The sequence below is a fragment of the Panicum virgatum genome, chromosome 2N, assembly GCF_016808335.1.
Source record: "Panicum virgatum strain AP13 chromosome 2N, P.virgatum_v5, whole genome shotgun sequence".
NCBI classification, from domain to species: Eukaryota; Viridiplantae; Streptophyta; class Magnoliopsida; order Poales; family Poaceae; genus Panicum; species Panicum virgatum.
In genome coordinates, this window is record NC_053146.1 from 15,604,950 (window position 1) to 15,675,698 (window position 70,749).

The 70,749-nt window shown below is 44.6% G+C and overlaps 5 protein-coding genes across 10 annotated transcripts; 3 read left to right on the forward strand and 2 right to left on the reverse strand.

The window, feature by feature from the left end:
* Nucleotides 1-23,241: 23,241 nt before the first annotated feature.
* Nucleotides 23,242-25,067, reverse strand: LOC120658139 (probable inorganic phosphate transporter 1-12). 2 transcript variants are annotated; one of them, XM_039936379.1, is made up of 2 exons: nt 23,465-25,067; nt 23,242-23,428 (listed from the first exon to the last, which is right to left on the reverse strand). In XM_039936379.1, exons 1-2 carry the CDS (start codon nt 24,839-24,841, stop codon nt 23,249-23,251), a joined length of 1,557 nt encoding a protein of 518 aa, XP_039792313.1. In that variant the 5' UTR covers nt 24,842-25,067; the 3' UTR covers nt 23,242-23,248. The 2 variants fall into 2 exon arrangements, with proteins under 2 accessions (XP_039792313.1, XP_039792312.1); XM_039936378.1 differs by having other exon boundaries at nt 23,242-25,067.
* Nucleotides 25,068-28,150: 3,083 nt separating this feature from the next.
* On the forward strand, nt 28,151-31,737 carry LOC120658140 (adenylate kinase isoenzyme 6 homolog). The gene is made up of 3 exons (XM_039936380.1): nt 28,151-28,410; nt 31,169-31,314; nt 31,388-31,737. Exons 1-3 carry the CDS (start codon nt 28,201-28,203, stop codon nt 31,569-31,571), a joined length of 540 nt encoding a protein of 179 aa, XP_039792314.1. The 5' UTR covers nt 28,151-28,200; the 3' UTR covers nt 31,572-31,737.
* A 2,599-nt stretch (nt 31,738-34,336) lies between these two features.
* On the forward strand, nt 34,337-50,660 carry LOC120658141 (poly [ADP-ribose] polymerase 1). Its single transcript, XM_039936381.1, has 20 exons — nt 34,337-34,611; nt 35,305-35,354; nt 35,636-35,822; nt 36,534-36,714; nt 36,803-37,100; nt 44,351-44,543; nt 44,612-44,770; nt 45,147-45,207; nt 45,814-45,877; nt 46,041-46,298; nt 47,328-47,565; nt 47,641-47,753; nt 47,838-47,914; nt 48,004-48,167; nt 48,745-48,936; nt 49,052-49,160; nt 49,335-49,417; nt 49,516-49,653; nt 50,079-50,261; nt 50,346-50,660. Exons 1-20 carry the CDS (start codon nt 34,468-34,470, stop codon nt 50,391-50,393), a joined length of 2,940 nt encoding a protein of 979 aa, XP_039792315.1. The 5' UTR covers nt 34,337-34,467; the 3' UTR covers nt 50,394-50,660.
* A 416-nt stretch (nt 50,661-51,076) lies between these two features.
* LOC120658143 (methyltransferase-like protein) lies at nt 51,077-54,228 on the reverse strand. Of its 5 annotated transcripts, none has more exons than XM_039936384.1 (7): nt 53,783-54,228; nt 53,422-53,531; nt 52,761-52,945; nt 52,568-52,653; nt 52,255-52,357; nt 52,069-52,178; nt 51,077-51,543 (listed from the first exon to the last, which is right to left on the reverse strand). In XM_039936384.1, the coding sequence occupies exons 1-7, from the start codon at nt 54,023-54,025 to the stop codon at nt 51,442-51,444; spliced, it is 939 nt and encodes a 312-aa protein (XP_039792318.1). In that variant the 5' UTR covers nt 54,026-54,228; the 3' UTR covers nt 51,077-51,441. The 5 variants fall into 5 exon arrangements, with proteins under 5 accessions (XP_039792318.1, XP_039792320.1, XP_039792319.1 ...); XM_039936386.1 differs by having other exon boundaries at nt 52,069-52,175; nt 53,783-54,226; XM_039936385.1 differs by having other exon boundaries at nt 52,033-52,178; nt 52,761-52,906; nt 53,783-54,225.
* An 8,790-nt stretch (nt 54,229-63,018) lies between these two features.
* LOC120658144 (zinc finger protein JAGGED-like) lies at nt 63,019-63,612 on the forward strand. Its single transcript, XM_039936387.1, has one exon. The coding sequence runs from the start codon at nt 63,149-63,151 to the stop codon at nt 63,458-63,460; it is 312 nt and encodes a 103-aa protein (XP_039792321.1). The 5' UTR covers nt 63,019-63,148; the 3' UTR covers nt 63,461-63,612.
* The last annotated feature ends 7,137 nt before the right edge of the window (nt 63,613-70,749 follow it).

Genomic DNA, 70,749 nt, shown 5'->3' on the forward strand with positions numbered 1-70,749 from the left:
TTCCGGGTGAAGTGCTACAACGGTATCTTCTGTGCGCTTGCGGATTATTCTGTGAACGTTAAGAAATACCAACATCTAGTCAGACCTGAACTGCTGAGGACAGCAGTGAACCATGTGCCCCTTTTCCTGCATCCAAAGCACACTCTATTTTCTGGAAGCTTTCTTTGACTCCTTGAAAGTCGCTTTTCCTCATCGGGCTTGATTTGATAATTTCTTGCGTAATGCCCTTTCTCTAGGCATCTATAGCACTTGATGTGTCCTAGAGACTTCTTTCTTGGAATCTTGTGCTTGATGTTCTTTTGATCTTGTTGAGGAGCTGAGCTAATGAAGTTTGAATCCTTTTCGATCTTCTTCACCACAGAGTCGCGGTTATCTTGAGAAGGTCTCACTTGCTCCTTGCCCTTCAACTTGATCACTTCTTCTTTGAGCCTTTTTACTTCATGCATAAGTTCTTCATTTTCTTGTGCTATGAAGTCATCACAAGATTCTACAAACACTTGCTCAATGCTAGATTAGCTTGCTTGAGAACAACACGGTTTAGGGCAAGTCAAATCAATTTGAACTTGTGAGCATGTGCAAGTGTGAGTTAGAGGTTCATAGGATTTTACCGTTGTAATCATAACCTCATGAGCCACTTCAAGCGAGACATGTGAGTCCACAAGCTTCTCATAGGATTTTTCAAGTTTCGTATGAGTTCCTTGCAAAGCCACATGCTCACTAGTGAGCTTCTCCAACTTGGCTTTGAGCACTTGATTCTCCTTCTCTAAAGAGTCAATACGAGATAAGGAGTTAGTAGATAAGTTGTCTGATTTTCTTACCAAGGAGGCATAGATGATCTTGAGCTTATCAAGATCTTCTTTGAATTTCATTGCTTGATTAACTCCTTGGCTATCTTCTTTCTTGATTTCGGCAGTCAAGCACTTGTGATCAACATCACTTGAAGATGTTGACTCATATGAAGCTCGTGCTTGCCTTGATCGCCGTCGGGAACACTTCTTGCTTTCTTTGCGCCTTTCCCTGGTCAGACCGGTCTGACCGGTCACACAGACCGGTCTGACCGGTTCCAACAGGGAACCAGCAGACCTTGTTCCTTTTCTTCCTTGGTCATCGGAAGAAACCACAAGAGCATGAGTATAATTCTCTAAAGTGGTATACTCCTCTAGTGACTCTTCATCAAGTAATCGTCGTCACTATCTTCTTTGCATATTGCCTCAAGGAGTTGCCAAAGGCGATATGCATCAAGACGTATCCTTAAAAATTTCTTCTCCTCTTGTATAGATTCTGCAAAATCTTTGTCCATGCTTTCAAACAAGAGGTCAATAACACGACGATTACACAACAAGCATTCTTTTTCTTTATTTGACAAATTATTGAGATCTCTAGATAGAATGCTAGTTTTAATAGCTTGCTCAAAAGGACCCATGGTCCTTAAGACATTACAAATATGAGCTGACCAAGAAATGTAGTTTGAGCCATTCATACCAAGGGGCTCAAACGGTACCTCGCAAAATGTCGACATTGTGATTCTTCAAGCGGTTAGGCTTCAATCCAGAGACTAAAGCTCTGATACCAATCGAAAAGATCTTGATCACATGATGTCGTAGCCTAGAGGGGGGTGAATATGCATTTCTTCAAATTTCAGCACTTAATCCCTGCTGACACTGCCTGGATCGGTCAGACCGGTCCACCAGACCGGTCTGATCAGGCAGACAGGCCACAGCAGGGAGAATTCCCCATCTCGAGCTTGAACCTATATGAAACTTAGAGTGTAGCTTTTGCAGAGTACATCTATCAATATAATGAGCTGCATACACACAAGTAGAATACACCCAAGCAGATCGAGCGGAAGCACAATTCAAACTCAAGACTATAAATGTAAGGTGAGTAAATCAAAACGAAATGAAGATGATGCAAAGGAGACAGGGCGATTTGTTTTACCGAAGTTCAAATTCACCCCGTGCACCCACGTGTGAATCCTACTCTCCGTTGAGGAAGCTCGTGGTGACTGCAAGGTCAAGCTATCTCCTCTCTCCACTATATGACCATGCGCCCTCTTGGCACACAATCGCTGCTGCAACAAACTTGCCGCTGCTCACCACAATCTTGGGAGCTAGCCGGCAACGCCTAGCCGTCTAGGAGCCAATGCTCCAAGAGTAACAAATGCTTCAATCGAGTTGGCCGACACAACCTCAAGTGCTCAAAAGCTAGGGCTCAATCTCTCTTGCTCAAATGACTCTCGAGGAATGGATTCACTTAACCCAACTCAAGGATTCAACTTGAATCAAGAAACTCTCATAAAGAGATGTTGGGGAGGACTCTCCAAGTGCTCACAAGGCTCTCAAATGTGTTCTGAATGTAATGGCATCAGCACCCACGAATGGGTGAAGTCATGGGGTATAAATACCCCCTCTCACAAAACTAGCCGTTGCCCCTGTCAGTGTAAGACCAGTCAGACCGGTCGGTTTGATTTATAACCGTTGGAGGCTACTCCCTGCCTAGACCGGTCGGACCGGTCCCTCTCTGGCTTTTACAGCTAGCTCTCTTTCTCTTTGGCTAATTTCTCTAGGGACTATTTTGAGCACTTTTGGTGTTGTCTAAACCCACTGATGTTGCATCCCTCTTGATAGTACGACATACCTATACTCAAGTGCATAAATGAAATATACGATTATCACAATTTTCACTTGAGCTTCGCATTATGATCATGCCGACCTTCGTTCGATCAATACCGTGAGGGTATCAACATCTTTATTCTTTGAGCATACCTGCTTTGAGCTAGTGACTTTGAATCTTCGATTTGCATAGGAATGAAATCCATCTTGATTCACAAGTCACCTTCTTCACTTGAATAATGACACTCTTCAACATTCAACATAGAGCTCTCCATGACTCTAGGATCTCTGGCCTTTGACCCGTATCAGTTTCTTTGCTCCCCCCAAGCCGTCGCTTGCGTAGCCTCTTGAAACACGCCTCTCGGTCCTCTACATTTATCCTAGTCGTTCATCTTGAACTCATATTGATTTGTGTCATGCATGAAATCTTCTTTTATCAATTTGAATTCTCATTTCAATCTCATATGCAAGCTTTCCAATTTGAGACATCATATATACATAAACTCATGTCTCATTTACTTTTGCCTTGTTTGCTTCTTTTGTTAATCACAATTTATGACAAGTTCTTCCAAACTTTGAGACTATGCATAAGCACATAACATCTCATTCACAAAACTTTTACTTGTCATTTTGAATCCCATTATAAATCGAACTAGCCTTCGCAAATATTAGAGCCTTTATATCAACCATGAATACATTGCTCTGTTTTTCCTTTTCTTGTTTTGCTTGTCTCATATATACTATGCCAATGGGATAATCACACTTGCTTGCAACACATGAGCCATCTCATTTAGTACCATTTATTCAATCAAATTCCTGCTCATAATCTCATGCAAATAAGTTAGTCCTTTAATCGTGTTATCAATCAATACTCCAAAACCCACTAGGGGCCTAGATGCTTTCAATATGGAACAGTGGTTAACCGGTGGTATTCCAACCTTTAATTTGACTAGTGGATGTGCATGTGCCACAGGCACGTGTTTAAAGAATAATTATATTTAAAAAATTATTATGTAGTAGCTATTATATTATAGAGTACAAAATAAAAAGTAGTAATAACAATACAGAGTAATTGTAAACTGAGGCACAAATATTATTTTAGAATAATGAAAATTAATCACAATATATATAATCTTATTCACACTAAAAAATTCTAACAAGAATATATATAAGAAATAAAAGATTAAGAAATAAACCATATATGTTGTAATATATATATAAACATAAACGTAATATATATAAACATAAATGATTAAGAAATAAACCATATATGTTGTAATAAAAAAATGATGCTTCAAGAAATGTGCAAACTTTTGTTGGCTGCAACACTGGCTATAATATCAGAATAATTGATAGTCCTAGTTGATTGCTTATTGGCATTTTTTCTTAACCTTCTGATCATCTGTCATGTTAAGGTACCTTTTGCTCCACCTTTCTCTGTCTTTCGCCCTCCGCCGCTCGACTAGAGACAATTCAGAAAGAACTATCCATAGTTCAAAAAATGTAAGAACATTAGTGAATTGATACTATGCATATGATCCAGCTATAATACGAATAATTAACAATACCATATGCTCTGTATAGGTTTATGAATTATGTGCAAAACTAAAATGAAATAGTTATAACAAGATCATACAAACATACCATTTTGCACAGCTTGGTTATCATGTTGATCATGTGAATGTCACTTACGACGATGCAAGGTATTTGTGATATCTCCAAATGGTCGACGACCATCCATTTGCTTCAACCCATCAAAATATGTCACAACAAAAAATAAATAACGAGTCATCTCGATGCTGGTTAATCAAATGAAGAATCACCTCTGTGAGCAAACATGCAGGAGGGGGGAGACGTTTAGAGAACAATTATGAATCAAACCTCGAACCTCTATGCTCCCTTCTCGGCAAACAAGGCTGTCGGATGGGGATGACCAGAGCCGCCTATGGCGCCAACCAGTGGAGTCTCACACCTCAATGGAACCCTTCTCGACGGACAGGGGCACCGGTGGCGACGATCAACCAAATGTGCAAGAGGGAGCCAATGCCTGCAGCTTAACCTGAACCCCACGCGCCGGCAAGCAGACGGGCAGTCAGGAACGTGGAAGAGCGTGGAACGTGGAGCGGATGGAGCACTCCGAGCAGGCGAGGCCACGACTGCAACGAAGCAGCTGAACGATCAGGCGTGCAATCAAGAATACGGCAGCGTGCAGCAACGTGGGGGGTGAAGGGAGAGCGCCGAGGAGGTGAGGTCGCGGCCGGGCAGGTAGCACGCGATAACATGTGAGCACACCAAGCAGACGGGCAGGCAGCGCGGTGACGTGTAACAAGAGCGGTGGAGGAACGGGAGGGGACCCAGCACGTGGTACTGTGCGAAGAAAGCGGCGGCCAGAACGAGATGAACGGGACAATCATCAGAGGAACGTGACCATGATCTCCCTTGCTTCCATAAATTCAGTGATCCTCTCTTTTTTACTACCAAAAAATCAGTGATCCTCTCTTTACTTCCAAAATAAAGCATCCCTAAAAATCAACGATCCTCTCTTTTTTACTTCCAAAAAATCAGCGATCCTCTCTCTTTTTACTTCAAAAAAACAGCATCCTCCAAAAATCAGCGATCCTCTCTCTTTTTACTTCTAAAAATACAACATCCTCTCTTTTTACTTCTAAAAAACAGCATCCCCAAAAATCAGCGATCCTCTCTCTTTTTACTTCCAAAAAAACAGCATCCTCCCTGTTTTTACTTCCAAACAAACAGCGTACGGTAATCAACGATCCTCTCTCTTTTACTTCCAAAAAAGCAGCATCCCTCAAAATCAGCGATCCTCTCTCTTTTTACTTCCAAAAGACAGCATCCTCTTTCTTTTTACTTCCAAAAAAACAATGGTGGGTATGGTAAAACTTTTGGTGAAAAAAATAAGACTTTTGTGTGGAAACATTTTCTATCTATCAAAAACTGGGACTCCACCCCCTTTCGTCAAAGATTTTGGCATGACAAGTGGGACCTCCGTGAGGAGTACGGTGGGCCTAACTTTGGTGAGAAAAGATTTCAAATGTTTCAACTTTTATAGTATAGATAGATAGATGGTGAAAACTAATAATTAGCCAACATGTTGAGAAGGTAGTCAGGTGTGCATTTATACAAGGTAGTAACAATGATGTTTTATGACATGTACACTATCATCTACGTATTTAAGCGAGATTGGAAATGGACTTGGTCCTTCTTGACACTTAGGGGGCTCTTCAAGGCATCAACAATCACGACTATTGGGGTGGTATGGAAAAGAAAGCCTCTCGCTTCCGATGCACCATTGTCCAAGGAGTGGCGCTAAATTCTTTAGCACACAACATGTTTCTCCCTAGTAAATAAAAACAAGAAGTCTTTCATGAGCTTGAGAAAACGTAGATGGATCAGGTAGGGAACAAAGATCGGTCACCACCTCATTCTTACAGTCAAATTCGTTGTCACAATACCTCGATTGTAACTTAATAGAGTGATATATCTGCACATATTTTCATGACTTATGAACAATGTTCAAGAAAACGCTAGGCGCTAGGCAAGCATTAGCCTAATGACTACTCCCTCCATCCCAAAATATAAGTCATTCTAGAAATTTTAGGACAGATTAACAAGAAGGTAAAATGACCATGTTTACTCCTATTTGTTACCCATATTTGGTAGTAATTGATTCTTATATGCACATGCATTTTCTAAATATGGTAAAGTGACTTGTTTTTTGGGATAAATTTTGAATCCCAGAATGACTTGTTTTTTGGGACGGAGGGAGTAGCTCTTAGGAAGGTTAAATGTAGGTTAAACATAGATTAAACATACACATTGGACCTCCATTTAGCATTTAATCTCAATTAAACGAAGTTTAATAACATTTTTTGAACCCTGCTTATGAAGATAGGTTTATGTGAAATCCATAGATATGGAATAAAATACCTAACAATCACCCGATTAGTAGTATTTTATTTTTTGTGATATACAATTATATCCAAAAGTAAGTATTTTTAATATGGATCTAATGATAGTAAGTGTGTGTTGCGAAAATATATATATTAATAGATAACTGTTTAATTTGTGGTAGGCTTGTCCTAAGAAAATGAAATATGCCTTTAATTTAAGCGGGGAAAGTAAAAAAAATCAAGAAGAAGACCGTTTAATTGTCAACACTACATGTATCATCTTTTCGAGAATTTGATGCCATCTCAAATTCTTTGAAGATTTCAGTCTGCTTTAAATGTTGAGCTTCGCCACCTTCAGTATTTGGATATTATGTTAGGAGCCACCATAAAAGGATTTTTAATCTTGACAGTACCATCAAGTTGGGGCCATTGAAAACTCTAAAAAAGTTGGGGCCATTCAATATTTCAATTTAAGATTTCATCCCAAACTCCCAACACGTAGACAAAATCCCACTACCCAAGGGCAAAATCCCAAACTCCACTTCCCCTCCGATCCAATATATGAGGACACTCCACTGCCACTATAGCGGTGACAACACTATTGTGGCGTCACTTTTGAGGCTTAGTATGAAATTACGGGGAAATGAAGCACTGGTACCAACTAGGTGAGAAGATCGATTGATCTAGTTGTGGATGGTGTTCCAGCAAAAAATAGAGGGAACAAGACCGACCGGTAAGACCAGTAACCTGCCTTTCTGCTGACTTTTTTTTTCCTTTTTGAACTTGTAGAAATTTTGGCTAAGATTTTGCACACCGTGAGGTTACTAACAGCATGTTCTAAGTAAATTCCAAGCACAGTCGCCCCTCCCGCTCGGGCGACACGGGAGGCAACAAACCCTAGCGCCGCCACCGTCCACATCCCCCCCTCTCCCTCCCTCGTCGTCGCCGGAAGTCCGAGCGGCCTTGAGGATGGCGGTGGCAGGGTCAATCACCGACGAAGCTTCCTCCTCGCGCCGGATCTGGGCGGGACCGGTGCTCGGCCACGACTACATTGGCCTAGCTCCGCGCTTTGCGGGTGCTGGGCGGCCCGACGGTGCTGCCGTTGGGGAGTGGGGCGCCATGGCTACCGTGAGGCATGTAGTCGGCGCGGCTCCCGAGCATCGGGGCGCCGGCTCGATTGGCCCACGAACCGGCGGCTGGCGCGAGGCGAGGCATGGCCATGGGCCATCGGTGTGCTGGACGGAATCGTCCGGTGGCGGCCGGAATCGACTGGTGATGGTGGACTTGCAGCGAAAGCATCGCACCCGGTGTGCGGGAGGTCACTGACTTACGCAAGGTCCACCGCAAAGGCAGCATGTGACTCCTCGGATGCGCTTTCGTCTTTGGTGACGGAAGAGCTAGCTTCGGGTTTCACAACTACTTCTGGTGACGACATTTTCATTTCCGTTTGTGTTCTTCATATATTCTAGAGACTCGAGCCACCTTGGTTTCAATTCGCGGATTCTCTTACTCGAAGACGGATTCTATCTGCATATTGTTCCGGTGGATTATGCATGTGTACCAATTGACTACTCTACGGCATGGTATCGTGAGAGACAAGGCTGTAAGCATCTAGGCCCTCAAGGTATGTTTCGGTGATTAATGACAACCATTATTGTGACTAATGAGTTTGTGCAGCTTAATAAATCATTATCGCTCATTTGGTCATATGTCAAAAGAGGCCCCTCAATTTCATTATTCAAAAAGGCGATCTCGTATTCAACTCAAGATTATAACAAGACTAAGGATCTTTCTAGTACTAAGTGTCACAAGGTTGAGAAGGACACTTAGATTAGTATAGGTTTTATAGTTTTGTAGAGGTCGCACTATTAAGAGGGGTTAAGGCCAAGTAACTTGAGCATGGACATGATCTTTCAAAAATGGATGCACACTATGGTCACTCAGGTTCTTAGAAGTTCAAATAAGTGGTTTTCAACTCATATCTCAAGAATATTTGGTTTTCATTCAAGACTCAAATCAGAAAAGGCAAAAACAGAAAAAGTTCAATACGCCGGTTTAACCGACGCTGACCATTTTCTATACGTCAGTTAAACGTTGTGATCAGTGTCTGGACAGTATTAACACCGGATTAACCGACGATGTTCAAAATTAACGTCGGTGCAGTTGTCCAGAGAGTTGGTTTTTCCAGGGTATTTCAAGATTATACTCACCGGTTAAACCGACGATTTGGTTTGAGTTAACGTCGGTGCAGTTGTCCAGAGACTTGGTTTTTCAGTTGATCAGTGGACAACTACACTCACCGGTTAAACTGATGATACGTCGGTTAATCTGCCCAAGTTGTAACGGCTAGTTTTCAGAAGGGGCAGTTTACATTCATCGATTAAACCGACGCTGGCTATTGGAGGATCGTCGGATTAACCGGCGCTACGCAGTTTTCTGGCAGCTTTTCTCGAACTGCTCTATTCATGTGAGCTGCCTATATATACCCCTCCAATGGGCCATTTTGCCACTCTTGACACCAGGCAACATCCATACACTTATACAATAGTCAAGAGCCACCTTGAGCTTCATCTTCCATCAAATTGATCATTCAATCATTCGAGAAGCAAGGCTAAGGACTTGAGTAGAGAGAAGCTTGTGTGCATCCGTTCTTGGTGATCGGTTCTAGCTCAAGTGAAGGCCCTAGCTTGTTACTCTTGGTGATTGGCATCACCTAGGCGATCTTGGTGATCGAGGTGTTTCTCGCGGAGCTTGCCAAGGATTGTGGGAGCCCGGAGAAAAAGATTGTACGTGGCTTGATCTCCACCACGCCGGGATGGTGAACGGAGACTCTTAGTGAGCGCCCTCGTCTCGGTGACTTGGGAGGTGACAAGACTCTTAGTGAGTGTCACAACGTGGATTAGGGGTGTGTGCCAACACATCGACACCACGGGAAAAAATCCGGTCGTCTCTTGTCCACTCTCTTTATTCAAGCATTTTCTTTCATGCAATTTATTCATGTGCTTGACTTAGAGATCATAACTTAGCTCTACCTTGCTAGGTTTTACTTCTCTTTATATCTCTCTTAGCTTGTGTAGGTAGCTTAGTTATCCAGTTGGTGAATTGGTACCTTACTAGCTTTGCATAGGTTAAGGTTGCTTTATTTTGTTTTAGAAATTGAAAAAGGCCCAATTCACCCCCCCTCTTGGTCCATCGATCCTTTCAATTGGTATCAGAGCCTCGTTGCTCATTTGGATCATTAGGCTTCACCGCCTAGAGCTATGGCCAAGATGGGTGGTTCGTCTCCTCACTTCGAGGGCAAGAACTTTGCATATTGGAAAGTTCGCATGGCCGCATATCTTGATGCGATTGCCCCCGAAGTGTGGTTGTCAACAAAGACCGGGTTCACCGGAACTCCCACCTCGGAACAATTAAAATTGAATGCCAAGGCTAGAAATGCAATTTTTGAAGCCATTAGTGAGGAAGTCTTTGCTAGAGTTAATGGCATGGACTTAGCAAGTGATATTTGGAAGGAGCTCATTGAAATTCATGAAGGCTCCACTAAAGTTCGTGAGCAAAAATATCACTTGTTTAGAGCTAAGTATGATTCCTTTAAAATGCTAGCTCATGAAAATTGCAATGATATGTATTCTCGCTTGATTGTCATTGTCAAGAACATTAATGCACTTGAAATATCCAAAATTGACAGTGGCTCCATCAATCGCAAGATTCTCATGCTCCTCCCGAAGCCCAAGTACAACATCATCAATGCAATGCTTCAAAAGGAGAGTCTTGACACAATGGAAGTGGGATAACTTGTGGGCGAAATTCGTGCTCATGAAATGGGTATCCTTGGTATGTACGAAGAGCCAACTTCAAGCAAATCAATTGCTCTAAAGACCAAGGCAACCAAATCCCACAAGCTCAAGATGATCAAGCAAGAATCAAGCTCAAGCAATAAAGAAGATGATCATCATGAAAGCTCATCCGATGTTTAAGATGATGGAGAACTTGCTCTCATGATGAGAAAGTTCACATGCTTGAATGACAAGATCAATAAGAAGGGTTTCAACTTTGACTCTAAAAGAAGAATGTTACGGCCAATGGATGTCAAGAACAAAATTTGCTACAATTGTGGAGAAAAAGGTCACATCCGTCCAAATTGCCCCAAGCCGGACAAAAGAGACAAGGACAACAAGAGCAAGCATCGCCATGATTCAAGCGATGATGAAGAAGAAGAAAGGAAGAACAAAAACAAGAAACTTGGGAAGAAAAAGAGCCATGACAAGAAGACCAAGCTCTTCCCAAAGAAAAGGGGCAACACAAAGAGAAGCTTCTTGGTAGAAAAACAAGAATGGGTGACCGATGTCTCATCAAGCGAAGAGTCAAGCGATGAGGAAGAAGATATCGTCACCATCGCCCTCACAAATGAAGAACCATCGCTACCTCCACCTCCAATGTGCCTCATGGCCAAAGGTAACTCTAAGGTATGTGAGAGTGAAGATGATAGTGATGATGAGCTTGACCCTAATGAGTTTGCTAACCTCATTAATGAGTATACACCCGTTATCAAGAGGGAAAAGGGCAAAGTCAAGGTTCTTGAGAGCACTCATGCCAAGTTAGAGCTTGCCCACTCCGATTTGCTTGGCAAGTACAATGACTTGCTCAAAAAGCACAATGAGTCACTTGTACTTGCTAAGCAAGTTGAAGAGAGCCACAAAAAGCTTAAACAAGAGTATAGGGAGTTGGCTCACAAATATCAAGAACTTGAATTTGCCTATGAAGCAATTGACACAAGTCTTAAGAACTTTGCTCATGAAACTATTGAAAAAGTCAATGCTTCTACTTCATGTGATGACCTACTCAATAATGCAAATGCCACTAATATTGTGCCCGAGCTTGCTCCTTCTAGGGAAAAGGAATTGATGGATCAAGTAGCAAGCCTCAAGAGTAGTGTGGAGAAGCTCTCAAGAGGAGAATACATCCACAAGGAAATTCTCTTCAACAATGCTCGTGACTATGGCAAGAGAGGTCTTGGTTCATTCCTGGAGCCAAATCAAGGCACTACTCCTTCTCCGGAGATCAAGACTAGCTTCATCAAGGAAGTTGGTTCATATTGCCAGCATTGCCAAGTCACCGGGCACCACACTAGGAAGTGCACTTTACCATCACGTCCTCTTCCTAATTTACCAAAAAAAATACTCATCAATGTTTCAAAATAACCATTTTCTCTTGAGTAAAGTGAAGGGCAAGGTGAAGGCCAAATTCATTGGCAAACTCACTAAGGAGTCAAGGAAGAAGCTCCCCAAGCAACTTTGGGTTCCCAAAAGTCTTGTCACACATGTGCAAGGCCCAAAGCTTGTTTGGGTTCCTAAAACTCAAAAGTGAATTCTCATGTGTGTAGGTGAACTACAAAGCCGGTGGAAAACATTGGGTACTTGATAGCGGTTGTTCTCAACACATGACCGGCAATGATAGCATGTTCACCTCTCTTGAAGACCCCGGCGATCATGAATATGTCACCTATGGTGATAACTCAAGGGGAAAAGTTTTAGGTTTGGGTAGAATAGAAATCTCCAAAGATTTATCTATTTCAAATGTCTTGTTTGTAGAATCCCTTAGTTTTAATCTTATTTCTATTGCTCAATTATGTGATCTTGGACTAACGTGTACCTTTGACAAGAATGGTGTTGTAGTAACTCATGAAGAAGACAAGTCATTGGTATTCACGGGGTTTAGGCATGGCAACATTTATTTGGTGGATTTCTCTTCAAAACAAACAAGATCCATGACATGCCTCTTCACCAAGTCGTCTCTTGGGTGGCTTTGGCATAGAAGAATTGCTCATATCGGCATGAGCAACCTCAAGAAAGCCCACAAGAGAGGGATGATCACCGGCTTGAAGGATGTAACTTTTGACAAGAACAAGTTATGCTAAGCATGCCAAGCCGGGAAGCAAGTTGCAACACATCATCCCATCAAGACGATGTTGTCTACCTCCAAGTCGCTCGAGCTACTACACATGGATCTCTTTGGTCCAACTACATACAAGAGCATTGGTGGTAACCTCTATTGCCTAATAATCATTGATAATTTTTCACATTATACTTGGGTCATGTTTCTAGGCGATAAGGGTGAAACTCCAGAAATATTCAAGACATTTGCAAGAAGAGCTCAAAGGGAGTACAACTCCCCAATAGTGAAGATCCGAAGTGACAACGGCACCGAGTTCAAGAATATGAAGATTGAAGAATGGTGCGATGAAGAGGGCATCAAGCATGAGTTCTCCACCACCTACACGCCTCAACAAAATGGAGTTGTGGAAAGAAAGAACAAGACTCTCATCACCCTAGCAAGAGCAATGTTGGATGATTATGGCACGTCCGAGAAGTTTTGGGCGGAAGCAATCAACACGGCGTGTCATGCATCCAACCGAGTGTATCCTCACCGACTCCTCAAGAAAACTCCATATGAGCTCATCACCGGGAAGAAATCAAATATATCCTACTTTCGAGTCTTTGGTTGCAAATGCTTCATTTATAAGAAGAAAAGGCTCGGTAAGTTTGAGAGTAGATGTGATGAAGGTTTCTTTCTTGGTTATGCATCAAACTCCAAAGCATATAGAGTATTCAATCAAACCTCCGGGTTAGTTGAAGAAACATGTGATGTGGAGTTTGATGAATCTAATGGCTCCCAAGAGGAGGTTGTTGGCTATGACAATGTAGGTGATGAGGAAATTGAAGAAGCTTTGAAGAAGATGTCCATTGGGGATATCAAGCCGGAAGAGGTGCATGAAGGCAATGATCAAGGGGGAGGACCTTCCTCATCTACACCAAGCATCTCTACGGCACCCCAAGTGGATGAAGATCAAGACAAAGATGATCCACAACCTCAAGAAAATGTGCCAATGCCAACACCCCAAGTCCAAGAACAAGAAGAGCAAAGTGTTCCACCATAAGCACAAGTCACCCATGATCCACCCCAACAAGCATCCACGCAAGTACCGCTAGCGAAGCATGGTCGCATCTCCAAGGATCATCCAATTGGCCAAATCATTGGTAGTCCTTCCAAGGGAGTAAGAACTCGCTCTAAGCATGCTTCATTTTGCGAATATTACTCATTTGTCTCTTTTTTGAACCCACTAGCATAGAGGAAGCACTTGAGGACTCGGATTGGGTGATAGCCATGCAAGAAGAATTGAACAACTTCACCCGCAATGAAGTTTGGGTCCTCGAAGCTCCTCCGAAAGACAAGAACATCATCGGCATCAAGTGGGTCTTTCGAAACAAGCAAGATGAACATGGGGTGGTGATACGCAACAAAGCAAGACTTGTGGCAAAAGGGTTTTCTCAAGTTGAAGGTTTGGATTTTGGTGAAACTTTTGCTCCGGTCGCAAGACTTGAAGCTATCCGCATCCTTCTTGCTTACTCTTCACATCATAACATCAAGTTATATCAAATGGATGTGAAAAGTGCTTTCTTAAATGGTGTTATTAACGAACTTGTTTATGTTGAGCAACCTCCCGGGTTTGAAGATCCGAGGAATCCTAACCATGTTTATAGGTTGCACAAGGCACTCTATGGGCTCAAACAAGCTCCAAGGGCTTGGTATGAGAGGCTTCGTGACTTCCTAATCATGCAAGGCTTCAAGATCGGGAGGGTGGACACCACATTGTTCACAAAAGACGTCAACGGGGATCTATTTATTTGTCAAATTTATGTTGACGATATTATCTTTGGCTCAACTAACGATTCACTAAGCCATGAGTTTGCTACCATGATGTCTAGGGAATTCGAGATGTCTATGATTGGCGAATTGACCTTCTTCCTTGGTTTTCAAGTCAAACAATTGAAGGAAGGGACATTCATCCATCAAGAAAAGTATACTAAAGATATCTTGAAGAAGTTCAAGATGGATGAGTGCAAGCCAATCAAGACACCCATGGCAACTAATGGGCATCTCGACTTGGATGTGGACGGTAAACCAGTTGATCAATCCCTCTATCGTTCTATGATAGGGTCTTTGCTTTACCTTACCGCATCTAGGCCCGATATAATATTTAGTGTGTGCTTGTGTGCCCGCTTTCAAGCTAACCCAAAGGAATCACACCTCTCGGCTGTGAATAGGATCCTTCGGTATCTCAAGCACACCCCAAGCATAGGCTTGTGGTACCCCAAAGGCGCCAGCTTAGATCTCTTGGGATACTCGGATTCGGATTTTGCCGGAAGCCGTGTGGATCGCAAGAGTACCTCCGGGTGTTGCCACTTGCTTGGGCGTTCTCTAGTTTTTTGGTCGAGTAAGAAGCAAAATTCCGTGGTTTTGTCCACCGCGGAAGCGGAATATATAGCGGCCGGTGCATGTTGTGCCCAAATCCTATATATGAAGCAAACCCTTTTGTACTTTAGTGTGAAACTAGATAGGATCCCACTCCTTTGTGACAATGAAAGTGCCGTAAAAATTGCCAAAAATCCGGTTCAACACTCTCGCACAAAGCACATTGATATTCGCCATCACTTCTTGCGTGATCACGAAGCCAAAGGAGACATATCTCTTCAAGGTGTGAGATCCGAGGAGCAATTGGCGGATATTTTCACAAAACCATTAGGCGAGAGTACTTTTGTTAGGCTAAGGAATGAACTTAATGTGTTAGATGCGGCAAACGTCATATAAGTTGCCATATCATATAATTGCATACATATAGGACACTTGTCTAACCATGGTAAGATAGTGATGAGCATGGGTTTAGCTAGAGGTGGTGGTTCACTTGTTTTCCTCTAGGCTTGTAGAAAGGCTCATCATGAAAAAGCTTCCCATGGGTTCAAACTTGACAAGTAGATCTTAAACTCTTGTTATGCATTCCTTGTCATATAGATGTGCACTTCATGTTTATTCTTTCTTTCGCATGTGGTTGTAGCTTGCACCATCATTGCATGCGTATGGATCACAAAGGAGATCACTTGATGAAAATGAGACTTGCTTCATATACAAGATCTTAATTCATGAAAAGTGAAAAGAGCAAAGTGTTAGGTGCGTTATTGCCTAGTGAGTCATGTCATAATGAATTTGAAGCTCTCTATCTTCAATATTCCTACGACTTGGCTCATACATTTTATTTGGCGCTTTGTCTCGCTTTGCGGCTTTTCCTTGTGTTCAAAAAGAAAAATATTTAAGCTAGTATGCTATCCTAAGTATTTTGAGGGGTAAAGTCGCCTATGCAAGTCCATTAACTTGAGTTTAGTTGAATCTTATAAGTGTATTGGACTTAGCATAGAAGTGTGAGCTGAGTAAGGGTTTTTGGGTTCACCGGTTAAACCGATGCTTAAAAGGTTTCAACTCATCGGTTTAACCGGCGTTAGTAAGTTTCTGGCTCAGCTCAGCAAAACCAGGCGTTCAACCGGCGTATACAAAAATGACAGCATCAGATCAACCGGTGAACGTAACACAGAACTGACCTAACAATCAACCGGTGTTAGCTGCGTTCAACCGGCGAGTTAATTTTGCATATCATCGGATCAACCGGTGTTCAGATGGATTTTGTGCTGAGTCTCGGGTGAACTGCACCGATGCAATCGACCGGCGTTCTAAACCTAGTCATCGGTTTAACCAGCGTTAAGGAAAATCGCAGTCCCACATGTCATATATGTGTCTTGCCCGTGCCGCAGTTCCGCCTTTCCTCTCTGTTTCGCCCGACTCCAGCCGCCCCCGCTCGATTCGTCACGCCGCCGCGCCTCCACTCACCTACGCTCACGCCGCCGCATGCCATACTCGCCGCCGCGCATCCACTGCAGCGCCACCTGCGCCGCCCGCTAAGCGCCGCCCACCTGTGCCGCCCAGAGCCGCCCGCACGCGCCTCCGCCGCCAAGCGCCGCCGTGCTACTCCTCGCGCGCATCACTGCCACGTGCTCCGCGCCATCCACGCAGTAGCACCCCCACACCGCAGCCGCAGCCACAGCACCTTCTCGCCAAGCGCTCGCTAAGTGTTCGACAAATTGCCTAATCGAGATGGGTCGCGAGAAGAGGAAGGGAAAGGAGGTGGTTGTTGAGAAGCCCGTCCGCAAGCGGACTCGTGTAGAGAGAGAGGACGAGAGGGCCAAGATGGTGGCCAAGGCTGCCGAGGAGCAGGCGTCAGGACGTGCTCGCCCGTTCGCGATCAGAGATCCGCCAGCCAGGGGCAGGGGCTGAGGCTGAGGTATGGGCCGTGTCAGAGGTGCTAGGGCCACCAGAGCCACGACCGAGGCAGCAGCAGACACAGATCACTCAGATTCAGCTGCAGAGACAGATGCAGATTCAGAGGCAGAGCAGTCTGAGCAGTCTCAGGGGCAGGGCACACAGGAGTCACCGACTCTACGACGTTCTGGTCGCACTCGGCAGACGTCCCCAGCAGGAGAGTCTTCTCCGGCGACCGAGCGTCGCACTGGACCGAGGACGCGAGGAGGTCACCAGCCACAGGAGCCTCGCAGGTCCGCAGCAGCAGCAGCAGCTCGTAGAGCCGAGGCCCTAGAGGCCGAGCGCGCAGTGTTCCGTATGGACACTGTTGTGCGTCTGGAGCCAGGTGTGCTGCTCCAGAACTTGACCAAGGCCAATGCGGCGAAGGTCAAGAGGCTCAAGTGGAGTGTTGGGGAGGAGGACTGGTTCCCCGTGACCCGTGATAGCAGGGTCGACCGTAGGTTCTGGACGCTTCTTCAGGCCAGTTTCTACGAGACCTACCAGAGGCGGGGCCACAGGATCTTCCCGCACAGAGTGCTTGACTGGGTGTCACTGAGGACAGCCGCAGGGGGAGCAGACGTCAGAGAGCACTTCGCTCACTTCAGGGGCCTGCCCAGGTTACTCCAGATAGAGCAGAGCAGATATATCGAGGACTGGGTCAGAGTTTTCTATGCCACGGCCTGGATAACTCACGAACGTAAAGCCGTACACTTTGTCTTTGGAGGCCAAGTCTTTGGGCTGTCGAGAGCGACGATAGCAGGGATACTTGGAGTTGACTTGGTTGACGTCTCCCTGCACGAGATGGTATACGGGGACTCAGATCCACCCCGCAGGGCGATGATTGACGGGATTGCACCTTCTCACGAGGCGATCTCTCAGTGCTTCCGCCAGCCGTTCCCTGCTTCCTACGCCAGAGTTCCCAGCATGCTGACCCCAGAGGCATACGTAGTACACATGGCACTCCGGAGGACTTTGCTACCGAGGAGTGGCTACCCAGAGGGGTTTACTAGTCTGCAGCAGCTACTGCTTCTACACATCCTCACTCACGAGCCATTTGACATAGTAGACTTTATTCTGGCTGAGATAGAGGATGTGATCACAGACGGGATGGGTGTGGTGCGACAGTTTCCCTATGCACACTGGATCAGCTATATATGTTCTATGATTGTGCCAGCAGAGTCACCCATCAGCGCTCCCTACCGTCACGACGAGGCTCCCCGGTTCCCAGTTTACCGTCCGACAGCACCACAGGACCGGAGGAGAGGCAGACAGGCAGAGAGAGCTGCCATGGCATAGCTGTCACCAGAGGCACAGGCCCGTGTGGCACAGGAGGATGAGGCACTGCTAGCTGCCGAGGCACAGCTTCCCGGAGGAGATGATGAGATACACTGGTCTGAGCTTGAGTCAGACTCCTCCGAGGACGTCGAGTACTTTCCTGCAGCAGCCCCAGCTAGTCACGACCACGAGGCAGGGGGGTCTAGAGAGCCAGCTCCAGAGTCACCAGCACCTGCCACTGTCACAGAGTCCCAGGTGACTCAGCCGTCCGAGCTCACCTCTCTTCTTCAGCAGCTTGTTACTCAGCAGAGAGAGGATCGGATAGCTCAGAAGGAGGCCAGGAGAGCCCATGAGGCTCAGCTTGCAGCGATACAGAGGGAGGCCGCCCGAGAGCGTGCTGCAGCGGAGGAGCGCTTTTGTCGGGCTCATTGACAGAGTTTCACAGAGGACAGACGCTCAGTTCCAGCAGATGCAGCAGGGCATGATGGCGATGTTCGGGATGATTACTCAGCTGTACACTCACACCGGACTCGCCCCGCAGCAGCCAGGACAGCCAGGCCTTTAGGGTGTTGGAGCACCTCAGTTTGCAGTCTCTCCAGCTCCAGCCCCTAATGCAGCTCTAGCTACCTCAGTGACACCGGAGACCACGTTCTCGATGTCCGCACTACTTGGGTCTGCCGGTCGTCCACTCTTCTCACCACTGCCAGCGACTTCACTCTTCCAGGAGTCTCCTTCGGCAGTCCAGTCAGTCGCCCTCCCCGTCGTACCACAGACACTACCTTCAGGGGGAGGAGGAGAGGGTTCCTTACTTCAGCAGTCGACACAGCCGGCAGCTTCAGCACTTACTACCTCAGATGTTGACACATCTTCTGCTGAGCCGGTTACCACTTCTACGGACCCTCTTCCAGGCAGTGCAAGCACGAGAGCCTCGTCGACAGCTACACCCCCAGTCAGTTCAGATCCAGCAGGCAGTTCTGACCAACAGCTCCCGTCTGTTACCGAGGGTACACCGTCCGACGACGACGACGATGATGACCCGGACCGCTTCCTCGCCGTGCCGCGACAGCCGGATCAGTAGCTCGCCTTTTTGGTGCTTTGACGCCAAAGGGGGAGATAGTCAGGGGGAGCTGGAGTCAGGGGGAGGGTAGAGTTAGAGAGAGCTCGTAGTTATCAGGACTTTGATGCTTTGTATCACATTTGGTGTTAGTTCATGGATATGTACATTTGACGCTTGAGTATGCTGTGGTTTGAGACATATCTATGGATTTCGTTTGAGCCGTTGAGCTCTTTGGTCCTTTCTCGAGTTTGCTTGTGTTTTTCCTGTTTTATCTTTCTCGCTTTCTCGTTATTTATGTTTGTGTTGTCATCAATCATTAAAAAGGGGGAGATTGTAAGCATCTAGGCCCTCAAGGTATGTTTCGGTGATTAATGACAACCATTATTGTGACTAATGAGTTTGTGCAGCTTAATAAATCATTATCGCTCATTTGGTCATATGTCAAAAGAGGCCCCTCAATTTCATTATTCAAAAAGGCGATCTCGTAATCAACTCAAGATTATAACAAGACTAAGGATCTTTCTAGTACTAAGTGTCACAAGGTTGAGAAGGACACTTAGGTTAGTATAGGTTTTATAGTTTTGTAGAGGTCGCACTATTAAGAGGGGTTAAGGCCAAGTAACTTGAGCATGGACATGATCTTTCAAAAATGGATGCACACTATGGTCACTCAGGTTCTTAGAAGTTCAAATAAGTGGTTTTCAACTCATATCTCAAGAATATTTGGTTTTCATTCAAGACTCAAATCAAAAAAGTCAAAAACAGAAAAAGTTCAATATGCCGGTTTAACCGACGCTGACCATTTTCTATACATCGGTTAAACGTTGTGATCAGTGTCTGGACAGTATTAACACCGGATTAACCAACGATGTTCAAAATTAACGTCGGTGCAGTTGTCCAGAGAGTTGGTTTTTCCAGGGTATTTCAAGATTATACTCACCGGTTAAACCGACGATTTGGTTTGAGTTAACGTCGGTGCAGTTGTCCAGAGACTTGGTTTTTCAGTTGATCAGTGGACAACTACACTCACCGGTTAAACTGATGATACGTCGGTTAATCTGCCCAAGTTGTAACGGCTAGTTTTCAGAAGGGGCAGTTTACATTCATCGGTTAAACCGACGCTGGCTATTGGAGGATCGTCGGATTAACCGGCGCTACGCAGTTTTCTGTCAGCTTTTCTCCAACGGCTCTATTCGTGTGAGCTGCCTATATATACCCCTCCAATGGGTCATTTTGCCACTCTTGACACCAGGCAACATCCATACACTTATACAATAGTCAAGAGCCACCTTGAGCTTCATCTTCCATCAAATTGATCATTCAATCATTCGAAAAGCAAGGCTAAGGACTTGAGTAGAGAGAAGCTTGTGTGCATCCGTTCTTGGTGATCGGTTCTAGCTCAAGTGAAGGCCCTAGCTTGTTACTCTTGGTGATTGGCATCACCTAGGCGATCTTGGTGATCGAGGTGTTTCTCGCGGAGCTTGCCAAGGATTGTGGGAGCCCGGAGAAGAAGATTGTACGTGGTTTGATCTCCACCACGCTGGGATGGTGAACGGAGACTCTTAGTGAGCGCCCTCGTCTCGGTGACTTGGGAGGTGACAAGACTCTTAGTGAGTGTCACAAAGTGGATTAGGGGTGTGTGCCAACACATCGACACCACGGGAAAAAATCCGGTCGTCTCTTGTCCACTCTCTTTATTCAAGCATTTTCTTTCATGCAATTTATTCATGTGCTTGACTTAGAGATCATAACTTAGCTCTACCTTGCTAGGCTTTACTTCTCTTTATATCTCTCTTAGCTTGTGTAGGTAGCTTAGTTATCCGGTTGGTGAATTGGTACCTTACTAGCTTTGCATAGGTTAAGGTTGTTTTATTTTGTTTTAGAAATTGAAAAAGGCACAATTCACCCCCCCTCTTGGTCCATCGATCCTTTCAAAGGCTACAGATGGTTTGCTTGAATTGGAGTTCGTGGCCGATCGAAGCGGGCCAAGTCTGGTCTATATGAAAGCATTGGCTTGGTAAGAAGGTGGAAGTAGCTCCGAGTGACTTCGTTTTTGTGGTACTTGGTACCGATTCATTGGCTCCGGGAAGAAATTCCCAGATCTAACTTTAACTGGTTGTACCTGACAATGGCCGTGCTGAAGGCATTGTTTGGATTCCGATGAATGGCTCCCTTGGGTGAAAACCTTTGATCTGATCTTTATTGGTTGGGTCACTGCAATGACGGTGCGTGCGCGTGCCGTTTTCTCGTTTGAGGCATTGTCTTTGGGAGTATATTTCATTGTTCATGTGCTGCTATGGTTGTGGAGGGCTGAAGGTGAAGTTGAATGTTGTAGTTTGTTGCGGCATGATTTTTTGGTCATATCGTTCTCTTTTTGTTTTTTTATTGGCTGTATGCATTCTAGTTATGTAGAGGCCGGGTTGAATCTTACATAATTGAATCAGGTTAATGTAATTGTCTAAGATCGATAAAGCTTCCCGTTTCAAAAAAAAAGAAACCGGTGACCGGTACAACCCGAAATTAAGAACCCTGGTTGTGGAGGGGGTCAAGCTGTTCAATATCCACACGGTTATGCAAGAATTCCAGTATTCAAAATCTGCTCCGAAATTCGCTAGATCTAGCTGAGTTCAATTCATGAATTCTGCAACTGCAGAAAATAGTTCAACTCACAAATCTATATGTATATCTATATTTATTACTAAAGTTAAGTAAGGTTTCCATCTAAATTTTTGATTTGATCCACCTAAATTTTTGGTATTTAAAATTTAGAAAAGAGGTCTGAGGCATAACAGAGGTACAAGGGTGATAAGGTATTTTAGCCTAGCTTACAATATATGCTATATAAAAGTATGCATATTTGTACATGTCAAAATTAAAACTTATAATTTATAGGTTTGCGTATCGAACTAATTCATCAGTTATTTTTCAATTCTATTATCGGTTCTTGTTGACTGTTATTGATATGTTTCTAATCGAATTGCTTCGCATTGTTTTTCCAACCTGCTTTATTTTCTGATTTCGATTTCATCCACCATGTAGAAAATATTTAATGTGGGCAACAACTGTACACGGGTGGTGGCGTGCAGGCATCAGCATTTGAGGATGAGAACATGACATGGCATGAAAGATATATGTTCCTTAATTTCTCTCCTAGCAGCAAGTCACCAACAAACGAAGAAGAAAAGTGAGCGAACAGAGAGTAAGCAGATGACAACATAGAAACGGATAACTACCCGCCCTGGCAATACACACAGGCATTTTACTAGTCTATACTTTATTGGTAAAGCGAGTTAGGTTTTCATCTAAATTTTTATTTAGTCCATTTGGTTTGGTCCGTCTAATAGTTAGGCCTTAGTTCATCCCGTATGAGAGTCGGACTAATCTCCTCCATCCATGACTCGATCACGTAGGCCTCCCTACAAATTAACACACAGGCACCAATAAGCATCCAATACTTTTAATAACTTTGTCCGTAGCAACGCACATGCACAATTGCGTTGTAAATTACAAAAAGACACATGTGATATCTATTTATCTATGGCCATATTTGATGGGGAAAAGTTGGATTATTGTATATGTGCTGCAGATGTTGTTCTCCAATAATTCTACAGGTGACAAGTGTTAACCTCCCGTGTTGCAATACGTGAGAACAGTAATATAATGCATGAAACATAGTATAAGTCTAAATGCGCATCTACAACATCATATAAATTTGCAGCATTAGAAATTCTGCCATATGTTCTCCATTAAAATCATGAAACATTTTGATACATCAAACAAAAATGTTTGCGATACTAAATGATAAATAGCAAATATCTCAAAACAATATTCTTGCTGTAAGATAATTATAGCTGTTACATGTACCACCTATATATACGCTATGTCGACTTAATTTGGAACAGAGTGTATACACGATGCTTAAGTGCTAGTTTAGATGATCTGACACTGCGAGTTCATGTTGTCATTCTGCACCCAAAGCTATGCGGGCACCACTTGTTGGATCGTTAAGTACTTAAGTTCAATTCAATTTGAGATTATTTTGGGGTATTTTTGGCTGATGTTTCTCTTATATATAAGAAGACCATGATTTAAATTTAAATCAAAATAACGCGCGCACAAAATCTATCGCCCCGCCAAACATGAGCGCCGGCATCCCCTTGTCATCATCACAAAACAAAAGGAGCATCTACAACGACGGGAGGATTCATCTAGGAGTCGCCCACGTCCGTCTCATCGCTGTTCAGGGAGTCGCCGCCGTCGCCGGACACCTCCTCCAGCGACCTCCCCTTGGGCTCCGGCAGCAAGCAGGTGAAGAGTATCCCCAGCACGTTGGACGCGGCGAGCACGAACAGGGAGGCGCGCACGCCGATGCCCGACGGGTACCCTGTCTCCGCCGCCTCGCTGCCGTCCGCCTTCTGCGCGGCGTACATGAACCCGAACGTTCCGACGATGGCGCCGGCCTTCCCCGCCGCCGCCGACATCCCGTGGCACGTCGCGCGCAGGTGCGCCGGGAAGATCTCCGCCGGCACGATGAAGGTGGTGCTGTTGGGCCCGAAGTTGGCGAAGAAGAAGGTGAAGGTGTACATGGCCACCAGCCACACCCGCCGCCCGGGGATCGCCAGGCCGTCGTAGAGGGCGGCGATGGCGAGCATGAACCCCGTCATCATGGCGAAGCCGAGGAACTGGATGGCCTTCCGGCCGGCGACGTCGACGAAGGCGACGGCGAACCAGTAGCCCGGCAGCGCGCCGCAGAGCGCGATGATGGCCTGCGCGCGGCCGACGCGGTAGGCCTCCTCGAGCGCGCTCATGGCGTGCGCCCTGGGGACCCACCCGACGTCGCTGAAGATCTCCCCCTGGAGGATGTTCTGGGAGTAGAAGACGCCGAGCACGAACCAGGACGCGGCGGCGCCCAGGAGGTGGAGGCCGTGGCGGCGCGCGAAGCGGCGGGAGAGGACGCCGTAGTCCCTGCCCCTGGTGAGGCTCTCCACCTTGTCCGGCTCGCCGGCGATGTCGACCTCGAGGACCCTGGACATGTCGCGCGCGGCCCTGGCGGCGTCGCGGGCGACCAGCGCCGTGTAGCGCGCCGTCTCGGGCATCCGCGCCCGCCAGCGGTAGGTGAGGCAGGCCGGGACGGCGCCGGCCATGAGGACGATCCGCCACACGTAGTCGGCCAGTGGCGGGGTGGACGCGGCGGGGTCCTCCTCGAACGCCGGCGCGCCGGACCGCGCCTGGAACGCGGCGGAGACGACGAGCGTGACAATGCAGCCGGCGAGGATGCCGAAGCCCTCCATGGCGAAGACGGCGGCGACGAGGGCGCCCCTCGTCCGCTTGCCGGCGTACTCGGACACGATGGTCGCCGAGAGCGGGTAGTCCCCGCCGACGCCGACGCCGAGCCAGAAGCGGAAGAAGCAGAGCGTGGCCATGACGCCGCCGGCGGAGTTGCCGAAGGAGAGGCCCGAGAGGAAGGAGCCGGCGGCCATGAGCAGGACGGTCGTGCCGTAGAACCGCTTGCGGCCGGCCCGGTCGCCGAGCCAGCCGAAGAGGAGCTGCCCCGCGACCATGCCGCAGAAGGTGGCGCCGCCGATCGCCGCCTCCAGCCGCGGCGGAAGCCGCCCCGGCTCGCCGCGCCCCGGGGCGTGGAAGTAGATGCGGCCCAGGAGCTTGGTGACCAGCGTGATGCAGAAGAGGTCGTAGGCGTCGGCGAAGAAGCCCGTGCCGGCGATGACCACCGCGCGCACGTGGTACCGCTGCGTCCTTGCCACGTCCAGCGCGTGCAGCACCTGCAGCTTCTCCGATGCCATCGCCGCCTCCCCGATCGCAAGCTCGGCGGCGGATTATATAGGCAGGCGTGCATTTGGCGCGACGAAGGAGACAACGGCAAGATACGAGGGGGGCGTGGTTGCTGTTCCGGCCGCCTTGGAACATGGCCGTGTGGAGGACACACGGACGGTGACGCCGTGACGGTGTGTGCTGCGTCTCCGGCAGGGCGCAGAAACAACAAGGAGATGCGGGTGGTTGGTTGGTTACGCGGATGGAGAGTCCAAGGCACGGCGGCAGTGGACTAGATCGGGCAACGGGAAGAGATGCAGGGACAACGTTGTTCATGAGTAGAATATGCGGGGAAATGCTGGTGAATAACCTCTTTGGATGTCTGATGGAGGTAGTATTCTGACCAAGATCAAGATGTGTGTTAGAAATTTTTGTACATGCTGTTTGAATATTGTGTTTAGGAACTTAGAAGTGGCAATGGAGTTGTAAGTGTACCCTTTTCAGTTTCCAAGGCAACTGAAAAGAGTTTTTAAGGAAAAAAAGCAGCTGAAAAGGCCACCAATTCTCTGCTGAGAAAATAACTCAATGGATGCTCCTGACTATTGGCAAATGCAGCAGCTGTTGCACATTTCACACCAAGAACAAAATCATTATGCTTTTTATCTTTCCTATAGGTATCACCAAAACATAAATGTTCCAGAACCTGTCATTGAAAACAGGATTCTGAACGCTGTCTTACCAAAGGGTTATTTTCAAAAGGGTTATTTTCTACGAGAAAAATGAAAACAGGATTCAGAACGCTGTCTTACCAAGATCAACCCATAAAGTACTCTTGGCACGGCAGGGGTGAAATCTTCAGAATCTGTCATTGACAACCGAACTGTTAGTTACAGTAACTGGAATTGTTCTGCTTTTATCACGATGGTTCTGCTTCAACCTTATTACCATCAATAATTACCAGCGAGATCCTCTTTGATCTTCTTACTAGAGCTTCCTGCAGGAGCTTCCCTGTTCTTGATCATGGTGATCATGGGCCGCCACAGTTGCAGCAAACTGTGCCTTCTACCATTCTAAAAAGTAAAAACACATGTTATTTCTTAGTTTTCATAAGCATCATAAAAACCGCGCAGTCAGTTCTGTATGTCTTATTTCACAAAGCCATGTCTGAATTATTCACTCCAACCATTGCCAAAGGACAAGATCGATTCGACCTACACTGCATGAAGAATCCAATAAAGTTCTCTACTTGTCAGCAATGAAATGTTCAAAGCCATGTCATTGGCAACGGAACAAGTTTATCACAATAATTTGACTTGTTCTATTTTTCGGTTTCGACATGTTTGCTGATTGGTTTCACCAAGTCTTAATCAGAAATCATTCCCCAAGTAAACACAAAGCGAACCGCTGGCAACAACTCGGCATGATGAATAGACATTTAAACAAAAAAATCTTGTGAAAAATTAAGCACTGCATGTAGGCTAGCACAATATGCATTATGCAACATGTCTTACCCAATGTAAACCTCCAAATGGTGTTGCCACTTGCAATGTTTGGTTGATAGCTTAATTAGGGCTCTAACTGAGGCAGAGGTTACGAAAGAAATGGACAGGTTGGAGCTGCATGGGAGAGGCTGGATGTGGTGGCAGTTAACTCGGACCACTAGCAGCTGCATCCTGCGGCAGGCCTGTAACCGCTGGGGAAAGTGACTAAAGGAGCAATTAGCAAGGAGCCACGAGATGATGACTCATTCTGTTCGGCTGTGGCAACATGGTTAACGTATGGAACAAGCACCTGGAGATCAAACCATGAAAGAGCAGGTGTTTGGCTATTTGTGTTGTACTCCTACAAGTGGTTGAAATATTATGCAATAACATGATTAAATTTTAAAATAAATAAATCATGAACAATTCTATCATACTAGCAACAAAACACAGCAGGATAATGATATCAGAAAACATAATTAAGAACCGATTTAAACAATAGCGTATGTACTGTGTCTTTGCCTTCGGGAAGACGAACGACATTGGCCGGACGAAAATGGTCCTGCTGACAGAGTGCAGCAGCTGGTGTCGCAGAGGAAGATTCACCGCAATGCTTGACTTCAGACAGAGGACGAGCTGTGATGAAGATCTGGGCATTCCCCAAAAATCATATTCGCCCTCTCCCGGTGCAGTTTCGTAAGAATGGAGGTTCCAGATACCTTCTCTCCTATTCGCCGGTGCACGCCGGTGCTTGGGGTGGGGCAAACTACGAGGGCGGCGCAGTAGAGAGAAGGAGGCAAAACCCTAACTCGAGTTGGTCTTAAACTGATTAGGTTTAGGTTTCCATAATCTCACAAACTTAGAGCCCAAGTCGGTTTAGGTTTCCATATCGTGCACACTTAAAGCCCAAGTCACCAAAAATAAAAATTGCAAAAGAAAGTTGCGCCCCCGCAAGGCGAGGAGCCGAATTTTGACGGACCATTCATGCGGACGTCGTGCGCCCGCGCCTTTCGCCACGCCACGCCCTGGCGAGCGAGTGCGCGTGTGGAGCTTTCTTTTTCTCCCCACACACATAGCTTGGAGAGGTGAAGACAACTTCCATATTTATATTGGTCATCCTCCACTTCAAGTCTTCAACTAGCAAGGTGGGAGTAAAGGATTACACTATTAGCTTACTTCCTCATCCTCATGCACACAAATATGGACTTTTGATATTTATTTGGAAAAATGTGCATTGGACCAAGCCCAAATTTCAACACAGACCGCAGATACCACAAATGCTTCATGTTTTAGACAAGGTTTGATCAAAACTTTGCTAGCTATGGGTTTTGAAATATTTATTAGTTTGAAAACATAAAAATGATGTGTATAAATGTCTTCAAAACTAGCTTTATAATAACATACATTCATCTGATTTTTCAATTATATCATGCCTAAGACATCCTTAAATTCCTGATTTTTTTTTACTAGTGAATGTTACTACTTTAGACCTAGTTGAAAGATTGAAAAGGGGGTTTCCTTGCTTGGCTCGGTGGCCAGGCTCAAAGGCCACGTAGGCACCCTTTCATCCTAAGCCTATAAAAGAACGCTGTTTTTTCATTTTTTTCTATTAAATCTGTTTTTATTTAGCTAGGAAGGCTAAGTGAAATAGAGCGAGTGATGCTTGCTAAAAGAAGGCTGTTTTCATTTTTTGTTGAGAGGAGAAAGCTGTTTTCATTTGTTATGAAGGTTTGATTTGATAGCTCGTAAGAAATGACATGAATCCGGCCCAGCAAGCAAAACTCACCGGCTACTGCCGAAAGCCCACAAGGCCGCAACCGTGTCGTGCTCCACCTCCATATAGCAGAGGGGCCCGTATAGAAGATTCGCGATTTCGCATCGAGAGGGAAACCTAAAACCCTGCCCTCCCGATGGCGGCGGCGAACGGCGGCGCCTCGCGGCGCTCGCGGCCGAACGTGTTGGTGACGGGGACGCCGGGCACGGGGAAGACGACGACGTGCTCCCTCCTCTCCGAAGCTGCGGGCCTCCGCCACGTCAGCGTCGGCGACTTCGTCCGCGAGAAGAGCCTCCACGACGGCTGGGACGATGACCTCGAGTGCCACGTCATCAACGAGGACTTGGTAAGCCTCTGCCTCGCCGCTAACCGCGGCCCTCCATCCTTTCTCCCAATCCTGCCTCCTGCGTTCATCGATTCGTGTAATCTGGACCGAGATTTCCCATTTCTCGTGTGGATTAAATTAAAAAGAGGTGAAATACCTGGTTTCTTATGCGCGGATCCTGAAAAGTGGAGGTTATTTTGGGGGTTGATTAGCGCTGTGAGTTGTATTGTATTACGCCTTCCGTGATTAGCTTGTATGATGCGATAGTTTCAAATTTGTGTTTTGCAATGTCATCCGCCCTACGGCAGGGCAGGTTCTATTCTAGCTTTACTGCTTTACCCAGTTGCTCGTTTGGCAAATACGGCCCCGTTCATGGATTGGCCATTCTACATCACCTTTCAGAACACGTAGGAGACATTTTGTATGCTTTTGCAGCAAACAAGTTTCCATTTTAAATTGACTGACCGGAACATTTTGACTGTCTTGCTGCTCTTAAGCCTGTCGGACAGAAACAGTCAGAACAGTTTGTAAGCTTCATTGCTTCACTGCTCTTAGCCACCAGTTAGACAAGGATACGCAGCAGCAAGCCAGCGCAAATGGCAGACGTCACTAACTTAGGAATTACAATGATTTCTTACAGGGTCTGTTACTTTCTTTTGGTCAGGTCTTAACTGATAAGTTAGTTTCTTAATTCGTCAAGAACAAAATAAAACAAAAGCAGGCCATGCCTCATTCGTGTTCACCTGAATTGGTTGAGTTTGAAGAAGGCTTCCGTCAAAGTGATTGTTACCTGTGGTATAGGATGAACTAATGAACTTACAGCAATTTATCCTTTTTGTCGATGATGATTGCTGTAGACCTGGGATGTCTGTCTATGTCTCAACTGATGTTGGTATTCAAGAAGACACAATCCACTAGTGCAACAATCCACATGGAATCACTCCACTCTTGTGTGGATGTTGCTCTTCCACTGGACTAATTTTTCCTTGAGACTGACATGGGTTTGTTTTGTGGACCTGCATTCCTAGGTCTACAACAAGGATCACCTCGAACTGGGTTTATCGGCGTGACTTCTTTGGATAATACTATCTTTAGGTAGTTGCAATCTGAAATATTCATGTTACTACCTGTTGTATAGGATTAACAAATGAACTTACAGCAGGTTATCCAGTTTGTCAATGATGATTGTTGTGGACCCGGGATGTCTGTCCATGCATGACTGATGCTTCAAGATTCAAGAAGACTTGATCCATTACCATTAGTGAAACATTCCAAAAAGAATCATTTTATTCTCATTGTGGATGGTGCTCTTCTAGTGGATTGCATTTTTCTTCCTTGAACCTAAGCATGGGTCTGCTTTGTGGACATACATCCTAGCTCTTTGTGTAAGTTCTTTGGACAATACCATATGTAGGTAGTTCCAATCTGAAGCTAGTCATGTTAGTACCTGTTGCATAGACTTAACGAATGAACATACAGCAAGTTGTCCTCTTTGTCAATGATGATTGCTGTAGACCTGGGATGCCTGTCTATGGATTGACCGATGTTGGTATTCAATAAGAAGATATGATCCACTTTGTGCAACATTCCACTTGGAATCACTCCATTCTCAATGTGGATGGTGCTCTTCTATTGGATCAATAACTTCCTTGAGACTAGCATGGGTCAGCTTTTTTGACCTACATCCTAGCTCTACAACAATGATCACCTGGAACTGGAGCTATATGTGTGAGATCTTTTGATAATTCCATCTCTGTAATTGCAATCTGAAGCTAGTCATGTTACATAAAACAGACGATTAATATGATTCAGGTATCTCTTTTGATAATTCTAATAATACCATATTCATTTAACCAGACTAAACACTTCGAAATTCTTACAAGTTTCTATAGTGAAAAGACGATAGGTATGTATAGCATTTAATAATTCCTTTGCAAGACAGATGCTTTATTCTTCAATTATTGTTGCCATAGACCTTGGATGTCTGTCCACAGCTTGCTTCATGGCATGTTCAGGAAGAAAACACAATCAATGAATGCAGCATGCCACTCAAAACATTTTTTTCTTTGACATTGCTTTGTGGACCTACATCGCTGTGCAGTTAGATTGGAGCAGTCAATTTCTTTGGATGATGGATAGTTCCTTCTCTGCGTAGTTGTAATCATAGCTAATACAGTGAGATAAAATTGTTCATCAGTTCTACCCGCTCACTCTGCTGTCAGTATTAATAGCTATAACATTAAAGAACTTTTAATAGAACATGGATTTGACGGATACTGTATCCTTGTTAAGGGTTGGTGCCTAGTACTATTTTTGGTATAGATTTATGAAAATAAAGAAAATATTCAACTTTGATGGTTCTGTTACGTGGTCTTCTCTCTTTTGTTGTTTCTTGTATTTTTACAAAGATTAGGACCATGAAATTAAACCCAGGTCACAAAATAAGTCAGATACATTCATATTTCCTTTTTGAAAATTTACCGGATAGGTCTTTGTGTTGTATGGTGTGTCTGGCTCTAAGCAGCATTACAAAAGAAAAACAACTGTACAATTATCTTTGACAGATCTAGTTGGTATGCTCTATTCTGCCCATAGATTTACGCTGTTTGCCTCAGTATGTTCACTTCCTAGATCCAGTTATTTTGAACAGGCAAAGCTTCTTGGTGCCTATGGATCCCTATGTTCCCATTTGTTATTCAGTTCGCTGAGAAGACTGTCAGTATACCTTATTTCTGCTGTTGGATAATGTGCTTAATGGTTGCTATATTTTTGGTTGCAGGTCTGCGACGAGCTTGAGGACATGATGGAAGAAGGTGGTATACTGGTAGATTACCACGGATGTGATTTCTTTCCAGAGCGTTGGTTTGACCTAGTAGTTGTGCTCCAGACTGATAACTCAATTCTGCATGATCGCTTGACCAGCAGGTAATCAAAGTGGAATTTCCACAGAACAACTGACATACCGCGAGCATTGTTTTTGACAAAATTTTATTTGCAGAGGCTACACGGGTTCCAAGCTCTCAAACAACATAGAGTGCGAGATCTTCCAAGTGCTCCTGGAGGAGGCGAGGGAGAGCTACAAAGAGGACATTGTCATGCCCATGCGAAGCGACAACGTGGAGGATATTAGTAGGAACGTAGGTACATTGACAGACTGGGTAAATAACTGGAGACCTTCCTGATGAGCTAGTTGACCTGGAACCTATATGTTGGATCGTATGCTTTGTGTATTGATTTGTATTGTTTTGACGAAGTGGGTTTTTTCCCCTAACATATGTATGTCTAATGTCTGAGATTGTAAGAATATAATTTTGAATGTGTAAATTATTAGTTTGGAATTTTCATAGAGATCCTTTTCGCCAGTTCGATTATATCCTTCCGAAGGCATAAAATGGTAATGCGGTTTACTGCAGAACAAACAGAATTAAAACATCTCACACGATTCTTAATGCCTGTTTTCAATGGCAGACCCACATTAGATGGTATAATTAGGATGCTGCATCTACACGAAGTGTTTCTTAAATTATAATTTATGTAATTGCCAATTTATTTAAGGAGGTTGATAAATTCTATTTGAATTATTTCCATTGCGAGTAGGAAGTAAATCTTGATTGCAATTTTCAATCAGACATGTCTGTACTCGGAACATCACTTGACTGTTCCTTGTTCTTTTACCTGTCTCCATCTATTTTTAATTTATTTGGTCAACTGGAATCAGCTCTGGATATAGGTTAGCAGATTAAGATGACAAGACAGAAGGCTAAGCTAGACATTTGTTTGCTTTGACCGGCGAGCAATTTATAGGAAAAGAATTGCAAGCAAAACATGAATAGTATACTAGTAATTTTATTTTGAACTTAACTTTATGATAAGGTTGTTTCGTCAAATATTGACCTCTTTATTTATCTTATCCTATCATCTATATCACCAAAATCTACATGGCATTACTACAAGTCCACTACCAGATTTCAAATATTTTCCAACATTTTTCTTACAAGTTCTCGACAGTTTTTAGTATATTTAGATACATAGCTACAATAACTATGAGGAATGAATTTGTAGAGATTTATGTTGTTGGTGATATCATAAAACTACTGGGAAAGATGTAAGTTGTAACAAAAAAAAACCCTCCGGGAGCTCGAGAAAAAAATAGTAAGAGGTGGAGTACAAAAACTATAGCCACTCATACAAAACTCTTAGGAAAGATTGTATATCTCAGAGCACACATCAACTTACCCGTGAGCAGAATTATTAGACTAAGATCGGATTGGCCGTTTGAACAGAGAAAATGGAAAGTAAGAAATATGCTTGAACCGGCGATTTTATTAAGAACTCGACTGTTATCCTTTAGGGGTCGCCAAAACCACTATTAAAGTTATATTGTCATAACTAGACTAGTTTTTATCACACTTGTGTTAGAGCATCTTCAACAGATTACTCATCCCTCATTCCTCCTCCCCGGTACAAAAAACTATATTTTTGGCAATGGGAGGTGCTCCACTAGATTATCAAATCCATCCTAATGCCAAAATATTTTTGATGATTTACAAAACACACCTCCCTCAAATGTAGGGAAATTCCTCCTCTACCCAATCCCTTGAATAATCTGCTACAACACTGACAGCCAAAATGCAAAAAGTATAATTAGTGATGGAGAGAGAAAATATATAGAGTATGAGAGTCAGAGATGAGTAATCTACTGGAGATGCTTTTGGACAACTAATCTGTTAAAAAGCACTTCTGACCACTCAACGAACGCCCAAGCTAGTTTAATGCCTAGTCTAGTTCTAATAATTATGCCTAGCATGTATTTAACGTTATATTTAGAACAAGAAATGATACAATCTACAGTCAGTCCAATTTTAACAACTATGCCAAGAACCGCTAGTTCTCCCTCTGTTCTAAATTGTAGGTCGTTTTGGCAAATTCAAATACATAGATATTGCTATGCATCAAATAAATACTATGTCTAGATACATGACAAAAATTATCTATCTAGATTTACCAAAACAATTTATAATTTGAAACGGAGTGAGTAGTAGGTAACGCTCCATTTGACTTTGTATTTGAAACGTGAAACGATGCAACGTTCCAACGACTCAGGGTCAGGGCCAAAAAAAAAATCGTGCAATGCTGTACTGGAGCATGGTTGTTTAGGGTGTGTTTAGTTGGTGAAAAAGTTTAGATTTTGGTATTGTAGCATATTTTGTTGTTACTTGACAAATAATGTTCAATTATAAACTAATTAAACTTAAAAGATTCAGCTCGTGCTAATCAGTTAGACTGTGTAATTAGTTATTTTTATAACTGCATTTAATACTCCATATATATGTCAAAAGATTCGATGTGACATGTACAATATAAAATGATTTGGAAACTAAACAGAGCCTTATCCTCGAAACAAATGCAACACACAAAAGCTTACAAAGGAAGGAACAGCAACGGATAAAAATATATACATATATGTAATGTGCCACGGTGTGTTTGGCCGTGTGTAGTTCCGGCGCAAATTTTTTTTCGTTGGATTCTTACTAATTTGAAGTATTAAATGAAGTCTATTTACAAAATATTTTGCACAGATGAGTTGTAAATCGCGAGACGAATCTAATGATACTAATTAATCTATGAGTAATTAATAATTAGCGGATGGTTACTGTAGCATCACTGTTGCAAATCATGGATTAAGTAGGCTTATTAGATTCGTCTCGCGATTTACAGCCCATTCATGCAAATTTTTTTGTAAATAGACTTTATTTAGCATTCCATGCATGTGTCAAAATATTCGATGTGACGGTTTTTTTCTGTTTTTTCGGGATTTATGGGGTGGGACAAACAGGGCCTTTATCAATTATCATATACCGCATTTGCAATTGAGGCACACTTGAAAAGTACAAAGGAAGGAACTGCAACGCATATAAAGCTAGGCTTTACGGGGCATTGATGACATTGACACCTCACACCTCAACAGTGGAGGGAGTCTCTGCAGCCTGCTTCCCTCCCTGCGCGCGGGTCCGTCAGGACTCAGGAAAGGGCTGAGAGGCAGAGGGAGAGGCGGATAGCAAGGAGCGGCGCGGCGGAATGGCGGCGCCGCCGAAGGCCTGGAAGGCGGAGTACGCCAAGTCCGGGCGGGCCTCGTGCAAGTCGTGCCGGTCCCCCATCGCCAAGGACCAGCTCCGCCTCGGCAAGATGGTGCAGGCGACCCAGTTCGACGGCTTCATGCCCGTGCGTAACCCCTCCCTCCCGCCCGCCCGCGCGGGCCGTTCTCCCCCTCCACGCTCTTCGCCGCCAATCGGTGTTGGTAGATTGCGGCGAGCCTTCGTTGGATCTTCTAGGGGTTCGGGAGGGTAGGGTTTAGGCGCGGCGTGGCGTTCGCGGCGGTTTCCGTGGGTTGGGCCCGGAATGCAGGCGGATTGGATTGGTGGGGGCGCGTTTGGGATGCGGAATCCGCGGGTCTGATGCGGGGTACGGATTTATCTTGATCTGTGACTCGTCCCTGTTCATGGTGGTCGTGACGCCAGATTGTTGGCGCGTTTGATTGAACGTGGGTTGCTTCTGGATTCTAGAATGTGGTGCTCGAGGTGCATTCGGTTGCTGCTCAATCCGTTTGCTGGATTAAGTTTCACATTGAGAATTTTTATGCATTTAGGGGGAGAATAAGGTGGCCTTTTATATATTCTGGGTATGAGTGCAACATTGCCACCTTCATTACATCATGTTCTTTAACAAGGATATAGTCTGATTGGCACTATCATTTTTCCTGATTTTTAGACGTATGGAATTGAATGTGCGCTGCTATGTCTTGGTGATCTTTTTGTAGACCATATCTATTTCTTTTTCTGGAATGAAGTGGAATTATTTTATTTTTCTGTGATGGTAGAGTTGTATGATGCTCTGTTCCTGTTTTCTCCTTTCCAGATGTGGAACCATGCTAAATGCATCTTTGGTAAGAAGAACCAGATAAAATCGTAAGTAACCAACGGTGTCTCTTACTTGTCAAGTACTTCCTCTATTCCAAAATGTAGGGTGTTTTAGTTTTGTTTTAAGTCAGACTTCTCTAACTTCATGGTGGATTTTATAAAACTAATTTTAGCTAGAGAAGTTTGAATTAGGACAAAATTAAGACGTCTTACGTTTAAAACGGAGGGAGTAGATTTCAGGCTTAACTCTCTGAAATTATTCAGCTTTGTTTTATCTTTTGGGTATTCACTATTAACATTCTAACGTGATTTGTAATGTGCATTCACAGTGTTGATGATGTTGAAGGAATAGATGCACTTCGATGGGATGATCAAGAGAAGATAAGGAACTATGTTGGAAGTGCCTCAGCTGCTATAAGTTCCACAGCTTCTGTTCCTGATAAATGTACCGTTGATGTTGCTCCATCTGCTCGAACTTCATGCAGACGATGCAGTGAAAAGATTACAAAAGGAACGGTAAGTATATTATGATTAATGAATTTTTTATGTCAACATTTTTTTGTGAAGCATCACTGTATTGGATAACACACATGATTGCTTTTGGGTTGATAGATGATGGCATGATGCTAATTGTTTCTTTTTTTGTGTTCACATTATGATTATGAACAAAATATTCCTTTCAGTGAGTGTTAAGTATAATTTATATGTAGGAAGGAATTCCACATTTTAGACTTTTTAATTGAAGGCAATCACATACATTGTACACCTAGAGATGTGTGTGCGCGCGCGCGTGATGGCATAGTTTTTTCCTTAACTCATGGAAGCGACGTCACACTGCATTTTGTGCCAAAGCTTTTATTCTTCTGTTGTACTGGAAAATCATGAAGAACTGTAAAGTATAATCCTATGAAGTCACCAACTTGCTCCTTTATTATCTAAAATGCCTACCAATATCTATGAGTTGTTGCTAGGGTGACCTGTGAAAAATAATGAAATAGATTTTGAAAACGTAGGAACTGATAGCAAAGTTAACTATTTTGATTTTTTTCTTTATTTATGTGGCCTTCACAATTGTGTGCTCCTAATGAGATGCTTGATCCTGCGATATATTCTGGACGGAAAAGCATCCGATGGACAATGGTCCACAAATACTTAGCAACTTATGCTCTAAAACATGCTGTTTGTCTCAACTCAATTTACCAATAACAGTTCTATATGTTCGACTAGGTCCGTGTTTCAGCTAAGCTTGAAGGTCAAGCTTCCAAGGGTATACCATGGTATCATGTCAACTGTTTCTTTGAGGTGTCCCCATCTGCATCTGTTGAGAATTTCTCGGGCTGGGATACTTTGTCAGACGAGGATAAAAGGACTGTGCTTGATCTCGTTAAGAAAGATGTTGGCCATAATGGTAAGAAATTGTATAGGTGTAGAGGTCTACCCCACCCGCCTTTATTAATTTCACTTAGTAATCTGACTTTGTTTATTTGGTCATCAAGAATCAACTAAGGGTTCCAAGCGCAAGAAAGGCGACAGTGATATGCAGAGCTGCAAAGCGCCCAAGCTAGATGGAAATACATCGGAAGGCGCAGTACAAAACAAAGGAAAACTTGTTGACCCACGTGATTCCAATGCTAGTTCTGCTGATATGCAACAAAAGCTTAAAGAGCAAAGTGACACACTTTGGAAGTTAAAGGATGAACTTAAGAAGCATGTATCGACTGCTGAATTAAGGGATATGCTTGAAGCAAATGAGCAAGATACGTCTGGACCAGAGAGGCACCTATTGGACCGTTGGTAATTTGCATCCTGTTTCCTCATTTTTCGGTAACAAATTTGCTGGTAATATTCTGTTTTTTCTTCCTTTTTCCTTTTTTTTTCTGAAGATTGACTGGCAACTAAACAAAAAAATACTGAAAAGATCCTTGTCATAAGTGGACCTTAGTATTTCCAAAGTAAGTGACAATGCTAAATGATGAATAGTACTTGTTAAGCAACATTCCTCATGTCCTCATGCAAAGGATCACGTGAATCCTTGTATGGATCTTTTCTTCCATCAAGTTGCCCGATCCTTCCAAGGCATTTACTGCTCGCTCCACAATACAAGCTGTTGCCAGTACCATCTAAATTGTCCTAATATCGCGTGCTCCAATTCTGAAAACTGCTGCAGAATGTAACACTGGTGGACAAAAATACAAAATGATGGACCACCGCAGATTCGAAGTGTGGGCTAGTGCAGATAGGGTTGGCATGCTGCAATTGATATTTGCAGTATATATTGTTGGCTATATGGACATTTCTAGAGCATTACTATGTTTCTTACAGTTTTCAGAGGCTTTACTAGAACATTTTCATAGATCACCCTATTTTGATTGTTTGGGGATCAATTTCCTTGTATTCATCCAAACCCTAGAAGGGTGGGTATATACAGAACCTATACATGGGCCTCTAGATGGGCCGTAACACTAGGCCAACACATACACCAACACTCCCCCGCAGTCTGAACTACCGGCGCAATGGAGTTCAAGACTGGACAACAAGAAACACACACAGGGTAAACACCCCCCCCCGCAGCCACAGCTAGCCACCTGCTACGTTGAGGCTAGAACGAAACTCCGAGAAGGTCGAGGAGGGTAGTCCCTTGGTGAAGATGTCGGCAAACTGAGAGGTGGTCGGGACATGGAGTACCCGAACATCGCCGATGGCGCCCCTGTCGCGCACGAAGTGCAAGTCGATCTCCACATGCTTCGTCCGCTAATGCTGAACGGGGTTGGTGGAGAGATACACGTCGCTGACATTGTCGCAGTAGACGAGGGTGCTCTTGGCGAGCGGGCTGTGGAGCTCCGCCAAGAGCTGTCGTAGCCAGGACTAGACCTGGGCATGGGCTGCCCGACCCGACGGACCCGACCCAACCCGCCCGAAAATAGCCCGACCCGACCCGACCCGAAGAGTTTGATGGGCGGGCTCGGGTCAAAATTTTTGACCCGGTATGACTGACGGGCCGGGCACGGGCTAAAAATTTTGACCCGAAACCCGAAAAACCCGAAGGAACCCGACATTTTACATAGGCCCGGCCCGACCCGACCCGAACCCGACCCGACCCGATTGGCTGTCGGGTCGGGTGCGGGCTCAATTTTACGGCCCGGCCACCGGGTCGGGTCGGGCACGGGCCGCTAGAAAAAACACCGGGCTTTTTTTGGCCCGACCCGAACCCGACCCGGCCCGGAGGATGCCCAGGTCTAGCCAGGACGCCTCCGCCACGCCGTTAGCGACAGCCTGGTACTCCGCCTCGGCACTGGAGCGGGAGACAACCGGCTGCCGCTTGGACGACCAGGAGACCAGGTTGCCGCCTAGGAAGACGGCGTAGCCGGAAGTGGAGTGGCGAGTGTCCAGACAGCCAGTCCAGTCAGCGTCGGTGTAGACAACTAGCTCAGCAGAGGACGAGCGGTGAAGAACCAGGCCGAGTTCCACAGTGCCACGGGCGTAGCGGAGGAGACGCTTTAGCGCAGCAAGGTGTGACTCCCGGGGATCATGCATATGGAGGTAGACCTGCTGAACAGCGTAGGTGAGATCCGGCCTGGTGAAGGTGAGGTATTGCAAGGCACCGGCCAGACTCTGGTAGGCAGTCGGATCAGCCACAGGATCACCCAAATCAGCAGACAGCTTCGCCTGAGTGTCGACAAGAGTGGAGCAGGGCTTGCAATCAGTCATCCCAGCCCGCTCCAGAATATCGAGTGCATACTGCCGCTGGTGAAGGAGAAGGCCAGATGGGCAAGGCTCAACAGTGACGCTCAAGAAGTGGTGGAGCTGAGTAGCTGACCAAGATTCTTCATAGCAAACTCCTGCTGCAGAGAGGAGATGACGCGCTGAAGCAACTGCTGACTGGAGCATGGTTTTTGTGGCGTTGTGGCGTTGTGCAGCGTTTGACCCCCTTCACAGCGCCTAGACGATTGTGGCAGACGCCTAGGCGACGCCACAACAACATCCTAGGCGCCGTGTGGTGGTGAATAAGCTAGAATATTAGAAGTAGGGATCGACGGGATGAAGAAGACCAGAGCAGGCTCAAGTTGCAGTGACCGGCGGGAGGAAGAGCAGAGAGCCAGAGAGCAGAGTCCGGCGGGGGGAAGAACAGAGCAGAAATCGGCGGGAGCAGAGGCGCACAAAGCAGAAATCCGCGTCGCCCTCTTCCCCTTTCCTTTCTACTCTCTTTCCCGTTCTCTCTCTCTGAATCGTGCTCGATTTGGCGCCTATATGTGCTGTAGCTTCTTTATTTTTCCCGCCCCCCTGCTCTGTTTCCCGCGCGCCAGCTTCTATGGCATCCGCTGCGCCTCGCCTCAGTCCGTTTGGCGGTGGCTGGACGCCAAATCGCGCCTAGGCGACGTCATTTTCCCTGTGGCGGACGCCATAGCATCTTCACCGTGGCGGTCTGGACGCCTCAGCCTCCCGGAGCGCCGCGACGCCTAGGCGACGCCACAAAAACCATGGACTGGAGGCTGTGAGCACAATGTCATCGACATAGAGCAGCAGATAGGCAGTCTCATCCCCACAGCGGTAGATGAAGAGAGACGTGTCAGACTTGGCCTCGGTGAACCCCATTGTCAGCAAGAACGTGGCGAACCGAGAATACCAAGCCCGAGGAGTCTACTTCAGACCATAGAGACTTGTTGAACTGGCAGACCATGTCCGGACGACTGGAGTCCACAAATCCCGCTGGCTGAGAGCAGTAGACTGTCTCTGACAGAGTGCCATGAAGAAACGCATTCTTCACATCCAGCTGGTGCATAGGCCAAGAGCGAGAGAGCGCAAGCGAGAGGACTGTGCGCACGGTAGCAGGCTTCACCACTGGACTGAAGGTCTCATCATAGTCCACACCAGGCCGCTGGGTGAAACCCCGAAGAACCCAGCGAGCCTTGTAGCGCTCCAGTGTGCCGTCAGCTCGACGGTTATGCGTCCAGATCCACTTGCCTGTGACCACATTGCAACCAGACAGACGCGGCACGAGGTCCCACGTCTGGTTAGCAAGAAGAGCCGCGTACTCCTCTTCCATCGCGCGACGCCAGTAGGATCCGCCAAGGCGTCGCGGACAGAGGAGGGTACCGAGAGACCCGCGGCTCCCCCTCGGTGGCGGAGAGAGTCGCGGCCTGAGACGCCATCCGCTGAGTCACCATTGGATGGATATATAGAGGATCCCGATGGACGACTGGCGGGTGGTATACCGCCGGCTCGACACGAGAGCGAGGCGGCGGCGGCGGCTCCGGTGTAGGCGTCGCAGGAGCCTTCGGAGCCGGAGGCGGCGCCGGTGTTGGCGCCGAACGACGCCGGTACACCTGCACCGGCTGAGCGTACCGCAGCGGCGCCGGGGGAGGCACTGGGGCCGCACGTGGCACAGCAGGAGACCCCGGGGCCGCGCACGGCACGACAGGAGGTCCTGGGGCCGCGCGTGGCGCAACAACGGGCACCGGGGCCACGCTGGGCGCAGTAGGAATCACCGGAAGCAGTGTCGGTGCACCGGGAAAATTTGCAGGGAAAGGACAGACAAGTAAAGGTGGCTGAACCACCGGGTCAGTCGAAAACAACGACTCCAGCTCGGGGTCAGGAGAAGGTGTGGAGGAGGTGGAGTAGGGGAAATCCGACTCGTCAAACACGACGTGTCGGGAGATCAGGACGCGGCGAGAGGTGAGGTCAAAGCATCGGCACCCCTTGTGGTCAGGGAAGTAACCAAGAAACACACAACGAGTCGAACGGGGCGCCAGCTTGTGAGAAACAGTGGCGGAGATGTTAGGGTAACATGCACACCTGAAGACCCGAAGGTGGTCGTAGCGAGGAGGGGTACCGAAAAGAGCGTGGTGTGGAGTGGGAGCAGGAGAAGCATTGGACGGAAGGCGGTTAATCAAGTAGGTGGTGGTGTGAAGGCTCCAGCCTAGAAGCGCGGGGCAGAGAGGCCTGGATAAGAAGGTGCGCACGACATCGTTCGTCATGCGAATCATTCGCTCAGCCTTACCGTTTTGAGGAGGAGGTATATGGACAAGACATATGCAGCTGAACACCCCGAGAGAGGAAGAAGGAACGGGAGGTGGAGTTATCGAACTCACGCTTGTTGTCACACTGGACGGCCTTAATGGTGAGGCCGAACTGAGTGGACACCCAGGCAAAGAAGTGGAGGTGTGTGGAGAAGGTCTCAGACTTGGCGCGCAATGGAAAAATCCAAGAGTAATGAGAAAAATCAACCACCACTAGATAATATTTATAACTCGACATGCTGAGTACATGAGATGTCCACAGGTCACAATGAACAAGATCAAAGGCATGCGCAGCATGCGAAGAAGTAGAAAAATGAAGTCTGACATGACGACCTAACTGGCACGCATGACAAAGGTGCTCAGCAGGAGTCCTAGTACATGGAACATCGGTACTATGACCGAGCTGAGCCAAAACGTCACGGCCGGGGTGACCAAGCCGGCGGTGCCAGGTGGTGGAAGACGGCGTCACGGCAAAAGCAGTAGACGAAGAAGAAGTCGAAGGCGGAGCCGCGGAAGCAGGAAGACGAAGGGTGTAAAGGGGGCCCGTGCTGTCACATCGGAGGAGCGGACGCCGGGAAGCCGAATCCTTCACAGTAAGACCAGAAGAGTCAAATTCAATGGAACAAGAATTGTCAGCAGTAAACCGGCAAATGGAAAGAAGTTTGTGAACCATCTGAGGAGCAACAAAGACATTGAGAAGACGAAAAGAGCCAGGAGCAGAACCCACGGCGGTGACAGGAAGACAGGACCCATCACCCACCATGATGGAAGAAGGACAAGAGGGGTGTGGGGGTCGGACAGAAGAGAGGATACCGGCATCTGGGGTGGTGTGGAAGGAGACACCTGAGTCGGCGATCCAGTCAATGCTGACCAGCGGCGTCAGTCCCATGGTGCTGAAGGACTGCGCCAGAGCGGCCTGGTTCCACCCCCAGGCCAGGGCGGCTGCTGGCTGGGCTGAGCGGGTGGGGTCCAGGACGGCGCCAAGAGGGGAGCAGGTCCGGTGAACATGGCCGCCGGCTGGAGCTGAGGACGAGGCCCCCCCGCCGATCCCTGGAAGGGCCACATCAAGATGCGCCCTGACCATGGGTTGTTGAAGGATGGTCAGGGCGTACCTCCAGGAGCAGGGGCAGGAGCAGGAGCCGGAGCCGGAGTCGACGCGCCCCGACAGCCCCCACCGGTACCGGTACCCCCAGAAGCAGGGCCACCAGTACCACCACCACCCCGTCCCCCCCGCCGATGACGTCCACGGACCCCCCACCTCCAGTTTGCCCGGCGGGAGCAGCACCAAGGAGGGAGGTGGCAGGAGCGGCGGAGGAAGCCGGTGGAGCAGCAACGAGCGCGGCGGGGGTGGACGAGGACGATCCGGGCGCGAGACCCCTGGTGATCTCCTCGAGGGCGAGGTCGTCCCGGACCTGCAGGAAGGAGGGGAAGGGCCTCTGGCGGGTGATCCATGTCTTCAGGTTGTCATAGGTGCTGCTCAGGTCTCGCACGACATTGACCACCAAGACTCGATCGGACACTGGACACCCGAGGTCGTGAAGGGCATCGGCCATGCCTTTCATCCGCTGGCAGAACTCACCAACGGAGAGGTCCCACTGCTCGAAGGTGCGGAAGGTGGCGTCGAGCTGGAGAGCGCGGAACTCGGCGTAGCCGAGGAACTGCCCCTCGAGCGCCAGCCAGGCCTGTCGCACGGTGCCGCCATGGGTCCTGACGAGGTCCTGAAGATCTAGGGAGATGGTCTCAAAGATCCAGGACATGGCGACGCTGTCGAGGCGCAGCCACACCACGTCCCGCGCCTCGATCGGCAAGTCGACGAGGACGTGGTCGTCGAGGGCGTAGCGGCGGAGGGCGAGGAGGACCTGGTCCCGCCAGCGTTCGTAGGAGGAGGACGTGGGGTCGAGGAGGACGGTGACCAGGGCCCTGATGGTCTGGATGCCGGCGGCCTGGAGGTGGAGCTGGGCGACCATGGGGTCGGTCGGGTCGTGCCGGGGTCTAGATCCTGCGGGCGGGGCCTGGTGGGAGGAAGAGGCGCCGTGCTCGGGGACGACGGGCAGCTGGCCGGAGGAGATGCGGAAGTAGTGCTCCGCCTCGGCGACCCGGAGGGCGAGAGCATCGGCCGTGGCGCGCTCGCGCTCCCAAGCGAGAGCAGCCACGCGGACCCGCTCCTGGGTCGCCGAAGCCTCCGACTTGGCGGCGAAGAGGGCCGCGGTGAGAGCGGCATTGGCCTGCTGCCCTCGGAGAGCGGTGGCGGCGAGCGGCGCATCCGCGGGCGCCATCCCGAGTCCAGACCACGCGGGGGCGGGCGCGGTCGGGGCGGGGTAAGCGGCAGTTATGGCGGCGTTGGCGGCGGGCTGCTTGCCTGCATCGACAGCGGCAGCTGCGGCCCGGGAGGGGGCTGTGGCGCCCCAGACGGTGGCAGAGGAGGCTGCAGGGGGCCCCCGCGGCTCCTGCGCCCCCGGCGCCCGCGGCCCTTGCAGCAGCAGCGCCAGCGGCGGCGGCGGCCGTGGCGCCCGCGCCCGCGCACACGGTGCCCGTCGCGGAGGCGCTCGGGGCGGCGGATCCAGGCTGCTCGGGGGCAAGGACGACGAGGGCGGCGGCCGATCCAGGCGGGACGGCGGCGGATCCGGCGGATCCGGCAGATCCTGGCGGGGCGGCGGCGGATCCAGGCGGCCGCGGCCAAGCGGACGGCGCGACGGCGGATCCAGGCAGCTGCGGCCAAGCGACAGGCGCGCCGGGCGCAGGGGAGGAGGGGAAGGAAGAGGGGAGGGAAGGAGGAGAGGGGCGGCGGCCGGCTGGCCATGGCCGGCGGCGGCGCCGGCGCCGGGTGGGCCCGGTGGCGGCTGCTAGAGGGAGGGAGGGAGAGGGAAGAGAAGGCTAGATATCATGTTTGGGGATCAATTTCCTTGTATTCATCCAAACCCTAGAAGGGTGGGTATATACAGAACCTATACATGGGCCTCTAGATGGGCCGTAACACTGGGCCAACACATACACCAACATTGATAACTCTCTTTTGTTTTCTGGCAGTGCTGATGGAATGCTATTTGGAGCATTGGGTCCTTGCCCAGTCTGCTCTAACGGCCTGTACTATTATAATGGTCAGTACCAATGCAGTGGTAATGTGTCAGAGTGGTCCAAGTGTACATACTCTACAACAGAACCTGTACGCGTTAAGAAGTGGCAAATTCCAGATGGAACAGATAATGATTTTCTTATGAAGGTATGCCTAATGAAACTTAATGCCTGTTTTTCGGCAGTTATTTTTTGACAAATAGGTATACCTTGCAGTGGTTCAAGTCTCAAAAGGTTAAGAAACCAGAGAGGATTCTTCCACCAATGTCACCTGAGAAATCTGGAAGTAAAGCAACTCTGGGAGCACGGTTACTCTCTTCTGAAGGATTGGATAAATTAAGGTTTTCTGTTGTAGGACAATCTAAAGAAGCGGTAGTAAGTAATACTCATTAACTTTATTTCCTGGTTACTCTCGTTATCCTTAGGATCATTGATTATTTTGTCTTGCTTTCTTTTTTCTTTTAGTTACGAGCAAGTGCTATGTTAATTGTGTTGATCTTATCCAAAACAAGACATACATGTCTTTTCTGAAAGAATCTATACCAGCAAGCTATCTTTCTATGAATCGCCTCAGTGGAAGCAGCACAGTTTTTCCATGACATTGCTCGCACCAGCCACAAAAAAAATCATAATCATGATTATTTAGGTTGTCTGTTCTCAGGATAGGTTCTTACCACATTGTACAAGAGCATACGTTTGTGTATATTTATTGCATCATGAATTTGATATTGCTCTTATTTATCGGTTGTAGGATGAATCGATTCAGAAGCTCAAACATGCTGGTGCCAACTTCCATGCCAGGGTTGCCAAAGGTTTATCTGTATTCCCTTTTCAGTCTAGAACTGAATTTTCTTGTAGCTCAGGCTTATGAACCAGTTAGATTTGTATGGCAGTGGAGCCAAAGAGATTGCTTGTGAAACTGAAATGGGTGGCTTAATTAGGTCATTCTTTCTTAAAAAGTTGCAAAGAACCCCCTAAAGGTCAATTCAAGTTCCAATATATCCTTAGTTGCATTTACTACCACACAATTCTAAACCTGGTGCAGAATCCCCGTGATGCTATGCCATGATAGCATGTTTGCGCTTTGCCGTAATTTGAATTTGGATGCATAGTTGTTGCCTCCACAAACCAGACTGAGTCACAATTGAGGAGTCTGATTGGTCCTCGTGCATCCTTAAACCCTCAACCCTCTTCTACCTCCCACACTACCAACTTACGTAGAGCACCTAATGTACTGACATGGCATCACCTAAGCACCCAGATGGGCATCCTACACTTTTCTTTTCTTTTTCTTTGTTTTTTAAATGAATATATTTAGGTTAGAGTTATGAGATGGTAAATGTAACTAATAAGCTTCAAGTGAAGTGATTTTTAGAAAAGTGATAAATTATGCTTAAGGGGGAATACTTGCATTGCAGATATTGATTGCTTAATTTCATGTGGTGAGCTCGACAATGAGAATGCTGAAGTCAGGAAAGCAAGGTCTCCCTCCCTCCCTCCTGTTTCAATTGTAATTTTATGCCTTCCTTTTGTAGCTACCTTCTTAATATAAAGCCACCTAGTTCCTCCTAGGTTGGTCTAGCTTTTGTTAGCTACCAATCGGGTTCAAGTGTCATGACACATGTATATATCCATTTGTTTGCAGGAGGCTGAAGATACCGATCGTAAGAGAGCAATACATAGGAGAATGCATTAGAAAAAATAGAAAGCTTCCAGTTGATTTGTATAAAGTAGAGAACACCTTAGAGTCCTCGAAAGGTGGTACTGTCACTGTTAAAGTGAAGGGCAGAAGTGCAGTTCATGAATCCTCTGGTTTGCAAGATACAGCTCATATTCTTGAAGATGGAAAAAGCATTTACAATACAACCTTAAACATGTCTGACTTGGCACGAGGTGTGAACAGGCAAGGATTCTTTTTCACAATATTTTCGTCTTTGATTCAGAACTTGTTTTTAGTTGGGATAGTTTAAAAGTTTCTTTCTATCATTTATGCGCATAAGTTCTCTCCTCTTGGAAATAATCCCATATATGTATCCTTGTTGTACTTCCTGCTAATTTTGGTTGATTTGGGCAGCATATCTGTCAATTTGTTTTTGGATTTTGCCTGACCTTTAGTGTTTAGTGGAATAGGAATGCGTCTAAGAAGTAAATATCTGTCTTGTCTATACTAATCAGGATGTAATAAATTCAAATTGTGATCTGGTAGCTTTTATATAATTTACCTTTTGCCTTTTGGAACTTGGAAGCCATCCAATTTTTTTTTCAGCATTTGCTCTATTGTGGGTCTTGAACATGGATGATATACGCTATTTTTGGTCATATAATTGTTTTTCCTGTAATTGAAGAAACTAAGGAAACATAGGAAAAAAAAGATACCATAAATGTGTTTTTGAATATACTAGTGGACATAAAAGGCCAACCATGGTTAGTTTATCTTTTGAGGATGCAGTCCTTCTCAAATCACTACTCTACTGCTTACTATCTTTGTTTCAGTCTACAATCTTTCTCAATCCATTAGTTCTACTGCTATTACAACAACAATGCTGAAAAAACCTTATAGTGCTTAGATTTGAGATGCAACATGGCCACTAATAAGAAGGGAAAAGAGATGTAACCGAACATGATCGAGTAGTTCTACTTCTAATACCTTTTAACTTCATGGATGTAGCATGCCTACAATCAGTATGCACCTGCTAAAGTTTATCGTTCCTGTCAGTCTACTACCCAGAATTTTGAAACTTGCATACTTTCTGTTCTATGTCCTGTCAGAGATTGATTGATGCTAAAAAATGAAATACATATTGAAATGAAAAAAGAGAACTTAGCCTCATATTGTAATTTTTAATAATTGCTACCTTGTTATGTGTTTCCACACTATGATGTTATTGCTCTGGGCCCTCTTTTAATACTTTTCTTCTTTTTTTTTGTGAAGCTACTATATACTCCAGATCATTGAAGAGGATAATGGGTCTGAATGCTATGTATTTCGAAAGTGGGGAAGGGTTGGGAATGAACAAATTGGAAGCCAAAAGCTGGAGGAGATGTCAAAAGCTGATGCAATCCAGGAATTCAAAAGATTATTTCTTGAGAAGACTGGGAACCCATGGGAAGCTTGGGAGCGAAAAACTAATTTTCAGAAGCAGCCTGGGAAATTTTACCCTCTTGATATTGTATGGTGTAAAAAAATATCTAACATTGTTTTTACTGATTTTTTGGATTTAACTGATTTATTAAGTACTATGCAGGATTATGGTGTTAAGCAGGCGCCCAAACTGAAAGATATCAGTGAAATGAAAAGTTCTCTTGCTCCTCAGTTGCTGGAACTCATGAAGATGCTTTTCAACGTGGAAACATATAGGTGCATTCTTGCTTCTTCTCAAATGTCTTGCTACCTACATTTTTTTGCTCCTTTTTCTTGTATTAAAATAGACCTTTTATCCAGAGCTGCTATGATGGAATTTGAAATTAATATGTCGGAAATGCCTCTTGGGAAGCTAAGCAAGGAAAACATTCAGAAAGGTTTGCTAATATTGTTCCTTGTGGACCTATTTTTCTTATCTTTTAAATTTATGATGAAATGAAGATGGTTACACTCGCACTACTTGCAGGATTCGAAGCGTTAACTGAGATACAAAATTTGTTGAAGAACACAGCTGATCAACCACTGGCTGTTAGAGAAAGCTTAATTGTTGCTGCGAGCAATCGGTTTTTCACCCTTATTCCTTCTATCCATCCTCACATCATACATGATGAGGACGAGTTAATGATCAAAGTATGTGCTCGGTACCTACCTCTGTTCCTGTAAATTGAACTTTCTTATATTTCTTAATTCATGTTAACTTCTTCATATGGAGTAAATTGTTTCTCCCATAATTCCTTTGAAAATGCAGTCAACCTGCAATTAGTAGTTCATTTCTATATGATATGTATTGATCCTCTGTTACATGTAATGATAGCTATACCATTACACATGTTACTGCATTATATCATATGGAAATAAAACCACACCTTTTCGTTTAGTTAACCAAAACAGTCTTCATACTGCTGCTATTTTGGAGCGGATTCTAAATGTATCTTGTATTTTGCTCAATCTCTCTCTGCTGTGCATTTTCAATAGTTTTACAGAAAGTTATGATACGGCAAGGACATTTATTATTTCTTTTGCTTGTGACATAATGTCATTGTCATTGCCTCTGCCACTGCCACTAGAATACCTTAGTCCTTAGTCTATTTATGATACTACTTGTCTTGTTCATGATTCTCCAGTCATTCTGTTGTAGTTATTTTCCTTGAATATGATATGATGAAAGAGCTTCCTTAGTCCTAACTTGCCTGTAACTTATGTACAGGCGAAAATGCTTGAAGCTCTACAGGATATTGAAATTGCTTCTAAGCTAGTTGGCTTTGATAGTGATAGCAATGAATCACTTGATGATAAGTACATGAAGCTTCGTTGCAACATCACCCCATTGCCTCATGATAGTGAAGATTACAAGTTAGTTGAGCGTTATCTCCTCAACACACATGCTCCTACTCACAAGGTATGGTCCTATGTCTCTTCTGCACACAGTGCACTTATGTTTGTGTTACATGGATGTTTTTATTCTGTTTATTTGGGGGTTCTCTGGCGAACCTCATGTTATGTTTATTTTGAAGGACTGGTCACTGGAACTAGAGGAAGTTTTTTCACTTGATCGAGATGGAGAACTAAATAAGTACTCAAGATACAAAAATAATCTGCATAATAAGATGCTATTATGGCATGGTAAGCAATAGTTTGAATATGTACTAGTTGTAGCATTCAGTGTACAATCACTGATTGTTTACTAAATGCACAGCTCAGTTTTACATATTTATAGTTTATTCAGTAACATTTGAGATCCATTAAACATTTCTGAAGAATAACTCTTCCCACTTCTCTGTAAAACTCAATTTGTAGGTTCAAGGTTGACAAATTTTGTGGGGATTCTTAGTCAAGGACTAAGGATCGCACCTCCTGAGGCTCCTGTTACAGGCTATATGGTTTGCTTGTTATTCGTGTTCTATATGTTTCAACTGTAGCATCAGTCGAAATATTGTTTTGATATAATTGTGTGTTGATGCTCCTTTTTGTTTGGCAGTTTGGCAAAGGCCTCTACTTTGCAGATTTAGTAAGCAAGAGTGCACAATATTGTTATGTTGATAGGGGCAATCCAGTTGGTTTGATGCTTCTTTCTGAGGTTGCTTTAGGAGATATGTATGAACTAAAGAAAGCCATGGTAAGCTTCAAAGCATCTTGGTGAAAGCAAATCTAATTGCTCATATTGGCTTCTGTCCTTTCATGTTATCTTCTATGCCATGTTGATTGTTTTGGCACTCAAATAGGATCCTAGATAAAATAAGTTTGCAATAGATATCCAGTTCCCTAAATTTGTATATGTATTGCTGTATTGCATCACTGATCAACGGTTGTAACAAAATGATCTAAAAACTAGCACTTTGGTCTCCCTGCGATCCTGTTTACACGTTTCTACAGCTGCTTTAGTTTAGGGTTATATTATACTGGGGCTAGTAAGCACATCACTGATACGGCCTCGTGACAATTTATCATCGGTGCTTTTATTACTCTTTACTCTTAATTCAAGTGTCATCATTTGGTTCCCTTTCCATGTTTATCCTGGCTTAGCACGTCCTTGTTGTGTAGTCCATGGACAAACCTCCACGAGGAAAACACTCCACCAAGGGCTTAGGCAAAACTGTGCCGCTGGAGTTGGAGTTTGTGAACTGGAGGGATGACGTTGTTGTCCCCTGCGGCAAACCAGTGCCATCATCAGTCAGGAGCTCCGAACTCCTGTACAATGAGTACATCGTCTATAACACATCCCAGGTCCGGACACATTGTTCAACCTAAGCCTTTGCTTTTATGGTTTATTGGAGAATGCTGCTTACCTTCTGTGAAACTGTCTGGCAGGTGAAGATGCAGTTCTTGCTGAAGGTGCGGTTCCATCACAAGAGGTGACTGGGAGACTAGATAAGTAGATTGGTTGATGCCGTCAGTTAGGGTGTGTATATTCGATCCTGTTAGGCAGTGTTTGGTTGGTTGGACCTGTAGTTTGGGTAGGTCCTGGGGTGGTCACGCTTGATCCATTTTGGGAAGTGTTGTTTGGGCATCAGCGTGAGTAGCAGAAATCATCCACGGCTTATGTCTTTACTGTTATATGACAGATTGCTACCTGGATCTATTTAGGAGTAAAATATGGCACTTGGAGCCTCTCTTCTATCGTCATTTGCGTTGACTGTTCTTTCAACGGAGGCGTGTTTGGTTCCAAGAGTGGGTGATGGATCGTCAGATCCTAACTAGGAGGGGCCAAAACATCTGGTTACACTAAGTTATGTTTCACCTGTTGCACAAGCATCCCTTGGCTGGACGTTACAAGCTTGCGCTGTGCTCAAGCTCAACGGTCTTTCATCAAATTTTAATTTGAAACTGAAGCTCGGTAGATTGTGTTCGTCTTTAGCTATGAGCTAAGGCTTTCTTTCTTCCCGAAGAACCCCTCTCTGAGGTTTCCTTCTCTGGTGCCACGGCTGTGTGGTCAGAGGACTTTTGTACAGTTTATTTTCTTTTCTTATAAATATATACTTTACTACAGTAGGGGCGCTTCCCCCGCTGTATAGCTTTAAAAAAAAAGTTTGAAACTGAAGTACTACTGTGGAAGCTAAACTTCAATTGCACTAGATCCTCAAGCATGTTTAGGAAAATTGAATAAACAGCTTGAACTATCACTCCACGCCTACATGAACGCAAAATCGAAAAAAAAAATCCAGCTTGCATGACACTGGTAGCCTCCCCCTTGCTCACTGGACACTGACTCCGCCTTCCTACAGTGAAACAACACGACATTCTGCCAGATCAGGCAGGCCAGATTAAACTCCAACCCCACATACAACGCTAGTTGCAGCTATGAAGACAAAACGAGTGGTCAGGCAAAGGGACTCTCTGATCCGGTGGCTAGAATTGCCAAAGCAATGGCAGTTTGTTGGAAGACAACATTCACGGTTTGTCAGCATCAGCTTGTTGGCTTCATGAATTTTCCATGCACCCATACCCGCTGCATCTTCTTCCCGTTCTTTCGGTTCACTGACCTGACACAGCAGTATTCCAGCTCCAACTGCAGAGCCGTGTGGCAAATGTAAGTCAGCGTCAAATAATTTGTGAACTTGGATTTAAAACGATGTATAAACTACACAGGTAATAGATACGAACGGGAACTACTATAAATGAACGATATAATAAGTGACCAGACACAAGAAAGTATAATTATAGGAGCCTGTAGTTGAATTTGGAAGAAGCACTGCACCATGGAAGATCTGTACCTACCTAACTACAATACAAAATAATTTACCACTGTTGCATATTGTAACTTACAAGTAATGAAAATTCTTATGTAAAACTACAGTGCATTAGATCCATACAGAACATTCCCATTTCAATAAGCATAATAAACAATCAATTAAGTCATAAAAAGACTCAATTCAATAACTCTGCACACTAACATGAAGCATCAAGACTTAAGAGACACATGGGGCATAATAGAAGCGAGCGGCCAAACATCAAAAAGTAACATCAGACCCAGAACACATTTTGAAGAATGAGGTACCGTTATAAGCCCAGCAGCATGAAAGAGTTCTCTCACAGTGTCCAGTGTGAAGAAGTATGACAAGGTGCCATCTGACCGCATATATTCCCAAAATCCAACTCTTTGATGAGGTAAGAACCGAAGCATCGTCATGTCATAAAGACCTAATGTGAAAAATGAACTGTTATAAAGTAGGTGGCCAAAGCAATAAGAAATTATACCATTGTATGTCTGAGCAATTACCATAATCCCTAAACAGAAGAAGGCCACCTGGTTTCAGAACAGAAACACATTGCTCTATAGTACTTGGCATTATGGCGAAGGGTATGGCTGATAATGTGAATATCTGCCAAAAAAAGGGAACAAAAAGCTATACCATATATTTACAAACACAAGTAGGCATATTGAAGGATTTTGCTTGTCAAAGTATATTGAGAACCTACAAAATTTGCAATACAATTTGCAAGATACAGGCATATGTGCACCACGATGAAAAATTTGAAAGGATACAGAAAGCATACAACCAAACAAATAGCACCAGATGCAATTAACCTACCATAGTGATAAAATCCATGCCACCGACACAACATTGATTCTCTCTCAGGAAGTCTGGGAGCTGTTTTCTCATTTCATGACAACTATCTGAAAGCAAAAATGTTATGCAGACTTCAGAGCTAGGTAATATGATAAGAAAATTCAAATAAAGGAAGTAATTAAATGAATAACAAAATGAAATTCAGCAGACTTTCCATGTGAACTTTTACAGGCATTGCAGAATAACCAATCTGGAAAAAATTCTTTAGAAACATCCATTAAAAAGGGGTGGAATCTGTCCTTGATATCAACCCCTTTTGTATTAGATATAATCTCATTTGCCTTCTCAAGAGTGTCTTTACTACAGTCACACACAAAGACAGTGATGCTTTCATTAGACCTGGAGAAACCATACATTATGACATATAAACAGTATCATATATTCAACCAAAAGATGATAGAACAAATAAACAGTATCATATATTCACGACAAGTACGGGATAGAAAAACGCTACATATTCAGAATCATATATGTTGGATGCAATCATAGCTACATCACATTTGGTTTTGCATGTATCTGGACAATACATCACATTTGGAAGAAAAGATTTGAAGTATAAAAAATCTATATTAACATGCGAAACTAAAAACAGTTGAGAACTACAAAGCGTTCATCCATTGTCTTTTATGAGTTAGCTGACCTTTTTTTCCTCTCTCGAACCGGCACGAGAGAGCTTCTGTCATTATATTAAAAAGAAGATGAAAAGGAACAGAAAACAAAACGGGTCTGGACCAAAGGTTTACCAGTAGGTGATTTAATGAAAGTTCGCAATCAAGCTAATTGGCTGAACAAAATAATAGTTCTGAGAACATTACCGCAGTATGGAAACAGCAGTACTTCCATTCCCACATCCCACTTCTAAAATCTTGGCACAATCTTTGCTGTTAGGCAGCTCAGGAAATTCCTTGAGCAAATACCTTCTTTCCTGCAAACGCAAGATATGAACATGACCTTGACACGAATCAAAACATTAGTGCCACGAATTCTTCAATTCATACTCCAAGTCTGAATGTCTGACACATTGGTTTTGCATGTATCTTTGCCGAGTAATCACTCAAGCATGCCATTTTCTGAATCTAATCTACTAGTCCTAACTCCTGACTGAATAAGCAGATGCACAATTCTGAAAGGGAAAGAAAAAAAAAGAGGATTCTGCGCATGGGATGGAGAGGCAACCTTGAAAAACTTGCCGGAAGCGTGGCGACGGTGGAAGCTTCTCCAGGCCTCCGACGAAGGCTGCGGCGGTGAGGCGGTGCTCGCGGCGGGGCCAGGAAAGGGGGAGAGGTGGTAGGAAAAGGCGGGGTCGGATTCCACCTCCGCCCTGAGGTCCTCCCACTCGAAGTCGTGCGAATGGTACTCCGCCTCCACCTCGTCCTTGCCGGCGTTCTCCACTCCGCCTCCTGCTTCTTCCACTTCCATGGTGAGCACGCCTTAATTACTTGGGTGACGAATCAGCGAGATCCACCTGCCCCTGCCGCTTCGATGGCGGTCAGCCCGTCCCCGCCTCCCCGAGGACCTCAACGAGGGAGCTCAAGTCGCCGGGAGGTGCGCCGCCGCCACTGAAGGAATGGGAGGGGCGAGCGGGCATAAACCTCCGGTGGTGGTACACATTTTTTTTTGGAAAATTGGTTACGTACCATTAAAAAATCCAATCTTTAGAAAAATACCACTGAAAGTTAACTACCATTGAAAGAGTGATCCGTTAGTGATTTCTACCATGTCTGTTAATTCAATGTTACTTTGCTCTCATTTCAGCAACAAAACAGCTCTTGTCACTTAAAAAAACAAAACAAAACAGCTCCACTGGAGCTCCATTTCCGGCAACGCTTGTCCCAAATTTGCAGCACCATAGTAGGATATAACAAGATATATAAAACAACATTATATAAAACAACATTTGAGTAGAATATACAGCACCTTCTTAGCAAATATATATCTCAACTTACATCATAATATTTACATAAATTTCAGCAGTGCATAATAGAGTTCACGCACTTACACTGTATGGCATAACAAAAGTACCAGCAACCATAGTTGCACACATTGTGCACAAAAGAGCATAGTTCACTGATCTAAGATTGTTAATTTATCTACTCAATTATGAGCCTATGATTGATCCCTCTAGGTGAGATAGCGGCCATTCTTCGTGTTGTTACACTAGGGCTAGTTGGAGAGAGAAGACATCCTTCTAGTTGTTACGCCTGGACTTGAACGAGGCACTGGAGAGGATTCAACAACTATTTTGGATGTCTCAAGTTCTATTGTGGAGGTTTCAACAGCTTCAGATTTGTTTTTCCTGCAAAGAACGCAATTGGATTAGTTAGTGAAGGAACATATTGTAGCATACCTTGGCTTTTTCCCTTTTTTTGGACGAGGTGGTGGAAGCTCTTGCTCTAATTCAGCTTGAGTAGCGTTACAAACTTTCTCTATATGTCCAAACTGAAAGCACCTTTTGCATTGATATGGTCCTCTTTTTTCTGGCTCTCCACTAGCCTTGATTCTTTGTTTTCTTGGTCTACCAGCAGCCCTTTGCAATGGTGGAGGAATCACTTCAAATCCTAGATCAACCTTTGGCCATTCAGACTTGTCATTCATTGGAGTAATCTGAAATTGATAAGCTACCTTGAATCTCTCCACGGAATAGTAGTCATGCACAAAGTCCTCAATGTTTAGTTGTCTCACTTTTCCAAATAAGTATATGGCATCAGTACATGGCTTTCCCGACACCTCCCGTTGTCCACAGCCACATTCTCTTTTTGCAAGGTCAACTCCATACCTCCAAGTCTTCCCTTCTTTTGTTGTTCCTGATATTTCAGCTGACATTGGGCCATTTTTCTTGATATCATAGTGCAGCCCTCGGCTCTTCATGTTCAACTCATGTATCACGCTAGGAAGGATGCGCCCTTGAAGTCCATTGGCTATCTCTTGCCTTGTGTAGATCTTCTCCATTATTTTCTCTCTAATCTTATCCATGAGATCAACCACCGGAAGGTCTTTGTAATCCTTAATCCAATTATTGAAGCATTCTGATAAGTTGTTGTTAACATAATCAACTTTGCATTGTTTGGAGAATTTAGATCTGCTCCATATCAGCTTGTGATGCTTGTTTAGAAAGTCTATTGTTTTAGGACAAGAAGTTGCAATTTTCTCCATCAATGCATCATGTCTACGAGCTGTACATGCCCATGCACAATGCCACATGTAATATATCTCCAATCTCTTTTGTAACTTCCTGGCATCTAGAGTTGGATCCTCTTTAATAATATCTTTCACTCTTTCCGATATCCAAGTTGTGGATGCCTGATGTCCCTTCATCCTTGCTGAACTAGAACAAGTGTGATCAGCTAAGTTTGAGAGTTTGACCACCATGAATGTGTTGCCACCATGAAGTTTCTTTGCAAAAACTCTCCAACCACAGTTTTCATCTCCACACCTTGCCCTGTATATTTCTTTGTCACTATGTTCAACCCTAGTCTCAAACTCATTTTTATGGCATATGTTCTCATAGTCGAAATAAACTCTTCCTTATCTCCAAATATGTCTCCTTCCTTAATAACTGGATTTTCTTTATCATGAATTGCGTGAGGAACAATGTAATCATCTACCATAGCAGCCTCATCGCCAGGAACACATTCAGTATTAAATTCTGGAATAGGCCTTGCCCTCTTCCTTTTCTACACCTCTACTTCAATATTTTCTACTGGTTGTGCATCATGAATAGTAGAATCTACATTGTTGAAGTACCTCCACTGTTCGTCTAATCCAGTTGGCTCATCTCCATGAGGATCACAACCAACAGTCATAAAGTGTTCCTTCTCCTCCTCTTCAACCATTGGTGATCCTGCAGTTGTTTCTCTATATTGTGGTACCGCTGCCCATTCAAATCCCCTAATTTTCATATCCTCAACAACATCCATTGCAGCATGTGTGTCCTCACCAACCATATTCACTGCAGCAGGCATCTCATTATCCTTCTCAATTCCGCCCACTATCATCAGAAATTTCAGTAATTGGGACGCCATAAGCAAGTTAAGAAGCTGACCATCCGAAGTTAACTTACATGTCAAATGCGGCCCTGTTACAACCCAAAAATTTGCCCGTTGGTTGCTGTCCCAGAAATATTCTTATCTAAAAATATCATTCTCGAGATCAATGACTGCATATTGTTCCGAATCAACAATCCAGCTTATGGTCCGACCCCGATTGTACACTCTTTTACCATCTCTAGTGCTGAAGTATGAGTTGACATTGACCTCTACTTTACAAGCATTCTTTGGATCAATCCTACGACATGCAAGCCACAAACATATGGAACAGATATAAATTCTAGCAAAACAATTACAAATTTGAAGAATACAAAGCGGGAGAGAGGGGATTACCCTTCTGGAACTTCAATTGCATCCATCCCTACTCAAATCCACGATTCCTTATCCCAGCACTACAGAATCCCCAAAATCTAGGGTTTAGACAAAGCAGGAGAAAGAGATGAACAACAGAAAACAAGAGGGAGGGAGAGGTGCGCACCATGGAGGGGAGGCCTGCGGAGGTGCCGCTGCCGGAGGGCGCACGCCGCCGGGAGGCGCTCCGCCAGCGCCGCCGGCCTGGTAGTCGCTCCTCTCTGTGTGCGTGCGTGTGTCCTGTAGTCGCTCCTCCTGGGTCCAGGTGTGTGCGTGTTCCTGCTTTTGGCCTGAGGTGGGCTGCGTGCGTGGGTTGGGATGGGTTTTGGGATTTTCTTTTTTTTAATCAGCAGCTAATGGAGCAGCCTTTCCACCGTTAGCCTATGCTAGAAATCAACAACGGAGCGCTCTTTCGATGCTACTTATCTATACTTCAAACTTTCAATGGTATTTTTCTAAACTTTGAAACTTTTAATGGTATGGACCCAATTTTCCTTTTTTTTTGATGGTACACATCTTAAAAACAAGGAGAAGTTCTAGGAGTAAAATTAGGAAAATCAAGTGAGCTCTGGTTAGTAAGGGGGTGTTTAGGAGAGCTATGCTCCACAAAAATTAGCTCTACTTCATTTTTTTGTTCAAACATATCATTCAGCTCCACTCCACTAAAAATCTGGAGCTCCTCTGTGCTCCACCAAAATGTCGAGCTGGTGGAGTTGGATATTATTACCCTTCTGCTACCTATTATACACTTCCCATATCCTTTCACACACAAAAAAAGAAAAAGTCAATGGTCCCAAAGTGCTCCTGCCGCCGAGCAATGCTTCCCCCTATTGAGCAATGCTCCCCCCGCCACCGGAGCTCCGCCGCCCCCACTGGGACTGCTGCCGCTGCTTCGCGACCTCTTCCACCCGGGCTCGCCGCTGCCGTTGGGGCTCGCAGCCTCCACCATCGGGGCTCGTAGCCGCCGCTGCCACCACCGTGGCTCGCAGCCTTCGCCGCAGGGGCTCGCGTTCTCCCCACCGCCGGGGCTCGTGGCCTCCGCCACCGAGGTTTGTAGCCTCCCCACTGTCGCTGCCCTCGAGCCTCCCCCGCCGCTGAGAGCTCCTTGGCCTCCGCCCCCTCTGGCCTCCCACGCTTGTTGCCGGCTAGCCCTCCGTCGCGCCGCGCCCTTTGCCCTCCACCGCACCGCGACGCCGTGTGGGGAGCGGGAGCACAGCAGGGCACTGATGTGTGGGGTCATGTTCCTAGAGTTCTCGTTTTTTTTGGAGTAGAGCTCTCCCAAACAAGTTGTACTAAAATTTTTGGAGTGGAGGTATGAGGCTCCACCAATTTTGTGGAGTGGAGCAGTATTTTTAGAATGGAGTACTCCCAAACAGGCCCTAAGTATCATTCGCCTAGAAAAATCATTCTAGAAATTTTAGGACAAAGCGACAAGAAGGTAAAATGGTAATATTTGCCTTATTATTACCTATATTTAGCACTAATTGATCTTTACATGCACATTCACTTTCTAAATAGGGTAAGATGATTTATTTTTTAGGACAATTTTTAAATGCTAGAGTTACTTTTTTTTTTGGAACGGAGGGAGTGTGTTAAAAGTTCACTTATGCGGACTGTTTGCATAGTAAGTGTTGGAGAAGAAGAGTGATATTCTGTAGGTTAACTTTTTGGAATGTGTGTATTTACCTTGGAGCTAAAGTTTATTGAGAGATAGAAGAGAAGATACCTTCAATGGCTTTTTATAACTGAACCAACAATCTTTGTTACATAACTCTTGTCATCCTTGTATTCTTACTTCTCTTCTATTTTCGGATGTTTCTTCTCCTATCTAAAATTATATATACTGCCATACAAATAGATCTTCACTGAAATAAAATAAATTTATAATGTGACTTCACCTTTGGATTGTCTCCCATCCTTCTCTTCCCTTGCCATCCCTCATCTCCCCTGCCTTCTCTCCCCTGCCGTCCCTTATCTACCCACCGCAGCAGCACGAGCGGCTTGGGCGCTGCGGGCCATGGCCCGAGTGGCGTGCGTCGTTTTTTAAGGGACAACACCACAGTGATGGCTTATAAGCTTCGGTTGTATTATTTTTGGTGATCAGATACTTTTTTTTACATTATATAGTACAACTCAGACATTCACAATACACTCACCCCTAAACACATGTACATAAACCCGACATCACCACGGTGATGGCTCATAAGATTTTGGTTGTATTACTTTTGATGATCAGATATTTTTTCTACATTACACAGTACAACTCAGACACTCATAACATAATCATCCCTATAAACACACATACGTAAACCCTACCCCTATGAGCATTTTCGAAGATTGAGCCGACAAATCCTTGAGATTGGCAAAGTTACCACATATTTTTTTTATATTACACAGTACAACTCAGACACTCATAACATACTCATCCCTATAAACACACATACGTAAACCCTACCCCTATGAGCATTTTCGAAAATTGAGCCGACAAATCCTTGAGATTGGCAAAGTTACCACATATATTTTTTTTATATTACACAGTACAACTCAGACACTCATAACATACTCATCCCTATAAACACACATACGTAAACCCTACCCCTATGAGCATTTTCGAAAATTGAGCCGACAAATCCTTGAGATTGGCAAAGTTACCACAGGCGTCCTGCTATCGCCGAAAATGTCACCTACCACTGAAAGCACAACACCGTTAATTCTAAAAAATTCGCCCACGGAGAGTCGAACCCAGAACTTGAGGTGCTACTGAGACTCCCTTAACCACTAGGTTACAGGGGCTTCGCTGCTGGTCAAATACTTGGAATCATGAGGTAAAACACCAAAATATCGAGAGTTAACTAAGCCATATCAGAAATGCTGTACGTTTAAGTTATCATTTTGTATTAAAAACTCCATAAAATCCAATAAAAATGACTTGCCGTGCGATATGGGGAACTCTCCCCATGGTTTCTGAGTAAAAAAAAAAGAAATATTCTATATTCTACCCATTAGATTCTTAGCAAGGCGAATGAACCCAATTAACTGCAGTTAAAATGGAACTTGGAATACTATAATAATGCTGATCCAACAACATCCTGAAGTCCAGGTAACATATATAAAAAGCGTTGAAATTTGACAATATGACGTGTCTCTCTCATGACTTTCCCATGCATTCATCCCTCAAAAGTTAACTAGTCCAACAAGCCAGGTGACGTGATTTTTTTTCCAACGGACCGGGTCCCCGTTGTAGTTTAATGTTATCTTAATAAGTTAGCCATATAATTTCTACTAGAATATGTTGTATAAATAGCATCATAAAAATATGCTTTTTCTTGCTAGCTATATAAGTTGCTGTTGAAGAGGTCATCAGCTGCTAACCTCCAGATCGGCGGAGATGTGAACAAGTGGAAAGTGAGTGCTGTCTTGCCACTTATGTCCAACTCATTACCCAACCACTCCGCACAGAAACAATTCGCTGCCGTCCGTCCTGTTTCTATATCTTCGTTCTTCTCTGTATGTTTGAAACCTTGGATCTGCAGACTAGATTGGTGAGGGTGACCAGACCGTGCCGTATGATTCTTTTGTCCGGCTATATGGCCAGTCCTGCCAAGTCTTCCTTATAGAGCGGGGGGAAAAGGTTCAGTTATTTGTATATATATCCTGGGGAAGAATCATAGCCCTGGTCAGTCTTGGTCTCTTCGATATAGTTTTACAAGTAGTTCTCAGCATCATGAGAAGTAAATAGCATATATTTTTTGATTAGTTAGTTGCTTATTGGCTTGTCGCAAAAAGTCGATGCATTTTTTTATCATACTGGTTAGCGATGTATAATACAAACCAGCTGTAGTTAAAATCCGAAATACTAGATTGTTTTTAAACAAATAAAATTGAATTTTAATTAAACTGAGTACTCATTCCGCCCAAAAATAAGTGTTCTTTTAGAACTTAAATTTTATCGGCAAAGATTGTTTTTTTAGCTTGTAGTGAGATTCATCTAAATTAAAGTAATGCTAATAGTACCAATAAAAAAGTTATATAGAGAAGCGCATCGATCCAATCAAATACTTAAAAAATGCTATGTCCACTATAATCTATTGAGGATCTAGATAACTAAATGAATAGTACGATTTTCAAACACAAATGCTATCTGAAATTTTCTAGATAACGAGACCATTTCTTTACTATTAGCAATGTATCTGAAATTTTCTAAAAGATTAGTCTTTTACTGTAGATATGTCATCCATATCTATTATGAAATAATTGAGCATTGAAATTTGTCACATACCTGGTTATGTTGTTAAAAGTTGGAGTGAAATTAAGGCACATGAATAACAAGTGCTGCATGCATGGTAGCTAATGTTTTGAAGACTTCATTTTCTTTTAAACGAAGGCTAGGGAATGGCGTGTTCAAGTGTTCAACTGACTCATTTATAAGAATTAAGAAGAATGTGTGTTCATATGTAGACAAGGCGTGTTCACGAAAGGCATTTGAGACAAAAGGATCAGACATACTAAGTGTTATGACAGTTTGACTGAATCAATGCATGAAAGGTAATCCCTGGAAAAATCTTCTGCGTCTTCTTGGCGGACATCAGTTCATAACAAATAATATTTTATGTATACCTAGTTAGTCCCCAGGCCCCCAGGGATCAATCAAAGGAAAACCCATTATTACATAGTAGGAAACTCTTGCCGGGTGTGACTTCAAATGAGTAATGGCATGGGCAAAATAAGTATAGGTCATCCAACATAGTTTACATAGTGAAAATTAAATAAAGTTATTAATTTATTAGTACAGGATTAAGAAGAGATATGTCACTTTTCAGAAAGAGTGTTTTCAGATCTCTCTGAACTCTGAAGGCAGTGGAGCCTTGATATACAATATAATGCATATAAGAATTAATGTCCAAATCAAAACTGGACAATCGGCATCATCGATCTTATTAGTTTCGATGAGAAATTGGTAATTCTACTTGACATATAGTTTATCATGGCACACGAGCAAATCACTGTCCTCTCATAAATGTAGCAACAATACCATATCACATGTTGGATTGGAAAAATATCTGAAGTTGAGATATAGGTCGAGAGAGTGACATATGCATATAGGGAGCGCCGGCAGCATCGATCATCAGGGGCATCCGGGTGAAAGCAACAGATAGTCCAAATAAAACTAACATCGGAACAGAAACGGCGGATCCAAGAGCAAGTATGTAGCATTGTGGATCCAACGGCTTCTCTTGTGCATGCACTGTCTCTTATAAATTATAATACAGTTTTGCTAGCTTCTGCAATGGTATGGCCCGCCAATTTGCTAGATTTGTAAACTATATATGATTCTGATTCTCAGAAGAAGCCATTTTTGTGAACCTTATTGGCGCTATGCATGTAAACTGACTCTTTTTCAAACAATATCCAAATCCTTATCGTAGATATAAGAAAATCAGTAAAAACCCGAGCAACTGCATGCAAATTAAACTAGGTGTAATTGTCACTATGTAAGAAAAGCCCTATAGTGACGAGCACCATCTCCCTAAGGTGACGGACCTATACTTTTATTACGTCACTGATGACTACATGTGTAGATATATCTTTGAGTTTCTACATTGTACATCACCAGTTTTGATCACCACGTACCGGCACACGCACGCACATGTATATATATATAACTTGGCCTTCTTGGTACAGCTAGCTACCACACCACGCGCTAAACCCGAGAACAAGAACCGTTCGCCCTGCAGTCGGCAAGGAGGCAGGGCGGCCGGGGAGTTACACAGCTACATTGGCAGGCAAGCAAGCTAAGCAAGGCCGGCCGGCCGCGGCCGTCCGAGTAGTTTTCTCGGCCTTGTCGCCATCCAAACGCCAGAACTAGACGTCAAAGGCCGTGTTGATTACTCCCCAAAAAAATACTCAGCAACTTGCAGCTGCACCTGTCACTATATAAGGCACCTGCCATTGTTCCGCTCGGAGTCTCCGGCGGCACTGCTCTCCCAGTCTCCTCCCCCCAAAACCCTAAGAACTTCCGGCCGGCCGGCCTTCCTTATTTCACTCACCACACCATCCAGCAGCTACCTTAATTTGACACGGTCCGATCCGTACTCCATAGCAAGTGCTGCCTGTTGATCCTTAGCTTGTTAATTTTCTCTGATCCATGGAAGGTGGCTTCAACAAGGCCAGCTCACCGGAGGCGTCCGGCGAGGGCGGCACGCGGCGGGCGCCGGCGGGGGCCTACTACGAGTGCTCCTTCTGCAAGAGGGGGTTCACCAACGCGCAGGCGCTCGGCGGCCACATGAACATCCACCGCAAGGACCGCGGCGGCAAGCCCGGCGCCGCGCCGCCACAGCAGGACGACGCCGGTGGCTCCCGGACCTACGGCGGCGGCGACGTGCACCTGGGCCTCTCCCTGGGGAGGAAGGAGGATGTCGATCTGGAGCTCAGGCTTGGGGGCTATCCCTATAATTAATAGCAGTAGAAAACCCGCAAAACTTGCTGAACTAGTGGAGAGCCGGATCGAATCAGCTGCTATATGTGCTGCTGATTGATATAGGTACGGAGCTACTCGTTTTGCTGCTCGATCGATTTCAGATTTTTCATTCTATTTGGTAGTTTGGTTCTTGATTGTCCGCTACCGGAACTTGATTGGGGAAGAAGTGATTGCTGTAGCAGGATCGAATAATTTCTTGGAGGTCCTAGCTTGTTTATTTGGTAGCTGATGATCGATGTATATAAGTGTGGGGAATGCACACAATACGGAAGAAAATTTTATAGGTTCTCTTCATCTGTTCTAGCTACCATTTGGATCCCAATTACTCACCCTCGTGAAGAACTTTAATTAATTAAGAGAAGATTTCTGATGCTTCGTCCTATTAGGCCCCGTCTGGAAGCTTGGAATTAAATTCCATTCTAATAATCATAATTTAGATGCAAATCTATTAAGCTAATATGATTATATACGAAATATATTTTTTTATACTATTGTTGGCCATACAAGAGAGATAATTATGTGCCATATTTTTATTATAGAGGAGTGAGCCAAAGAGCGTGTTATAAATGACGGAATAGAAACATACTAGCATGTCGTTGGTGTATAGAATCAATTTCCATCTCGCACCCTATAAATTTAGAATAGATTTATATCTAAACTTTGGAAAGTGGTGGAATATCAAATTCTAAGACAAATAGTTTAGTTTATTAAGTAGATTTTAATTCCTCCAAAATGAGAGGATCCAAACGGCCCATAGGTGAAGACTTTTATTTTTCCTGTGGTGCATTGTAACTTCCGTTTCTGACGGAAAGTACGAGATAGTAACAAAAGTGATGGGTTCAGGAAGAAAACGTTATTGTTAGTAGGATATTTGGACCAGAGCCCATTGTAGCACCAAGATATATATGAACATGCCATTCAAATTATTAATGTGTACATGTTCATCCCAGTTCATCGAAACTTTATTTTAGATAATTTTTCTTGACATTCCTCCAAAGAATAGTATGAAACTATTACAATAAAATCTCCTTGGTTGAAATAGAAAAAAAATTCTGTGTTACAATAAGCAACCTTTGTCTGTGCAATATTTAATTTACTTCTGGAGTTTTTGTAGCTATCAAATACTCGCTCAGTAGTCTTTCTAACCTCCTTTAGCTACCTTACCAAAGAAATGTAATTTATCTTATATCATAGGTACCATGAATCTCTTTCCCTATCCACATTTAGTTTATTGGTTTAAAAATAGTAAGGGGAGATCATTTTAGTTTGATATCTTTTTTTACGTCGCATGAACACTTCTGCATATAATTTGAGATTTGCATTGTCTGACAACTGTTAGAAGTATAGGCAGTTTTTGGTATATTCTAATTCCAAATATTATTATCAATTTGATGATATAAATGAGTGATTTTGTGAGGACAAAATATGTGTTTGTGTTCACGTTATTCTCACTAATAAATATGAATGAAATAATAAACCAGGGTTGGTTTAGAATGTACCCCGAGGCGGGACCAGTGCCGAAGGCACCGGGTGCGCCATTCCCATGACTGGACATTTGTCGGTCATGAATGTTCAATGTAGCCGAACTTAGTCATTGCAGTGCAGATGGCCATCAGGAAGTAATTGAGACGATCTTGATGTTCACTTGGGGAAAACATGTACGGTCACCGGGAGGACGTAGTCATTCGGGGAGCAAACGAGCAGTCATGTGAAGACGCTCCTCAAAAACTTGATTGCCCGCCATCCCGAGCAGGATCTTCACCGTGCGGTTTTGGAGGCCTGCTCTCGCCAGTAATGTGTGCGCAATGCTAGCGATGAGAATGCAGAGAGCAACTGGGGGAGAAGGGAGAAGTCTGCTAAGAGCATCTCCTAAAGTTTGCCATATTTTACTTGACAAATCTTGTGATTTGCCAACTCTCAACTATTTTCCAAGTAAAAAATAGTCCGATCTCCAATAGTTTGCTATTTCGGACTTGGCAAAATAAAAAAAGGCAATAGACAGCATACAAGTAGGGAGAAGACTTTATTTTCGTGGTCAGTACGCAGCATGCAAGCAGGGAGAGGATTTGCCAAGCCCTTTCCCAAGTTGCCATATATGCACGGTGAGGGAGAGTTGTTGCCAAGTTGCCATATTTTACCAAGTCGTTTGCCAAACTGTTGGAGTGTTTTAAGTGTTTTTGCCAAAAATCAAAGATGCCAACTCCATTTACCAAACTGTTGGAGATGCTCAGTAGGAGTACTAGAGAGTGCTGAGTGTTGTGAATGAGAGAGGAGCTGGTTTATATAGTTGTGGCGTGCCTCAGATTCAACGAACCTGGATGCTCTAATAAGCTTTGATGAGGGTTAGTTACTGATGCCATGAATCACAACTAACAGCCAATGTTAATTCTCTTGTCATCATAAAAAATGTTCTCATCTCATCACAACACATCATGGTGCGAGAATTCTCCCGTCATCATAAAAAACGTTCTCATCTCATCCCAGCACATCACGTCGCATCGCGCCAAGCCACGCATCGCACCACCCGGCCGAGCCGAGCCACACACATAGACCGGCCGTGCCGTGCCACACCCTCGCCCTCGCCCTCGGCCTGGCTTGTCGAGGCGAGCGAGCGCGCACATGTGTGTGGCTCGCCAGTCTCCTCTTACCGGCTTCACAAGGGGTGTACACAAAGTCCACCATTTAAGTCGGTTGAGATCTTCCTCAAATCCCCATACAGAATTAAGCACTTGATTCCCTAGTATTTATTAGTAGACTTTTAATTCTTTTATTGCTAATGAAATTATATGGGACAAGCTCATAAATTCCAACAATCCCCACCAAGAATTTCAAGCTACACTAGAAATACTCTCATTTCCTTATTTCTCCATCAAGAGTTTCAAGCCACACTAGAAATACTCTCATTTTCTCATTTATATACCAGTATTTGAAGACTATTAAGTTGAACTTCCATCCAAAACTAAGGCTACACTTATTCACAACTGTACAATGGACTAAGCCTTGAATTGTTAGTCTCGTGCAAACAAGTTTGACCAAAGTCCTACACTGGTACTAGGCTGCATAAGCATCCCCGCGGTTTGGAGCTTATAGGCCATACTCCAGGTATTTCATGAGTTTCTAGAGAGTACCTACTTCTCATAGAGTATGACCAATAGTCAGACTCATATAGGTGTATTCCTTACATATGTTCGGTAGGACAACATCTTTATTTTAAGAAAACAACTCATTTATTTTAAAGAAACCACCTGAAACACATTAAGGTATAGACCAACCTGCCATACAGATAAGAAGAGAAATGCACCATACACACGGAATGAGACATTTCACAAAGGTTCTCTTCTCTTAGTCAGACTATAGTTTGTTTCACCATCCTACTTCATGGGATCTCCGATCACATAAGCCCAATTCCATAGATGCATTGTCTATCACATTGCATGAAAGATCCTTTGTGAATTGATCTGCTAGATTCTTAGCCGTCTGAGCATAGTCCAAGGCTATAACTCTGGAGTTTCTCAGTTTCCTGACAAATTTCAACCGCCTTTTCACATGCCTTGATGACTTCATGTTATTCTTTGAACTGTTCACCTTGACAATCATCGTTTGATTATCACAATTCATTAGGATTGCCTGTATCAGTTTTTCAACTATCGGCAAGTCCATAAGGAGCTCACAAAGCCACTCGGCCTCAACAGTGGTGGTATCTATTGCTGTTAGTTCTGCTTCCATTGTTGACCTCTTTAAGATGGTCCGCTTGCAAGACTTCCAAGAAACAGTGCCACCTCCAAGTGTAAACACATATCCACTCATGCCTTTTTATTTTATCTACATCAGAAATCCAGATTGAATCACTATACCCTTCTAGTATCCTAGGGTACCCGGTGTAATGAATTCCACAGTCCATTGTGCCTTTTAGATAGAGCATCACTCTATCAAGAGCCTTCCAATGATCATCTGCTGGGTTTGAAACAAACCAGCTCAGTTTGCTCACAACAAATGAGATGTCAGGCCTTGTTGTACTAGCTAAATACATCAAGGAACCAATGATCTGAGAATATTTCAGTTGGTCTCTCACTACCTTTTGTTCTTCTTCAGAATCACACTGGCATCGTATGGTGTTGAGATAGATTTACAGTCACTATAACCAAAGTGACTTAAAACCTTCTCCATATAGTGATACTATGTAAGAATCGCCCCACCATTACTCTAATTTACCAGTTTTATGTTAAGGATAACATCAGCTTCTCCCAGATCCTTCATCTCAAAACTTTGAGATGAAAAGTCTTTGAATTCCTTAATCACATTAAGGCTCATCCCAAAGATTAGTATGTCATCCACATACAAGCACAAAATCACTCTTTTAGCCCCACCAAAGCGATAGTATACACTTTTGCCAGCTTCGTTCACAACAAAGCCAGCAGACGTCAAAGTTCTGTCGAATTTCTCATGCCACTGCTTAGGTTCTTGCTTGAGATAATATAAAGATTTCAACAACTTACATACCATTCTTTCTTGAACCTTTGATATAAACCCATCTGGCTGATCCATGTAGATCTCCCCTTCCAACTCTCCATTGAGGAAAGCTATCTTAACATCCATATGATGAACGAGAAGACCATAAGAGGCTGCCAAGGAAAGTAATACTCGAATTGTGGTCAATCGGGCAAAAGGTGAATAAGTGTCAAAGAAATCATCTACTTCTTTCTAGGTATAACCCTTGGCCACAAGCCTAGCATTGTACTTTTCAATAGTACCATCTGGCCGAAGCTTTTTCTTGAACACCCACTTGCATTCAAATGGTTTGCACCCATAAGGACGTTCAACAATCTCCCAAGTTCCATTAGACATAATAGAATCCATCTCACTCCTCACTGCTTCCTCCCAATAGTTAGCATCAGGAGATGAATATGCCTCTTCAATATGGTTCTGGGTGTATCATCCATAAGACATACAATGAAATCATCACCAAAAGACTTTACAATCCTTTATCTCTTTCTCTTTCTAGGAGCCTCATTGTTATCCTTCTTAGGATTTTCCACAAGTGTAGGTTCATTGTGTTCTATCCGCTCAGTAGAGCTATCATCCTCTATAAACTTTTGCCTAGATGAACTTGTTTCATCTCTCATGTGAAAAATATTTCCAAAAAATGTAGCATCTTTGGACTCCATTATTGTACCAACATGCATGTCAGGTACTCCATATTTCACTATTAAAAATCTATAACCAACTTTGTGAATAGCATAGCCTAGAAAGACACAATCCATAGTTTTAGGTCCAAGCTTACATTTTCTTGGTTATTGGCACACTAACCTTGGCCAAACAACCCCATGTACGGAAGTATGTAAGTGTGGCCTTTTCTTCTCCCATTCCTCGAATGGTGCTATCTCTTTATTCTTTGTAGGAGCACGATTTAGGACATGACATGCAGTAAATATAGCCTCGCCCCACCATTCTTTGGAAAGTCTTCTTTGTAGGAGCACGGTTTAGGACATGACATGCAGTAAATATAGCCTCGCCCCACCATTCTTTGGAAAGTCCCGCTGTATCTAACATGGCATTAACCAAATCAGTTAGAGTGTGGTTCTTTCTTTCGGCAACCCCATTTGACTGAGGTGAATAGGAAGATGTCCTCTCGTGAATAATACCATGTTCCTCGCAGAATGAAATGAATAAATTTTAGAAGTATTCGCCACCACGATATGACCTAACTCTCTTAATATTTCTCTCAAGTTGGTTTTGTACTTCTACTTTATAGATTTTAAAGAAGTGTAAAGCTTCATTTTTTGACTTCAACAAATAGATGTAACAAAATCTAGTGCAGTCATCAATCAAAGTCATGAAATATTTTTACCACCTTTTATCAACACGTCATTCATTTCACACAAATCGGAATGAATTAATTTGAGGGGTGCCAAGCTCCTCGCCTCGGCGACCTGTGAGGCTTCGAGTTTGTTTTGATTCAATACATGACACTTCGAATTTTTGACAATGATAAATTTTGGAATTAAACTCAAATTACCTAACCGCAAAATCCATCCAAAATTAACGTGACAAAGCCTCGAATACCTAACATTTGATTCATCGACATTAATAACATTGTTCACAACTTCATTACAATCATCTGACAAAGAAAAGTGGAACAAGCCTCCACTATCATAACCTTTTCCAATAAAAGTCCCAAGCTTAGACAAGATACATATATTGGACTCAAAAGACTAACTTATAACCATCTCTACACAGTAGAGAGCCGTCGACTAGATTCTTCTTGATGGTAGGGACATGCTGCACGTTCTTCAATTGCATGGTCCTCCCCGAAGTAAACTTCAAATTTACTGTACCAACACGAACAACACGTGCATGTGATCCGTTTCCCATGAACAAGGAGGAAGTCCCTCCGACCTGGTAAGAAGAAAATAAAGAAGCATCTGTTAGACCCGGGCCCATGGCACTGTGCACACCGCATAGATGTGAGGAAGATTCCGGGTACCCACAAGGAAGGAAGAAATTGGACTCCAACTAGGACTCCTCTGTAATCCTCCTATGACTCTACTTTGTAATCCTCCCAGGACTCCTATCTTATAACCGACTAGTATCCCACCCCCTGGACTATATAAAGGAGGGCGGGGTACCTAGATCGGCATAAGATAAGCTAGATTGGTAGGGTTCAACAGAGCACAACACCCCAACGCAGGGCGCAATATACCAAACCACCTCATAGGACGTATGATATTACGCTATTTGGCGGCCTGAACCTATCTAAATTTGTGTCTTGTGTCCTTGCGTTACCTTCAAGTTCCAGATTCGGCGGTTTGCTCCTAACAATCTCCTACCTTAGGGCATCCCAAGGTAGGCTGATGGTAAAAACACCGACAACATCAGCACAAACTTGAATATTAGCACCAATATCTACCCACCATTCGGGTGAATAAAATACTAAAAGAACTGTAGGTAATAAATTATTGTACCCCGATGTTCCTCCAGGCTCGCTAATTACCATGTTGGTGGACTTGCCTTTGCGATTCGAACACTTAGCAGCAAAGTGGTCTGGACTACCGCACACATAGCAAGATCCCTTCTTCTTCTTCTTCTTGAACGTGGTTGTGTGCTTAGACTTTGTTTGGTTTTGCGGTGGCTTATTCTAATTGTTGTGGGAATTGTTCTTTTGAACAAAGTTGGCGCTTGAAGCACCAACAATTCCTTTTCCACGTGTGTCTTTTGCTCTCGCCTTTGTTGACGGTCGTTAAGTGCTAAATTTGACCATCAACTAGACT

Coding starts and splice junctions, on each gene's coding strand:
- LOC120658139 (XM_039936378.1), bottom strand. CDS start 24,841: ATGGCATCGGAGAAGCTGCAGGTGCTGCACGCGCTGGACGTGGCAAGG.
- LOC120658140 (XM_039936380.1), top strand. CDS start 28,201: ATGGCGGCGGCGAACGGCGGCGCCTCGCGGCGCTCGCGGCCGAACGTG. Junction 28,411..31,168: donor ACGTCATCAACGAGGACTTG/GTAAGCCTCTGC, acceptor TTTTGGTTGCAG/GTCTGCGACGAGCTTGAGGA. Junction 31,315..31,387: donor CATGATCGCTTGACCAGCAG/GTAATCAAAGTG, acceptor TTTTATTTGCAG/AGGCTACACGGGTTCCAAGC.
- LOC120658141 (XM_039936381.1), top strand. CDS start 34,468: ATGGCGGCGCCGCCGAAGGCCTGGAAGGCGGAGTACGCCAAGTCCGGG. Junction 44,544..44,611: donor ATAATGATTTTCTTATGAAG/GTATGCCTAATG, acceptor TATACCTTGCAG/TGGTTCAAGTCTCAAAAGGT. Junction 45,878..46,040: donor GCTGAAGTCAGGAAAGCAAG/GTCTCCCTCCCT, acceptor ATTTGTTTGCAG/GAGGCTGAAGATACCGATCG.
- LOC120658143 (XM_039936382.1), bottom strand. CDS start 54,025: ATGGAAGTGGAAGAAGCAGGAGGCGGAGTGGAGAACGCCGGCAAGGAC. Junction 52,946..53,421: donor ACTGCTGTTTCCATACTGCG/GTAATGTTCTCA, acceptor TGGTTTCTCCAG/GTCTAATGAAAGCATCACTG. Junction 51,544..52,032: donor ATGCTGCTGGGCTTATAACG/GTACCTCATTCT, acceptor ACGGCTCTGCAG/TTGGAGCTGGAATACTGCTG.
- LOC120658144 (XM_039936387.1), top strand. CDS start 63,149: ATGGAAGGTGGCTTCAACAAGGCCAGCTCACCGGAGGCGTCCGGCGAG.